Below are 70221 nucleotides of genomic sequence, written 5' to 3'. Positions count from 1 at the left end.
AAAAAGAAAAGAAAAAATGCTCATCATCACTGGTCATCAGAGAAATACAAATCAAAACAACATTGAGATACCATCTCACGCCAGTTAGAATGGCGATCATTAAAAAATCTGGAGACAACAGATGCTGGAGAGGATGTGGAGAAATAGGAACACTTTTACACTGTTGGTGGGAGTGTAAATTAGTTCAACCATTGTGGAAGACAGTGTGGCGATTCCTCAAGGACCTAGAAATAGAAATTCCATTTGACCCAGCAATCCCATTACTGGGTATATATCCAAAGGATTACAAATCGTTCTACTATAAGGACACGTGCACACGAATGTTCATTGCAGCACTGTTTACAATAGCAAAGACCTGGAACCAACCCAAATGCCCATCGACGATAGACTGGATAGGGAAAATGTGGCACATATACACCATGGAATATTACGCAGCCATCAAAAACGATGAGTTTGGGTCCTTCATAGGGACATGGATGAACCTGGAAACCATCATTCTCAGCAAACTGACAGAAGAGCAGAAGATCAAACACCGCATGTTCTCACTCATAGGCGGGTGTTGAACAGTAAGAACACATGGACACAGCGAGGGAAGCACTACACACTGGGGTCAGTTGGGGGGAAATAGGGGAGGGACAGTGGGGGGTGGGAAGCTGGGGAGAGATAGCAAGGGGAGAAATGCCAGATGTAGGTGATGGGGAGGAAGGCAGCAAATCACACTGCCACGTGTGTTCCTATGCAACAATTTTGCATGTTCTTCACATGTACCCCAAAACCTAAAATGCAATAAAATAAATAAATGGGGGGGAAAAAAAGAGAGAAGTGAGTAAATCCACCCCACAGGCAAGGAGAGGAGAATGAGGCTCTCTGTCTTAAGGGGGAGTGTATCAAAGAATTGTGGATATATTATAAGCAACTACACTCCTCTCCATTCCAGACGTTACTCTGGGCATTGCCTTCAATGGCCAAAGGCCCGGGAGCAGGCCTTCCTGAGTAAATGAGTCTTTCCTCCTTAGGTAAATTCTTCAACCCCCCTTGAAAGTACAAATTGCTCTAGTCCAGTGTTTTCGTTTTATATTCTTGTTTTGATTATTCATTTAATGGTAATTTCTCCTTCCCACTTCGTTCAGACCAGATAAAAGCAGAAAGACTCTCGTGGAAGTGGGAGTGAGGGGCACAATTTCAACATCTCTGCCATCTGTCGTGTCTCCTCCAGTGTTGACAGGCATGAGATGGCTTTAGATGGTGCCCAGATTGAGCATAAAACAACCTTGAGTCACTAAGGGGAAACGTTTCTGTTCCCTTTATAATTCTTCTTTTCTTCTTCTGATTGCAACAAGATAAGAGTGTCAGTGGGAGCTAGCCTGTCTTAAATGCTTTGGGTGATGCTGCTGCAATCTCTTTTTATGAGAGAGAGAGAGAGAGGGAGAGAGAGAGGGAGAGGGAGAGAGAGAGAGAGACAGAGAGAGAGAGAGAGAGAGAGAGCAAGCTGGACTCCAGTTCTTCTTCTTACCACATTATCCAGGAAAACTTAATAACGTTTTTCTCTTCCATTTGCGTCACTTAGCAGTTACTCTGTATTTCAGGAAGTTGATGTTGAAACTTAAAATATGTAAGGTTTCCTGTTATAATAGATTTCTTTAAAAATAGGAAGACACCCAAAGGGAAAATATTAAGTAAATAAAGGTAATGGTGGCCTGTATATGGCACAAGTCATGGAGGTGATATGTGAATGACTGGAATCTGGGGAGCTTAGGGACCATCCCTGCAATGCCTGACCAGGCTGACTACTGGATCTTCTGAAGCCAAGCTCTCCAGGCCCCTAACCTTGCACCAGTGCTCCCACTGTACGTCCTGTGACCACTAGAGGAAGCTGTTGCACATCTATGTACTTCCCAGCTGCCACCCTGGGCATGAACACTAACATCTGTGCTGCAGTCACTCCCTTAAGGATCACATCTGCTCTTCGCAGAGATGGGATCTCTAAGGCCCAAAGTCCCAGAGCTTGTGAGCAGCAGATCCAGAATCCAAATCTCAGCGGTCAGACTCTGGAGCTCAGGCTATATCTGTCATAGGTTGAAACCCCATGAGCTCCAGCCAAGTCCAATGCAGTGTTATTTTTTTAGATTTTACTTAGAATGCTCGATTGATTTCTAGTTGGATGCTAAATACAAATGCACTCATCACAACCCCTAACTAGCACACCAAGTTGTCTTACATTATTAACCATTTGGCTCCCAAAATAGGTTTTCAGATTCACCAATAAAAATACAGAACACCCAGTTAAATTTACACTTCAAATCAATGACAAATAAATTCTACTGTTAGTATGTCCCAAATATTTAATCATTTATCTTAAGAGAGTTGTCTGGCTAAAGATTGGTGCCGCCTATGTCAGCAGTGTTGACAATCTCATCAACAGTTACATGCCCCCGGCGCTGAATGTGTTTCTGCTTTTTTCTGTGCCTGAGTGGTCCTCTGATGGCTTTGATGATCAAGGCAGAGGCAGAAGGTACTGCTTCCGTCTGGGCCTGTCTGTCCCAAATGATCAGTTTCGCTGCAATCTTTAAACCCTTCCTGACACCTTAGTGATATCATCGCCCACCATTTTTGAGAAACAGACCCAGGATGTCCATCTTGGTGGCCAGGGCAGATACGGCACAACTTCCCCACCAGTGCACATCAGGTACAAGACTTTGATTTCCTTGGGGTTGAACTTCGGCCGTGTGAAGGAGGTAGCTGCAGCCGGTTGAACCCGGATGCTGAGTGATCAAAGCAAGTTGCACCTTGGACTCCTCTGAGCAGAAAACCCAAATGTAAACAAATATTGAACTTAAGTCTGAAGTACTTAGGAGGGAGGGAACGGACATCCTTACTTTGAAACGCATCAAACAAATAAGATGGACAAATGGCTAGATATTGAATGAAGTAAGTGCAGTACAATGTTAATGGTAAAACTTAGGTGTTGAATATAGTGTTCTCTATACAACTAACTTTTCTCTATGTTTGAAGATTTTCATTGTAAACTGTTGGAGGGAGGAAAGATGGTACTAGCTACAGTGATGGAAAATGAATTTGAGGGGCCCAGATGAGATTCAGGGAAGCCGTTGGGGAGACTGCGGCAATTTTCCAAGTAAAAAATGAGAAGGCCTTGGGGGAGGCCGGGGCGGTGGGGTAGACAGGAGGGAGGGCCAGAGACATGGTTTGCTGGAAGACTCAGGAGACCAGGGATTCGGTGAGGAGTGAGTGGGAACAAATCAGAAGTCAGGCCCAGCCTGCAAGGAAACCCAGGAGTGGCCTCTCTTGGAAGCAGCAGATGCTGAAAGTGCAGAAAGGTGAGGCGGGCTGGGGTGGGCAGCGGTCCCGAATGTCCCTTTCCAACGCTAAGGAAAACAGCAGAAGAGCATCTGTGATGCCCCCACCTTTCAGTGGGCATCCTCACTCACCCACTCCAGGGGTCTGGGCTCCTAATTGCCTCTTTCTCCCCTCCTGGATGACCTGCTGATTAAGAGAGTAAATGTTAGCACAGGAGCCCAACCCCCGTGCGTGACTTTAAGGGAGGTGCCCTGTGGTTGCCCCACACTTCCCTCCTGGCCCCCAGGAATCAGGACAAGCCAAGAACATGACATTCATAGTCCAGGGAGGTCACAGAATCCGGAAAAGGCACGAAGAGTTTGGAGAACTTGCTTCATTTGGTTTGGGAGGCTCCGCTGGTGGACGCAGTAAGAGATCGTAATCTGACTCACACACCCTCAAAAAGAGCGCAAAGACATTTCTTGACCCATCTTAGAGAGCTTGGTTGAGGGTTGCCTAGGAGCATGGGCTGCCTACCGCACCACCGGTGGTGGTGAGAAACTGATTCATCTTCCTACCTTCTCTCAATTGTTCTGAAGATGTCACAGAGAAAGGCTCGGCACGGTGCCGACATGTCTTCAACGCCTCTCCAGCCCCTTTAAAAAGAAAGCAGGCAACATTTGCTAGCCAGCGTTCAACAACATGTTTCTGCTTGTTTTCTTTTTCGTTGTTGTTGTTTGTTTTGAAAACAGAATCTCACTCTGTCGCCAGGCTGGAGTGCAGTGGTGCAACCTTGGCTCACTGCAACCTCTGCCTCCCGGGTTTAAGCAATTCTCTGCCTCAGCCTCCCGAGTAGCTGGGATTCCAGTCGCCCAACACCAAGCCCAACTAATTTTTTTTGTATTTTTAGTAGAGATGGGGTTTCACCACATTGGCCAGGCTGGTCTTGATCTCCTGACCTTGTGATCCGCCCACCTCAGCCTCCCAAAGTGCTGGGATTACCGGCGTCAGCCACCGAGCCTGGCTTGCTTGTTTTCTTTTTGACTTTGGAAAGGGTGCTTCACCTCTGTGAACATCACTTGCCATAGACAGTCAATGATGACAGGACTACAGTGATGACAGTAAGGGTGACAGGTTTAATGAGTACTTACCACGTGCCAGTGCTCTCGGGAGTAGGAGAACCTGGCATGTGGTGAATACTCGTTAGGCTTAATTGCCGCCCTTGCTATGGTCACTATAGTCCCGTCATCACTGACTATTTGTGGCAAGTGATTTTTTTTTTCACTTTGGATACTGATACTCAGTTTTCTGTTAGAAATAGATCAAATTTATTTGAGTTTTCAAAAGGGTTTTCATTTACCAAGATGCATGCTGAGTGCATAACAACCCAGGCATTGGCAGATATGGAGAAGCTAAGGCGATTGTTGAAGGTGGGTGAGGACAGTTTATAAATGACAGGTGCTTGGGAGATGCTGGCCAACAGTGAAGAGCATGAGCTTTGGGGTTAGATAGTCCTGAGTTCACATCGTGGCTTTTTGTCACGGTAGCTGTGTGACCTCAAGCAAGTTACCGGGCCTTTCTGCACCTCAATTTCCTTCTCTGTCCCATAGGGGATAACAGTGAACCTGCAGGCCTGAGGTTCAGCTGGACAGGTAGTGAACACTCAGAAGTGGGAGGGCCACTGGCCAGGCAAGGTGGCTCACGCCTGTAATTCCAGCACTTTGGGAGGCAGAGGCAGGTGAATCACTTGAGACCAGGAGTTCGAGACCAGCCTTCCCAACATGGTGAAACCCCGTCCCTACTAAAAATACAAAAATTAGCTGGGTGTCTTGGCACACGCCTGTAATCTCAGCTACTCGAGAGGCTGAAGCAGGAGAATCACTTGAACTTGGGAGGCGGAGGTTGCAGTGAACTGAGATCCTGCCACTGCACTCCAGCCTGGGTGACAGAGCGAGACTGTCTCAAAAAAAAAAAAAGGAAAAATAGTACGGCCATTGATTTTCTATAATTCATAAATCTCCCTTCCTTTCATACACTGTTAGCCCCCAAAACTATGTTCCAAAGTCAAATGTATGGAAGATGAACAGAGGGAGGGTCACCTGGTGTGGTGTGTGTGTCTGTGTGTGTGTCTATGTGTGTGTGTGTGTGTCTGTGTGTGTCTGTGTGTCTGTATGTGTGTGTGTCTGTGTGTGTGTGTCTGTGTGTGTGTGTGTCTGTGTGTGTGTGTGTGTGTGTGTGTGTGTGTGTGTGTGTCTGTGTGTGTGTCTGTGTGTGTGTGTGTGTGTGTGTGTGTGTGTGTGGTGGGGGTGTTGGGTGTTGGTTAAGGGAGGGCATCCAGGATGTTCCCAGGAGGCTAAAACCCCTCTTGAGGCTCTGATGGCATCATTTCAGGATCCTACACGTGTTCTTGTTTTTGTTCAGCGTTCTCATGACTGAGATAATCGCGCACTGTGACTGTATATTTCTTTGTCTGTTTCTTGCTCTCCCTCTGTCTCCCAAGGGGACTGTGAGCCCCATAAGGGCAGGGGCTGGGCTGTGTGCTCCCTGCTGCTTCGAAGGCACCCAGCTCTGTGACCACCCAGAGGGCATGTAATATGCGTTTGTTGACTGAAGAACTGACCTGCTAGCTGACTGCATCTGTCTGTGCCACCAGTCTTGAATTACTAAAGAAAATGAGAGGGTCAGGGGAGAAATACTGGGGGATCCACCCCTTAAACCATACAAGCTCTGCAGCATAGCAAAGTCTCAGGCTCCAGCCTGAGCTCCAGCCTCTCTGGCCTTGCCTTGGTTGCTGGTGGAACCTCTCTCACCTCCTGACATGGAGAGACTGGAGGTGGGGTGGGGGTGAGGGCTGCCCCAAGAGTATGTCTCCAAGGATGGGCATTTGAGTGGAGATAAGGCTAAACCTCTGAGCACCCCAAACTGAGGGACTCAGCTGCCCCCAGAGGCCTGGTCCAGTGATTCCCCCATCTCCCAGGGACCACTATATCCCAGGGACCTGCCCGTTTCCCAAACCCCCCACTCACATAGCCACACCCTGTTTTTGAGGACAGGTAGCCACTGCTATGGGAAAGCTCTCACAACAGCTGAACTTCTAAAGCCACACCTTCCTGTCTTCCTTTATCTAGTTACAGCCAGACAATATGATATGATATCAATCACTCAGAGCAACTACAATACCAGTCATAGAAACCCCAATGTCAAGAGCTCCTTCTGGGGTTCCCAGCTCTGCTTTAAGCGAGCAAGCTGTGAGTATTCCCGCCTCCTGCTCCCTGCAGCATCACTGTTATGAGGGCGAAGTCAGTCAACACCATGCTCAGAGCAGAGGACCTGCTCTTCTGATTAGGTGGTTTCCATGTCAAGGCCAGGCACTGCACGGGCCAACAGCTGGGGCCCAGAGCCCCTTTTGCTAGGCTCAGACTGCAGGCACAGAGAGGTGAGGACATTTGCCTGAGGCCACACAGTAGGGGTAGGTCACCTCCTAGTGTGTCCAGAAGCGCTCTCCACAGGCCCCGCAGCTCCCTCCTAAACTTCTGGAAGCATCCAAGAGATGGGCAGAAAGAGCGCGGACAGAGGGGGTAAGAGAGACAGGGCAGGGACAGGCCGAGGACAAGGGAAAGAGACAGAGAGAGTGGGTCTGCAAGAGTGAGATGGAGGCCTCTGGGAAAGTCAGGCAGTGAAGACAAGCCTGCTCCCCAAGGCCTGGTTTTGGGGATCTAGCACACTGTCCCCTGCCTGGGGGCAGGCTTCATGCAGCTCACGGTGTTCTGGGAGGTACTGAGGGCCTTAGGACCCCAGCCCTGCTTGTGCTCCATTCCCATCCCCCACCCCATCTCACCTCCAGCCCCCGGTTCGGGTTCCTGATAAGAACATCCCCAGCCCACCTTCCCCGCCACCCACCCCACTCCCTTCCCCTTCGCTCAACGCAGGCAAGCTCCCAGACTCACTCTTTCCAAAACCCGCCCTCCTTCCTTTGCCCTGCAAGGCCCCGGCTCTGGAATGCCCTCCCCTCCTAACACATCCCCATCCCTTTAGCCCAGATCAAATGTCACCTCTTCCAGGAAGCCTTCTCTGAATTATTCCCAGGGAAGCATTGTGATGCCATTGCTGATAGCAGCAACAAACGCGCAGTCATGCCAGTCCCAGAACAGCAGGAAAGAAGTAAAGAAATTATTATTCCCCTCCCCAGTCAGGCAGGGTATCCCCTTCTGGGCCCCACCAAGCTGCCAGCGACTGTCACACACAAAGCAGGTGCTGACCCCGCCACCTGTGTTTGCCACTGTTCTCCTGTTTGACATACTTGACCTGTGCTTACCTTACCAAGCCCAGCCTGCCTGCACGCTGGCATTTGTATCCCGGTCTGGCCCTAATAACAATTCCTGTGTCACCTCTATCCTGGTACTTTGCACCCTTGGCCTAGGCTCATGGTAGTGAAAGCACACATCGCCCTGCCCGGGTTTTCCTTCCTAGAGCACTGAGCCTACGCGCGTGTTGCCCACGCGGATGAAAATCCCGGCACTCAGCTGCTGCCTGCGTCCACCTCTGTGGGGCACTCGGCACACCTCCATCAACTGGACTGTGAGCCCCACAGGGGCAGAGATCGGGTCTTTGCCTCACCCCCCCCCCCCCCAGAGCTAGGACAGCTTCCGACTTAGCCAGGGTTCGCTTGCACTGAATTTAATCTATTCCTGTCCCACAAAAGAGGGATTAAGTTGTGAGGTTCCAGTAACGATTTCTTGATTTCTTTCCTGGTGGTTCCGGCACCGGCGTGACTGGCCTTTTGTCATTGCTATCAGCCGTGGCATGGCAGTAACTCCTTAGAATCCTGGGTTGGTGGGGGCTGTGGCTCAGGCACTGGGAGAGGAATGAGGTTTCCTCCACTCCCTTGTCCTCCGCCCAACCTTTATTGACTCATTTTCAAGCCATTTAGTGGGGTTGTTTACATATCCAATACATGTATTTAGTGTAAACTTGTTTTTTAACTCTGAAAAACACCAAGAAGGTGCCGAAAGTCACCTGCGATCACACCGCCAGGACACTTGCATTGTTGATGCGTTTCCTTCCAGTATTTTTTTCTAGATTTAAAAAAAAAAAAAAAATTTTGTTAAAAAAAAATAGAAGGAGCAGTTTCCCTTTTCACTGGCTTCCATTGGTTTGCTTACCTTGTTTTGTGATGCTGCCTGGTGGCCCGCAGTTTATTGAATAAATCCCATTTGCTGGACATTATAGCAGGTCCCACTTAGGGCTATTCCAGGTAATGCTGCAGTCCTCTGTATGCAGATTCCAGGTAATCCTCACAGTTCTCTGTGCCCAAACCGCTGGCCAGTTCCCTTGGCAGAACCTCCGCTGACCCTGGCTCAATGGGGATGAGCTTCCTAACAACATATCTGACCTCGGAAACAGCCCAGTCCTCACTGCATAAGTACTGAGCTCCCTCCGCTGTAAGCAAAGTTCATCAGAGCCAGCCTGGCCACAGCATCGTGGAGCCCAACATCCTTATTCTACAGCTGGGGAGACCAAGGCCCAGAGAAAAGAACTGACTTCTCCAAAATCAGCCCAAAGGCAGTGGCAAACTCTGTGTCATCTAGGGATTTTTCTCCCCGGCTCCATTATCTTTAATATTTTGCAAGAAAATCCGTAATTTCTCACAAGGATGCTGGCAGGATGCAGCACGGATGTAGCACCTGCCTCTGCTCATGGCAGACATTGTCCCTCAATCACCGCACTCACTTCTGCTAAGCCCAGACCCTTGACAGTTTCAAGAGCCATCATCAGGCAGCCAAAATTGGCACAATAGTGAAATGTTTCCACCAGGCTGGTGGAGTATCTTTGGTGCCAACAATTGAGGACGTGAGCTTCTTTAGGGGTGGCTTCAATTCTTGCTTTCCTTGTTTCTTTTGAGCCAGTGACAGTTGACAAGGCCTCCTGGTTTCCATCTGTCCATGTCATCAGAAACCCCCTCTGGTTTTCTGCATGACTGCAGTCTCCCCAGGAGAGCGTGGCCCTCGTTCCAGCTGGAGATGGCAAGACAGACAGGGTCAGTGAGCAGAGCGTGGGCTCTCAATTCAGACGGAAATGGGTCCCAATGCTGGCCCTCTGTTTTACAGACCTCAGGCAAGTGAATTCCCTTCTCCAAGACCCTATTTCATCTGGAAAACGGGAGGATAAAACCCCGATTTTCTCCTCTTTTGGCCTCAGTTTGGTGATCTGTAGAATGGAGATGATCCTTTCCACTCTGCCATCTTGCTATGTCTGAGCATCAGCTTTGATCTAACATCGAATTGTCTCCCCAGCCTTCATCAAGGCTTCTATGGGTCAGCTTTTCGGAAAGGGAAGAGGAGGTGTGTGTTCTTTCCCTGCACCTCTCTCTCCTTCCCCCGCAAACCCTTTATGTGTGTGTGTGTGTGTGTGTGTGTGTGTGTTTCCATCCAGAAGAGAAAAGGAGCAGGAGAGTTTTCCTTTGACTGATACTGTTGCCAGGTAGCTCCCAACTCTCTGAGGAGCCCCAAAAATGTTGAGAGCCAAGTCTCGTTGCCACCTTCAAGGAGGTGTTCTTACCTCCCTGCGGGGCTTCCCGAGCTGCACCCCCCGCACCAGGGCGAGCCCCTTCTGTGGCTAACTGCCTGGCAGGCTACTCCAGCCACTCCCAGCCCCTGGTTCTCCGGCATCCTCTCCAGGCAGTAATACTAGGAAGGACTTCAACCAGCCCTAGACCGACCTCCATCTTGCAGGGTCCACACCCGGCCCTGGGAAACCCACACACAATCTTTGACCCTGCCCAAAGGGAGAAGAGAGCAGTAATTTTCCGCTTGCAGAAGTCACTTTGCCCTACATGACTTCAACTCATCAGGAGACACAGCCCAGTCCATTGCATGTCCCAACTCCTGGGAACACAACCCTCAAGGCCCCAGAAGGTTTCTGAAAAGGTCCCCCCTGCTAGGCCCGCACTGAGGCCCGGACACCTGCTACCCTCCTTCCCGGGAGGCAGTTCCCTTGGCAGAACCTCCGCTGACCCTGGCTCAATGGGGATGAGCTTCCTAACAACATACCTGACCTCAGAAACAGCCCAGTCCTCACTGCATAAGTACTGAGCTCCCTCCACTGTAAGCAAAGGTCATCAGAGCCAGGCTGGCCACAGCATCGTGGAGCCCAACATCCTTATTCCATAGCTGGGGAGACCGAGGCCCAGAAAGAAGGACTGACTTCTCCAAAATCAGCCCAAAGGCAGTGACAAGGAGGAGGGGCCATAGCTGTCTCCCAAGAAACACCTCCTCAGACCTTCTGTTCCCTCTTGGCCGTTTTATTGCCTCACTCTGGGTCAGGGTCCCCGGCAGGGGACACCCAGGAGCTGTGCGGCTGGTTCTCGGCCACCCGCTTGAGCTGTGGTCCCCTCCCTCTCCTCGGTATACAGCAGCTGAGAAATCATAGTGCCTAGAACAACACTCGAGTTTTCAGACCCAGTTCCAGCAACTGCTAGTGAGGACGCCCTCAGTGTGCAGCCAAAAGAGCCCTACCTTAGACAGGGTGGTCCCCTTGTCCCCGCAAGGGGCAACACTGAAACTAAGACTTGGTGAATAAGAAGAAACCAGAATGAGAGCTGGAAGGAGAATGCTCCTGGGAGAAGGCCAGCACCTGCACAGGCCCTGGGGTGGGAACGAGAGGAGGGAGGGGTGAAGTGGAGAGACATGAGGGCTGAAACGTGGCCGGTAGCCAAACACGCCGGGAGGAGGACATCTGGACCAGGTGGAGTAGCGGTCAGGCAGCTTTATGCGGACATTACCTTCTTTTTTGTGTGTGTGAGATGGAGTCTCACTCTTGCCCAGGTGGGAGTGAAATGACGTGATCTCAGCTCACTGCAACCTCTGCCTCCTGGGTTCAAGCGTTTCTCCTGCCTCAGCCTCCCCAGTAGCCGGGACTACAGGTGTGTGCCATCATGCCCAGGTAATATTTTTGTATTTTTAGTAGAGGTGGGGTTTCACCATGTTGACGAGTCTGATCTCAAACTCCTGACATCAGGTGATCCACCGCTGCCGGCCTCCCAAAGTGCTGGGATTACAGGCGTGAGCCACCATGCACGACTGGATATTGCTGGCCAGAATTGGACCTTGAAGGTCAATGGTCTTAATATTTCAATAACAATTGCATTTATCACTCTCTGAATTATCTGATGTTCCAAGCATTTCTCATGACCTTACAAGACCCTCAAAATAGTCCCATTTTACAATGGACTCATAAAGAAGAAGGAATTTTCCCAAGGCTGACAGCTGTCAGCACAGGAGCAGGAATCCCAGTCATGTCCATCAGCCCCCACAGGCTTCCTCCGCCCTCCTGCACTTCTTCCCAGACAGGGCACGATTGGGTTTTCAGCGGGGTAGAGGGGGTACTCCAGAAAGAGGACATGGCACAAGCAAAGGCCTGGGCACTGAGGAGAGTGAAGCCAAGGCCAAGAGGCCCCAGCAGCCTGAGGAGGGCCATGTGGTACTGAGGGCAGGTGCGGGTTCTGGGCCATGGGCCTGCAGAGGCGAAGCGGGCCTTGCTGTTCCAGCACGTGGTAGGAAGCAAGAGCTGATGCTGGCCCAGGCCCTGGCACTAGGCCCCAGCACCCCACAGAGGGGCATTGTCCATGGGCAATGGGCATGGCCAGCTGGAAAGCCAAGCAGGGGATTTGCCTCTCTGGAGATGTGCCCAAGGGATTGGCAGGGTCCTCCCGGGAATTCTCCTGGCTCCCGAAACATCTCACCTTCAGGTACTCGGGGCTCTTGGGGTGTTGACAAACATGGCAGGACAGCAAACGCTCTTCTCCTTGTTCTTCTTGTCAAAAAGCAGGAAGAGGAGGCAGTCAGGGCCTGGCTACATACTTTGTGACCTCAGGACACTGCTGCCCCCGTCTTGTCCCCTGCAGATGGAGACAGGATTCAACAATGGCCATCCCAGCTCTAAACCACTGTTCCATGCTTCTAGATCAAAACTGGGTAGCAAGAATAATGCCCAGAGGACATCAAGGGGCCATGTTGGTGTCACCACCGCCTCTAATGCTAAGTTGAAGTCTCTGGGAAAGGACAGTGTGGCCATTAAGAGGGTGCATTCTGGACTGGATGATCAGGCTCAGGTCCCAACGCTGAAAGCCCTGTGACCTTGAGCCAGTCACTCACCTCTCTGAGCCTCAGGTGCCCTCTGTAACATCAGTGCTGCTGACGCCCACCTCTGGGTGACTGTGCAGACTGCATGAGCCAAGGCTGGGGCCCAGGTGGTGGATGACAGGGTCCTGCTGGGCTTGGACATTTGTCCTTTGGGTTCATAGTCATGCCTCCTTATTCTTTCAGTCCACAAGTGCTCACGGAGACTCCTAAAGATGCAGACGAGGTAGAGCGGCTTCTAATTGCTGTGGAATGAATGAATGAATGAATGAATGAGTGAAATGAAAGCTTGTGCTAAGCACTGTGTAGGCATGCCCTTCAGCTCATGCTTTTAGCAACTCAAGAGGAGAAGCTACTATTATCCCCATACTATAGATGAGGTCAGTGGGGCCCAGAGAGGTGAAGTACCTTGCCCAAGGGCACACAGCAAAGCAGTGGCAAAAAAAGGATTCAAATCTATTCTCTTGGGTGAATTAATTGATGGAGATGTGTATCCCTGACACATTTAGGAACAAGGCTACTCCCTCCTTTTCCCAAGTTGATTATCTGGACTAAACAATTGCTGTAACCCCTCTACAAAGGCTCATCCTGTTGTGAGCACTAATGATATGAACAGCAGCAGCCCCTCGCAGTTACGGAGTGCTTCCTGCCATCTGCACTGTGCTTTTCTCAGCCTGGACCTTCCTTTCTCCAAGCCTCAGGAAGCTGGAGTCCCAAGGTTGCCTCCAGGCGGGGCTGTGGTTCACCTGAAGCCACAAATATTTACCTTGGAGACCTTGTCCTGGCCTGAGGCCTCTGCCCAAAGACAAAGCCTGTGCTGGGGTGTGCAGGATATAAGGTTGGACTTCCAGACCCACTGCCTGGGAGAGGAGAGGAGCAGGCCGAGGACTCCAGCGTGCCCAGGTAAAAGCAGGGAAGGGCTGAAAGCCTAGGTTTCCAGGAAGGTTCTGAGCTAGAGATACCTGTTGGGGTCAGGTCAGGAGCACAGGGGAGGCTTGCCTTCCCGGGGAGGGCCCTGGGTGAGTCAGGATCCACTGAGGATCAGGGCCAGGTTTAGAAAGGTACCCAGCTCCCTTGCTCAGAGGACCAAAGAGTGGTGACGAAGGGATGGGGCTGGCTGAGTCCTGACCTCATCCTAGGGACATAAACCACTCTGCACATACCAGTTGCTCTGTGCCCAGCTGTGCTAGGTGATGCTGGGGCAAAAGAAGCATTAGTCACAGAGTCTGTCCCTCAAGGAACTCCCAGTGTAGGACAATGTGGAGCCCAAGAAGACCCAGGGACACGGGAGTGGAGGACAGTCAAAGAAGGGTTCCTGGAAGAGGCGGCCTGTCGGTTGCAAAGCCAAGTAGAGGGTGGTTGGGCAAAGGAGAAGAGAAAGGCATTCCGCAAAGGGGAACGCGCCTCAGGTGCCAGACGGTGGGGCGTGCGCGGTGCCTGGATCTGGGGAGGAGAGGCTTTTCCACAGGAGGGAAACGGGGATGCTGTCATCCTCGTGGGTCCCTGGCTTCCTCTGTTCTGAAGAGCACAGAGCACGTAGTGTGTAGAGATATTGGAGGGCAAACAGGGTCAAGGTGTTTGCAAGAAAAATATGGAGTGGGGCTGCAGGGGTGCCTGGATGCGGGGGTTTCACCTGTCTCTGGCTTTGGCTGCCCGATGCCTCCTTCTGACTCCGATCTTAGTGATGATAGCTGTCATAATCGTAACGGAAGCTACCATGTGCTGAACGCTTGGGTGTGCCACGAATAGGCTGTCTCATTTAATCTTCCCCAAAAGTCTGCTACTTAAGCACTATAATTATTCCCCATTTTACAGAGGAGAAAACGGAGGCTCAGAAACGGTAAGTCATTTGTCGAAGATCACAGAGCAAGTGGTGGCAGCGGCCTCCAACCAGGGTCCATCCGGCTGCCAAGCCAGCGGGACTTTCCCCTCCACCCCCAGGCCTCCTAACACTAACCTGCTCAGCTTAGCAGGCTCAGCTTTCCAATTCTTTCAGAGTTTCCAGGGGCCATGCATTTATTCAGCAGCCATTTATTAAGCACCTGCTGTGTGCCAAGCATTGTGCTAGATGACAGGGACACAGCAGGGAGCAGGCAGACCCAGCCCTCCCTCCCAGAGCTCATGGGCTGGTCAGGGAGGCAGAGGCTGACTCATTATTGCAAGGGCCTCAGAAGAGCTCACACTGCTCCATGGCACAGGAGACATGTCATTCAGATGCCACATTTGTTGTTGGCAACAAGAAAGCCACATGCTGTGTTGTATGAAAGGAGAAAAGTTAGCACTCCCTTGACAAGGATGGAAGAGGCCCTTGGGCCTGACGACATGCATACAGTTAAGAAACCCGGCCGGGCGCGGTGGCTCAGGCCTGTAATCCCAGCCCTTTGGGAGGCCGAGGCGGGTGGATCACGAGGTCAAGAGATCGAGACCATCCTGGTCAACATAGTGAAACCTCGTCTCTACTAAAACTACAAAAAATTAGCTGGGCATGGTGGCGTGTGCTTGTAATCCCAGCTACTCAGGAGGCTGAGGCAGGAGAATTGCCTGAACCCAGGAGTCGGAGGTTGCGGTGAGCCGAGATCGCGCCATTGCCCTCCAGCCTGGGCAACAAGAGCGAAACTCCGTCTCAGAAAAAAAAAAAAGAAACCCACATGCTAAACCAAGCAACGGCTCAGATCTCTGGGTCAGCATCTCCGCTCCCTCCAAGCAGGACAGTCCACAGGGCAGGAGCTTCCAAGGGAGCCTGGCAGGCAAAGCCGGGGTGCGAGCTGGAGAGCCTGGGACTGGGTTACAGGTGTTGATGCCTCACCCCTGTGCAGGGAGGGGACAGAGCAGCCAAGGGGCTAGAATACCCCCAAGCTCCTCTCTGCAGCATGGGCCGCAGGCGCGCGCGCTCTCTCTCTCTGTCTCTCTCTCTGTCTCTCTCTCTCTCTGTCTCTCTCTCTCTGTGTCTCTCTCTGTCTCTGTCTCTCTGTGTCTCTCTATGTCTGTCTCTCTGTCTCTCTCTCTCTGTCTCTCTCTCTGTCTCTCTGTCTCTCTCTCTGTCTCTCTCTCTCTGTCTCTCTCTGTCTCTCTGTCTCTCTGTCTCTCTTTCTCTGTCTCTCTCTCTCTCTCTCTCTCTCTCTCTCTCTCTCTCTGTCTCTGCCCTTTTTTCCCTGGTTGTAAGGAACCACTCAGCAACCCCTACCAGCCCCCCTAGTATTGTGGATTAAACAAACAGCTTTTTCACAACGTTGAGTCCTACGTGGCTCCTCGTTTCCTTCCTGCCTCCAACCTCATGTCCTGGGCCCCAGGACAGCATTTCGCCAAGTGTGGTCCGGGGTCCCTGTTTGCAGGACAGGGGAAGCTTTACAGAGAAAGTGAAAAATCTTGGCAGGGTTTTAGAGGATGAATAGGAATTCATCAGGGAGCTATGGGAGGAGAAAAGCATTCCAGGAAGCAGGAAGAGCCACAGCAAAGGCACAGACTCAGAGAGAAGAGAGTATGTTCTGGGAACTTCCAACCGCTTGGAACTTGCTAGAACAAGGGGAGAGAAAGCAGGAAATGAGGTCAGCGGAGAAGGGACCATAGGGGGTTTGAAGTGTCAGACTGAGGGATGGGGGACGCAGGAAGCAGAAGCGCTCTGTTCTGAGGATTGCTGCTGGATTTTCTGTAAGGAAATAGCTAACATTTTTATTCCAAGTGCTTACCATGTGAAAGACACTGTGTGCTAAATGCTTTCCAGATATTAACTCATTTATCCCTCAACTCTGTGAAGTAGGGGTCATCATGCCCATTTATCTGATAAGAAAACTGAGGCACAAAGAGGGTATGTTGATTGCCGAAGGCCACGCTAGCCCAGGCAGTTAACCACTGCACTCAGCAGCCTCTCCTGGACACCGTGCCCCAGGTCACCAGGTGTCATGGGCCTGCCGTTGGCCTCTCTGCCTCAGGGCTCTCTGTGCTCACCCAGGTCTGGTCTGGCACCTGCCACTTGCTGCTCTCTGACGCCTGGGAAGATGGCTGGCCCGTGGACCTTCACCCTTCTCTGTGGTTTGCTGGCAGCCACCTTGATCCAAGCCACCCTCAGCCCCACTGGGGTTCTCATCCTCGGTCCAAAAGTCATCAAAGAAAGTAAGTTTTGGCCCTCCGGACCTGGCCGCCCTAAGACAAGGGGGAAGGTGGAGCAGCTTCCCAAAGGAAAGAGAGAGCTCCTCATCACGGGGGCGGTGCAAGGCATGGCTGAAACCCCAGGACTTGGGCGAACATGAGTGAGTTGTAAAGGTCTGGAGTGTCTGTGATCTCAAGAGTCCACGATTCCAAGATTCCCTTCTTAAATTCCACAATTCCAAAACCCTGAGCTTCCACAGCCAGCAGAAGGGGTATGCAACCACTGAATGCAGTGACGCAGCTGCCCCTCCCCCTGCCCTCACCTGAAATTCCATCCTGAGAGCACCCCCTCTTAGTTAAACCTAGCGTGTTCCTTGTCCCCACAGCAGAGACCCTTGACTGTGAGTGTGGCGGCCTGGGTCCCAGGCACAATGTCTCACTCTCCAGCGCGGGGGCACTGGGCCCGTCCCTGGGCCTTGGCTTCCTCCTCGGACACAAATAAGAGGGCCAGCCTCTCCTCACTGGGTCACCGGAATTGACTAGAGCTTTATGGATACTGTGACCACACTTCCCAACTCAGCACTTCTGATGCTGTGGACCAAACAGCTGTTTATTGTGGGGGGGTGTCCTGGCCATGCAGGATGCTTAGCAGCCTCCTTAACCCAACTGTGACAACCAAAAAGGTCCCCAGGCATTGGCAAATGTCTCTTAGGAGACAAAATCACCCCAATGGAGAACCACTGCTCTAAAGTGTCATTCCCTTAGAGGGGACTCATCTGTCAGCTCTGGAGAGCCACCTGAGCACTCAGAGGACCAGACCTCTGCATTCAGGGGACTAGGGCCTGGGTCATGGCCACAGGGGCAGGGGCAGGAGCAGGTCCTGCGGACCCAACAGGCTCTGTAGCCAGTGGATGGAGTCCCAAGTAAGGACAGGAAGCAGCGAGCTCTGGGAAGCTGGAGGGAGGCAGACGTGGCTGGGTCCAAACTACGAAGCTCAAGCCTGCAGAATTTCAGCCAGAAGGAGCTTAGAGATGAATAATCATGCTTTAGGCTCTCCTAAAAGAGTTGTATGCAAGTGGTTGGTTTTGACGGTAATCCCAGAAACACCTACAGGAGTGTGGGGAGGCAAGGCAGGGAAGGGAAGGCCTCCCGAGCATTTCCAAGCCAGGTACCACTGTGGGGACTGGAGCTCAGTCCTGCCTAGCAACTGCATCTGTTAGGGTCAATCAGAAGACAGAAACCACACAGTCATCCCAACAGGTAAGTTTAATGTAAAGAAGTATACCAGGAGATTGGAGGAAGAGGGAAGAGAGAGCGAGCTCTAAAGGATACCCTAGGGATGAAAGGGGTAGCCAAGGACAGAGCAAGCTTACAGGCAAAGAATCCTCCCCAGCCCTCACTGCAGAGGGTGTGGTTGAAGCCCAGCTTGTGGTCGAGAAGCTTGCTGGCTTGTCCCAGGCCAGAGCTGGGCCACAGTTGGCAAACTGAGGCTAGTGGGCAGAGAACTACCTGCCAGGGAGCCGATGAAAGTCTCTGGGAAGCTGCCCCTGGAGGAGGGGGCCTGCTGTTAACTCACGGGGAAGCTATCTCTGGGAAACCACCTCGAAGCTAGCCAGGGTGCCCGCAGAACTCACTCGGCAAAAGCCACTGGGCAGTGGCACCATAGGAACCTGGTAAGAGGAGCACACCAGCGCCATGAGGGGAAGCCCCTTCCTCCCCCACACCCCTCCAGAGCCTCCACTGAAAAGGCTTAACATTGTGCCAAATGGCAAAGAAGAAATATTCACAGGGCCCAGCTCCATTACCACAGCAGGCAAAGTGGGTGGATTTGCAGCTAAGAGGCTATAACACAGGAGCTCTGAAACACAGTGAGGGACACACATCTGAGCCATCCTGACTGAGGGGTGAGGGAGCTGAGGTATTGATACACCAACTCTCATCAATCACTGGCTGAGGTCTGTTTCTGGGGCGTCAGCTCTCCAGCACCTCTAACCTGCTCTGCACAGGAGCCAGATGGGCTCCAGCTGCTCATGGCTGGGACCAGAATCCAGGGCTCCTGACCTGTATGCCTCTGTCCTGGCCCCTCCTTCCTCTGCTCAGCACCTGAGGCTTTTGGACCATAAACCTGTAGAATATGGATGCCAGGCAATTGTTAACAAGTGTGCTCTGGCAGCAAAACAGCTCCAAACAGGGCTTTGTAGGTTCCCTGCCTCTTGGCCCTGGAAGTGCTTGCCACTGACTATGGGGGACGAATGTAGGTCCAAGTGCTGTGTGTAGTGGCTGACGCTCCCCACAGAGGCTGGCAATGCTTAGGCATGTGAATGACCGCAGCCTCACTCCTGATGTGAAAACGACCCATTTGGGCCACTATTCTCAAGGCTACATCTACACTGTGGGGACTGGCAAGCTGGTCCTGACCTCTACCACAGTAGAGATGGCTGCACCCTCGCCTTATCTCAGGGAGCCCCAAGTGATACCTCTCCCCCGCCTGGAGCCCCCACCAAGCCTTCCTTCTTGCCCCTCCTCCCCGGCCCTAATTCCTGGGGTCTGCCTCCAGAGCTGACACAGGAGCTGAAGGATCACCATGCCACCAGCATCCTGCAGCAGCTGCCGCTGCTCAGTGCCATGCGGGAGAAGCCAGCTGGGGGCATTCCTGTGCTGGGCAGCCTAGTGAACAACATCCTGAAGCACATCATCTGGTGAGTGGAGAGGGACCACACCAGGAGCTAGCCCCTGCCCACACCTCTGCCCAGGACACACTCTGCATGCTCAGTCAGCAGGTCTGCAAGCGTCGACTTGTGTCAGATCACAAAGAATGGATCAAACCAAGCCTCTCCCTCCAGAAGCTCCCAGAATAGTTAACAAGAACGTAATACAATGATGCAGAAACCCTAATATAACAACCCCAGAGCAAGGCCGGGCACGGTGGCTCATGCCTGTAATCCCAGCACTTTGGGAGGCCAAGGCGGATGGATCACCAGAGGTTAGGGGTTCGAGACCAGCCTGGTCAACATGGCAGAACCCTGTCTCTACTAAAAATACAAAGATTACCCTGGCATGCTGGTGGGTGCCTATAATCCCAGCTGCTAGGGAGGCTGAGGCAGAAAAATCGCTTGAACCCAGGAGGCAGAGGTGGCAGTGAGCCGAGATCACGCCATTGCACTACAGCCTGGGCTACAGAGTGAGACTCTGTCTTAAAAAAAAAAAAAAACCCAGAGCAAGGGAAAGGATGAGGTGATGCTTCTCACTGGAGGTGACTGTTGAGCTGATGACTCAATGGTCACCAGGAGACAAGAAGCAAATTGCATCCAGGTAGAGGAATCAGCCTGGGCAAAGACATGAAGGAATGACAGGCAGTCAGAATGCTGGAGCTCAAACCTCAAGGCAAGGAGTAAGGGATCAGCAGGGTCAGGCCACAGAGGGTCTTATGAGTCAGCTCAAGGAGCTGGGATTCACCGCCTAGAAGAGAAGGCACCATGATAGTGTTGTGAGCAGGGTGGAGGGAAGGATGGAGGCAAGACCGTCTGGAGAGAACTGGACAGGACTAGGGTCCCACTGCTGCCCAAGCACCCCAGGGAGATGGGAAAGATAGAGAGGGAGTAGGCTTGGGAACAATGAGGAGAAAGCATGATTCTGATCTCTCCTGATTCCCGTCCAGGCTGAAGGTCACCACAGCTAACATCCTCCAGCTGCAGGTGAAGCCCTCGGCCAATGACCAAGAGCTGCTACTCAGGATCCCCCTGGACATGGTGGCTGGATTAAACACGTGAGTGTCCCCATCATCAAGTACAGTAGGCTTGACAGGCTCATCTGCTCATTCCCTGTCCCCCACCCCCACATTGCAGATGTCTGGAAAACAGAGTTCTGAGTGGAGAGAAGAGCAAGGGCAAAGGCCCTGCGGCAGGAGCGTGCCGCCTTGCTCAAAGAATGGCAGAGACAGGGGAAAGAGAGAGGGGGGCAGCCAAGGCCAGATCACGCAAGGCCTTGTGGGAGAAGATAAGGACTTGGCTTTTGCTGAGTCAGATGGGAGCCAGGAAGGATTCTGAGCAGAGGAGGGACAAGATGTGCTTTAACATTTTTAAAGACTCCTAGCTGCTATGGGAAAAAAAAATAAAAGACTTTCTAGGGGCAAGAATGGAGACAGGAAGGCTATCCCAAAGCTGCTGCAACAATTCAGGAGGAGACGACGATGACTTAGACCAGGGTTTGGGGCAGGGAGGTGCTGAGGAGTTGACTGGATTCTGGATGTGTTTTGGACGTAGGTGGGGACATCAGGATATCCTGGTGAACTGAGTATGTGTGTGTATGCGAGGGGAGAGGGGAAGTCGCGGATGACTCCACGAGTTTTGCCTGCACCACTGGCAGGATGGAGTGGTCAGTAACCAAGACAGGGAAGGCCATGTGAGGAGCAGGTCTAAGGGAAGAGCCAGCCCAGTGTTGCGTGTGCTGAACTCGTGATGCCCGTGAGACATCGGAGTAGCCGGCTGGGTGAACATTTAGAAGCTGTCAGCAGATGAAAGGGATTTAAACCAGAAAGGAATCTGAAAACTGATCCTGGGACATGCTGGGGTGCAGTTGGGTGGAGATGAGGAGAAACCAGCAAAGGAGACTGAGGAAGGGGATGAGAGCCAGAGGTCAGGGACGGATGGCAGGTTTGCTCCGGCCCGGGCTTGGCTGGTGCTCACACGATCAGGTGCCTCCACCCCCCAGGCCCCTGGTCAAGACCATCGTGGAGTTCCAGATGGAGACTGAGGCCCAAGCCATCATCCGCATGGACACCAGTGCAAGCGGCCCCACCCGCCTGGTCCTCAGCGACTGTGCCACCAGCCACGGGACCCTGCGTATCCAACTGCTGCATAAGTGAGTGTCACTGGCCACCAGCTGGGCTCACACCCTTCCTGGGAGGAAAGCCAGGTGGTGGACTTCCCCCATTTTACAAATGGAGAACGCTGAGGCCTAGAGAAAGAAAGGGAGTGATCTCCTCCTGATTCCTGATCTGGGGCTCCTTCCAGGGAATCTGTGATGCCAAAGGAAGTTCAGGACATCAAGGTCAGAAGCAACGCTGGTGGGTTTCAGGCATGACACCAGGAGGTGGGACAGATCTTGAAGGGGGAGCCCTAGAAGCCCCTCCAAACACCCGGGACAGGCGTGGGTAGAGCCAGGGTTAAAAACAAAGGCTTTGGGTCAGGGGGATGCATTCTCTTCATTTGTTCTCCAGGTGATGGTGGCCAAGTGGCCGCCCTGTGTCTCACCTTCCTTACCTGTAAAGTGCAGGTCATGACACCTTCCAGGCAGCGGTGAGAGAACTGATCAGGCAACAGCCATCAGGCACTTAGAACAGTGCACAGTGCATGGCAGTGCCCAAAAACATGGCGCCCCCCTTCCCTTCTTAGCAGGACAGGGAGAAATGCCAGCTCCTGTCATGCCAATGCCCAGCACAAAGTTCTAATGACAACACCCAGCCGCTGCTTTCTGATAACTCTTTGCCACCACCTACACCTGGCTCAGGGGCTGCCCCCAGCCCCATCTCTAACGAGTCGTGCGACCCTGGGCAGGTTCCTTCCTCCCCTAGACTCAGTTTCCCCCTCTGCAACATAGAGGGGTGATCATCTCCGACCCTTCCTGATGTCTCTCCTGCTCTCCTCCCTGAAAGGCTCTCCCTCCTGGTGAACTCCTTAGCTCAGCAGGTGATGAATCTCCTAGTGCCAGCCCTGCCCACACTGGTGAAAAACCAGGTAAGTGGCATCAGGGCCTCTCGTGGACATTCTGCCCCCTTTGGGGCTTGGGTAGAACTGCAAGCTGGTACCAAGTGACTGGAGTCTCCTTGGGGGGGCTTTGCTGAAAGAATTGTCTGGGGCTGGATAGCAAAGGGTATTGGAGTGGGATGGGCCATTGACCCAGGCCGACGGTTGAGGTCAAGTTCATGGGACTGCTCAAAGTCAGCCTGGAGCCCTTGAACAGTGGAGGTGCTGAGAAATTTTTAACAATTGTCTCTGGAGGAGTTGTTGAGGGGAGGCAACCCTGATTTGCAGTTTTGCAGATTTCCCTGGTAGAAATACTCCCTTACGGGCCAATTTTAGTCTACCAGTGTGATGTCACTGAACAGAGTTGGGAAAACATGTACGATAGCACACGATTGTGTATTTCCACCAAACAGATACATACGCATGACCTCAGGAGTAATACATAGTAGTAAAATGCAGCAAAATAATTAGGAAGCAACACATTTTAAGCTTTTATTAAATTTGTTTTAATATAATTTATTTAACTGTAAGTTTATATATTTAATTTTTAACAATCTCTGAGCTTAGCACCCAGCTCAAACAATTTGTGGAAATTTAACAAGTGGCTCTCTAAAGCTAGTACAAGCTGGCTCTAGCATACCGCTGTCACATATCAATCTGGCTGTGGTCTTCAGGGCTGCACCATCCACCAGGTCCTACTGGATTATTTTTCTGAGTCAGTGAACACAGGTGACTCTCACTTTAGTTGTCCCTGTTTGTCACAGGTATACTAAAACGTTGTAAACTGAATTCACCCACATTGATCGGTGATTTCCACTGTAAATTCCAAGATGTGTTCATAACAATGAGCCCCTCTTCTAAGCTCAAAACACCTTGTCAAACAGCTAATATTTCTTGTAATAAGACTTTTTTTCTTTAATTTTTGTTTTTATTTGTCTGTTTGTTTTGAGACAAAGTCACCAAGGAGGGAGTGTAGTGGCGCAATCTCAGCTCACTGCAACATCCGCCTCCCGGGTTCAAGCAATTCTCGTCCCCAGCCTCCCAAGTGGCTGGGATTACAGACGAGCATCATGCATGGCTAATTTTCATATTTTTAGTAGAGACAGGGTTTTCGCCATCTTGGCCAGGCTGGTCTCAAACTCCTGACCTCAGGTGACCCGCCCTCCTCAAGCCTCCATAGGTGCTGGGATTACCGGCATGAGCCACTGTGCCTGGCGATTTTTTTTCTTTGAAAAGATGATGTAATAACTGAAACAGTTTGGGAAAAAAATACCCATAATCCCTTTACTTTCATCTAGGAGCTCTTTCCCTTCCCACCTCCATCCACATGCGCCAGTGTTTTTATGAGGCTGGACTTGGTGTCAGCCTTTAAATCAGATCTGTTTCGAAGTCATTATGTAATACTTACAATTATTAGATAGGTACATTGTATTTAATAATTTACAAAACCATTCCAGGAAATTCTTTTTAAAATAATGTGGTTTTGTAAAGAGGACTTTAAAATGACAGTAGCAATATTTAAAACAGTATTTTAGGCCAAGGCCAGTGGCTCACGCCTATAATCCCAGCAATTTGGGAGGTCGAGGCAGGAGGATCCCTTGAGCCCAGGAGCTTGAGACTTGCCTGAAAAACATAGAGAAACCCCATCTCTACAAAAAATAAAAAATTATAATAGCTGGGCATGGTGGCGTATGCCTGTGGTCCCAGCCACTCAGGTTGCTGAGGCAGGAGGATCACTTGAGCCTAGGAGGTTGAGGCTGCAGTGAGTCCCAATTATGCCACTGCACTCCAGCCTGGGCAACACAGCAAGACCCTGTCCCAAAAACTAAATAAACAAATAACACAATGCTTTATATAAACAATGCGATTTTAGGAGCACTTTAAAACAATGGAGATTTTTATTTTTCTCCAAATTGGCTTCCATGTCCTTCCCTTCAAGAAAAATACAGTAAAACATTTCATCTCCATTTTGTGAAATATACATCAGCTGTACAATATAGAATTACATATTTGTTTCTCTGTTAAGCTGGAGTTAAAGATTTTCTACTTCTGCTTCTGCACTAGTAAAATTTATGAGTAGCATGTGTAGTCAAAGGAAGATCCATTATTTTAACAGTCTAAATATCTACTATGAAAGAGGCCAGGGAAAAATAAGGGAATAATCAATAAATAAAACTCAAATAAGATCTTAAAAGGTTAACTTCAGAAGCAATGTTGATTCAGCCCAATTCAAGCTACGTTTCTCCAGCACTTTTTTGGAAGAGCATGCAGAAAAACAGAGAGAGAATAGAGAAAAAGGGAGGGAATGAATATAATGAATTAATGAATTGTGTGATATAATGAATATAATGAACAATGAATTTGATTAATTGTATGATATCAAAGTTCAAGACAATGGCTTCTTATAGTTAGAATATTGAGACCCTGACCCGTTAGCAAATGTACATATCCAGGGAGTTATTTTAAGGGAATCCAAAAGTGAAAATTTGGTAACATTGGAATTTTCTTACATAAGAAAGAAAATGTGTTTTTTCTTTGAATAATTTTATTTCTGTGTTTCAAGGTGGGAATTTCATAAAGTAGGACTCAGTTGTAAATTTTCTTCCCAGCCTCCAGCAAAATCGTATTTTATCTAGCATCACACCTTAATAGTCAAAAATATATTTTCCACTAGAAAAGATGACAAAAACTTGAAATTATATAATGCTCCTTGCATAGTATCTGTCTTTAGTGGTGAAAAGCTAAGTAGAAAGAACAATGTGAACAAACCAACATTCCATTTATCTTCAGCAAATCTGCAATGTTCACTAGATTTGATATGATAATCATAAGAATATTTTATCTGGCATAAAGGGAAAAGGCACAAAATTTAAGAGGTGAGCATCTGGTAGGGGCTCATTTAGAAAATGTTGAGGCCAGGTGCAGTGGCTCATACCTGTAATCCCAGCATTTTAGGAGGTCAAGGCCAGTGAATCACCTGAGGTCAGGAGTTCGAGACCAGCCTGGCCAACATGACGAAACCCCATCTACTAAAAATACAAAAATTAGCTGGGCGTGGTGGTGCGTGCCTGTAATCCCAGCTACTGGGGAGGCTGAAACAGAAGATTCACTTGAAGCCAGGAGGTGGAGGTTGCAGTGAGCCGAGACTATGCCACTGTACTCCAGCCTGGGCAACAGAGAGAGACTCTATCTCAAAAAAATAATTTTTTTAATAAATAAATAAAAGTAGGATGATGGGATGACTTGCTTTATATAATCGTGAGTATTCCATAAGATGCATGAAAAGAATCTGGCTAGGCTGGGCTTGGTGGCTCACGCCCAGCATTTTGGGAGACCGAGGCAAGCAGATCACCTGAGATCAGGAGTTCGAGACCAGCCTGGCAAACATGGTGAAACTCCATCTCTACTAAAAAATACAAAAATTAGCCAGACATGATAGTGGGCACCTGTAATCCCAGTTTCTAGGGAGGCTAAGACAGGAGAATCACTTGAACCCGGGAGGTAGAGATTGCAGTGAGCCAAGACTGCACCTGCACTCCAGGCTGTGTGAGAGAGTGATACTCCATCTAAAAAAAAGAGAAAGAAAGAAAGAATAAAAAACTGTTGAAATCTTTCCAGTGGGTCTCAAGCCTGGTTGCACATCAGAGCCATCAGAACCTCAGAAGGCTTTAGAGAATACTAATGGCTCGGCCCTCCCCCAGATTCAGATGTAACTGGTCTAGCTGAGGTCCTAGTATCCCAGAGGACTCTACTGTGAAGCCAGGGTTGAGACGCACTGGTAGAAACGAAGGATGTGGAATCATGGGATAAAAGGCAGAGGCTGCCCCGGGAACACCTTTTGGGTGAGAAACCCCTGGCGGTGCCTGCTGGGGTCTCAGGGCCGAGATTCTTCCATGTCTCTGGGTTCTAGATTGGCAGTGCAGCCAGGAGCAGGGAACGGTTTTTCACAGGAGTTACCATTTCTCCAGTGCATTGTCACACCTCGAGAGGACAGAGGGCGGGTCAACAAGACAAAAATGTCCTCAACAGTCTTGGAGCACTGCCCTGAAAAGTGAGTCAAATGTCTGACCTTCTCCCTAAGCAGAACAGCTCAGGGTGGCATTGGGTTAGATCAGAGTTTCTCAGCCTTAGCACTACTGACAGTTTGGGCTGGATAATTCTTTGTGCACAGAGGATGTGTAGCTGCATCCCTGGCCTCTACCCACCAGATGCCAGTAATATCCTCATCCCCTCCAAGCTGTGACAACTACAAGTGTCTCTAGAAATTTCCAAGTGTCTCCTTGAGGACAAAATTGCCCCCTGTTGAGGACTGCTGGCAATTTCAGGAAGAGAATTGCTTGGTGAGCAAAGGGATGTGTTTCTAAAGCCACAAAGGGCACAGAGATTGCTCAGGAGTCAGGTGGGGTCTGCCTTGCTGGCCTCTGTTCTAGAATCTGACATGTGGCAGGAATTCAGTAGGAACTTGCTGTACAAAGAAACAAATTCTCCATTTAACTTTTTTTTTTTTTTTTTCTTTTAAAGCAGTCTTGCTGTGTCACTCAGGCTGGAGTGTAGTGGCGAAATACTGGCTCACTGCAACCTCCAATTCCCAGGCTCAAGCAATTCTCATGTTTCAGCCACCTGAGTAGCTGGGATTACAGGAGTGCACCACCACGCCTGGCTTTTTGTATCTTTAGTAGAGATGAGGTTTCATCATTTTGGCCAGGCTGGTCTCAAACTCCTGACCTCAAGCAATCCACCCACCTCGGCCTCCCAAACTGCTGGGATTATGGGCATGAGCCATTGCGCCCAGCAAAACAAGGAGTCAGGGAGGGAGGGCTGATAGCAGGCTAAGCACACCTGGGGCACAACCACTGCAAAAGGTCCCAGATGGTCCTGAAGGCTGGAGTAGACACACCAATGAGTCCTCAACCCATGGATGGAACCTAGGTGGCCATGGGCACAGCAGCAGGACTCAGGCTGGGTGGGCCAGGCACAGGTTGCTGTGTGGCTGTATTCTGGCCCCTCCCTGATGGAGCCCCTCATTTATGCTGTTGCAGCTGTGTCCCGTGATCGAGGCTTCCTTCAATGATGTGTATGCAGACCTCCTGCAGCTGGTGAAAGGTAGGTGCTCTGCTCTCTCTCCCGCCTTTTCCTTTACAATGGAGCTGGCCTCCAGACCCTGACTCCACCAAGGGGAGGCCTCCCCAAGTCAGGCCTGAGTTGCAACTCGGGCCCAGCGGCAGGTGAGACAAGCAACAGCTGATTCCTGCCCAAGATGCACAGACAGAAAGTTGCCATGACTAGGACTTTATGAGCTCCTACTATGTGTACAGTTGTCAGGCCAATGCATACCCCAAGTTCAAATCCCAGCTCTGCCCCTGACTTGCTCTATGACTTTGGGAAAGCTACTTTACCTCCTCATCCTTGGTTCCCTCATCTATCAAATGGGGCTTAACCATCCCTATATCATAGGATTGTTAGTGCAGAATAAAAGTCTACAGGAAAGTCCCAGGCACGTAGCAGGTGTTACGCCCGGCACAGAGAAGCACTTACAAATGCATGCTAAATGGATGCATGGATGGATGGATGGATGGACAGATGGAAGGTGCTAAGACTACAAGCATGAGCCACAAACACAGCCCCCAGACTAGTTTTTATGGAGCCTTTGGAAAACTGCAGCATCAAATGGTTTTATCCATTTCACTGCAGTGTTGAATTTTCCCTCCATCCAGGGTTTGAGGTGTCTGAGAATTTAAAGCATGGGTTAAAAACTGAGATATCTGGTTTAAAAAATAAAAATCAGAGATGATTGAAGGGGGAAGATGGAAGGAGGTCATTTCTCCCTCCCCTGGAGTAGCAGACATGGGAGGACACAGGCTTCTGCCCCCACTTCCACAGTCTGCCTTGCTCAGGCCCCCAGAGTGGAAATTGGCAGGGAAGAAGAAGAGCCTACCAACTGCTGCTTGGGATCAGAAGAGGCTCATTCCAAGGGCGACCAGAGAGGAAAGGGGAGAAGAGAATGGCATGAGCGTGCACTGAGCACCCACAGGGCATCTGCCATGAGCCGAGCCCCCCGCTGGGTGTTCACAGGCACCGTCTCACTGACTCCTCAGACAACTCCATGCGAGAGCAGTCATGACCCCACTTCACTCTGATGAAACAGGGTCCGAGCAGTTAAGTCATCGTCCAGGCTCACAGAGCAGTTGATCATGGGGAAGACTTGAGTTCTGAGTGGGTGTGATTCAGATTGGGCCGTTACAAGGTGCCAGTTCTATACATGAGGCAGGAATTACTATTCTGCTACTGCTTCTTTCCTTTTTTCTTTTTCTTTCTTTAAAATAATTTTTACAGGAGTCATGTTCATCTTCTCTGTGTCATTCCAATTTTAGTACAGGCGCTGCCCCAGCGGGCATTATACCCTCATTTTAAGACGAGGAAACAGATTCAGAGACAAGCAGAGACTAGCCAAGGTCACTGAGGCTCCTCTGCTGCCCTGAGGGTGGGCCCGGAGGTCTATCTGGAGCAGGAGGCTCCGCATCCTCAGCCACCTGGTGGCCAAGTGGGGAATTCTGACGCGAAATGGAGATCTTTGGGGGAGCAGAGGAGCCCATTGAATTTTGGCGGAGATGTTACCAGGCATCTGAGTTCCAAGCTAAGCTTCCTTGAGATCCGGGTGCTCACAGGGTGTCCAGACCCAGAACCTCCCAAGTGGGGGACATGGCTTTCAATCTGGTGGGGGGCGGTGGAGCATTACAAGCAATAGTTGAGTTTCGTTCCAAACCCGGACTTTGGCATAAAGCCGACTGGGTTCACATGCCCTCCTCGTGTGGCTGTGAACAGGTCAATTCGCTTTCCTCAGCCTTGGTTTCCCCATCTGTAAAAGGCGGTAATCATAGTGCCTACCTCCTAAGGTTATCACGCAGATGAACGAGCTGACACATGGCATGTGGCGGATGCTCCATCAATGCCAGTCACTGGCATCATTGTTTGTATCATTACTATCAACATCATCACTGCCTGCTCCCCCCTGCCCCCCGTGCAGCGGTACAGCTCCACCTGGAAGCAGCCCCCCACTGCCCCTCCAGTACTGTCCTCCACTCTCACAGAACTTTCTTCTCATCCCTGAGCAGTGCCCATTCCCCTCAGCACTGACCATCTGGAGTTTGACCTTCTGTCTCCTGCCATCAACGGCGACACCATTCAGCTCTACCTGGGGGTGAGTGTTCCAGGACCTCGAGGGTGAAGTGGGGACATCGCTGCCCTTCCCTGACCACCAGGAGTCAGACAGCGTGAACCTGTATTAGAGAAAATCCTGGTCACTGTTAGGACACACAGGCTGAGAGGTAGAAAAATCACTGCAGGCTGAACACGTGCCCTTTAGGCAAGCCATGCTAAGGGAGAAAAGCCAGCCAGTAGAATCCAAAAGCCAAAGAACAACCACACAGCAGATCTGCCCTCCACCCCCAATTTCCCTGCTCCAGGGCCTGAGCGTGCACGCAGGGTCCTCAACCTTTCTCTCAGGCAAGTCTCTGCCAGTCCCCAAACCTTTGACAACCTTGAAACAAAAGCCAAGGATCAAGAAACAGAGATCTAAGTTTCTCTCCCAGCTCTGTGACTCCCTGGCTGTGTGACTTTGGGCAAGTTCCTTCACCTCCTGAGCCTCAGTTTGCTTGTCTGCAAAATGCCAATCATAACAGTCACTGAGGAGAGGATGAAATGAGACCACAGAGTGCCCAGCAGACAGGAAGTGTCCAGTAACTATCAGCTCCCTGTACCATGTGGAGCCGCACACCCATGCGGCAGCTGGATGCCCCAAAGGGCAGCATGAATCTCAGACCGGGTTTGGGTTTTTTTGGGTTTTTTTGTTTTGTTTTGTTTTGGGGACAGAATCTTGCCCTGTTGCCCAGGCTGGAGTGCAGTGGCACAATCTTGGTTCACTGCAACCTCTGCCTCCCGGGCTCAAGAGATTCTCCTGCCTCAGCATCCCAAGTAGCTGGGATTATAGGTGCGTACCACTATATCTGGCTAATTTTTTGTGTCTTTAGTAGAGACAGGGTTTCACCATGTTGACCAGGCTGGTCTCGAACTCCTGACCTTGTGATCTGCCCGCCTCGGCCTCCCAAAGTGCTGGGATTGCAGGCGTAAGTCACCACAACAGCTTTTGAGACTGAGTCTCCCTCTGTCACCCAGGTTAGAGTGCAGTGGTGCTGTCACAGCTCACTGCAGCCTTGATCTCCTGGGCTCAAGTGATCCTCTCACCTCAACCTCCTGAGTAGCTGGGACTGCAGGCACCCGCCACCACACCCTGCTAATTTTTTGTATTTTTTGTAAAGATGAGGTTCCACGATGTTGCCCAGGCTGGTCTCGAACTCCTGGGCTCAAGTGATCCTCCCACCTCAGCCTCCCAAAGTGCTAAGATTACAGGCATGAGCCACCAGGCCCAGCCCCCAGACTAGTTTATACGGATCCTTGGGAAAATGGCGGCATCAAATAGTTTCATCCATTTTATTGCAGTTTTGAATTTTCTGTTCATCCAAAGGGTTGAGGTAGCTGAGAAGTTGAAGCATGGGGGAAAAAACGTAGCTATCTAGTTTAAAAAATAAAAATCAGAGATTATCCAAGGGACAAAGATGGAGTAGATGTTTCCTGGCACCTGTGCTCCAGGCTAAGCTTCCTGGCAACAAATGCAAAGAAAGAAAAGAGGCCAAATGGTGTCATTTCCTTGTAGGTTGTTGCTGGGTAGGCTGTAAGTTAAAATTCTCAGCCCACTTCCTGCTCTGTCTCCTCAGGCCAAGTTGTTGGACTCACAGGGAAAAGTGACCAAATGGTTCAATAACTCTGCAACTTCGCTGACAGTGCCCACCCTGGACAACACCCAGTTCAGCCTCATCATGAGTCAGGACATACTGAAAGCTACAGTGGCTGCTGCGCTCCCTCCAGAAGAATTCATGGTCCTGTTGGACTCTGTGGTAAGCTTCAGCACAAGACAGAGAATAGGGCCGCTCAGGCTGCATCATAGGAATTTCCTGAACACAGAGTGCTGCTAAGCGGGAATCCTCCATGTAACATCCAGCCCTAGTCATGGTTCTGCTCCCTGGAATCTGATGCACCTTTTCCTCTACCAAATGACTGTCCTGTGGAATCAAAGGGCATCTTAGATATGCAGTAGTCCAGAGGTGATAAATACATCTCAGATATGGAGTAGTCCAGGGATGGTAAATACATCTCAGATACTGAGTGGTCCAGGGATGGCAATTGTCCCACTACTCACCACGGTGGCACTCATGGCAGACATCACTAATTGATCAGGGTTCTCCCTCCTATTGAGTCTGGATGCTGACACAACTTTGGAATCCTTATTAACAGGGCACAGCAGATAACCACCACCAGTCAGCTATATCATGCCACCTCCTCCCGGATGACTGATGGGGAAATTGAGGTCCAGAGGGGAAAAGGGTTGGTCCAACATTTTGGGAGGATGTCAGGACTTCAGGTCAGCTGACAGACAACCGATAACCAAGCTCTTGGGACTGGGATGGTGAGAAAATGGGGGGTGGTCACCAGCTAGCACATTCATGATTGCAGTAGAATGAAATCACCTCTTAACATCCTCTGAGATCAGGAAGCTGCCCACAGACCCACAGCCATCACCAGCCCACAGTAAAAGTCCAGGCCAGCGGGACCCCATGCCCCATAGAAGCTGGCCTAGGGGCTATTTTTCCACCAATGACAGACACATGGCCTGGGTCACTGGGCCCACCCAGCTTTTCTGGGGTCTGGGAAACCTTCCTCCCAGCACTGGGGTATGGGAGACATGCCTCCCTGTGCCCTCCAGCTGACCTTCCCTGTCTCCTCTCACCCTCAGCTTCCTGAGTTGGCCCGTCGGCTGAAGTCAAGCATCAGGCTGATTAGTGCAGAGGTTGGTCCGTTTGCCATCCGCAGCTTGAGGGTGTTTGCTGTGGTCTGGACACAGGCTTCTGCGAGGGAGAATCTGTGTGGGATTAGTGTTTCATTCCAGCACTGGGACATTCAAACCACATCCCTGTCCTCACAGAGCTTTCCGTCTAGCAGGCCAGTTTGACCTGAAGCAAATCAGCACATGGATAGTCTTTCCATTACAGGTGCAGTAACTCAGGACAGGTTCTAGGGGCCATGAGAACCCTTCTCTATATCGAAGGGTGTTCTGATAGAAACAAGTTTGTGGGCCCCTGATATAGTCTGGGCCATCAGGGAGGCCTCCCTGAAGGGAAGGGTATTCCAGACAGAGGGAACAGGAGACCAAAGACTACAAGAAGGACAGGGTGGCTGGAGCACGAGAGGGAGCAGGGAGGCCAGGAAGGCGGGCAGGAGCCAGGCCACATGGGGCCTGTGGGCCATGGTGGGCATTTGGGTGGCCACATATGGGTCTGATGTCCTTCCAGGCTGCAGATGCTTTGGGGCCCACCCAGATTGTGAAGATCCTAACTCAGGACACTCCACAGTTTTTTATGGACCAAGGATGTGCCAAGGTGGCCCAGCTGATTGTGCTGGAAGTGTTTCCCTCCAGTGAAGCCCTCCGCCCTTTGTTCACCGTGGGCATCGTGAGTTCAGTCGTCTGCGATATTGGCAGCAACCAGGGAGACCCTTCTGTCCACTTCCCCTGTTCATCCTCTTGCTTTGTTAAACATTTCCACCAGTCTCATCACTTAGCAGGGAGAGGGGACAGGGAGCTCTGAATCAAGAGCCAGGAGCTTTGGGGACCCAATTCTAGCCCTGTAACTTTATTAGTCAGGGATCTCTGGGCAGAAACTCAACTCGTATGCACAGAAGGAATTGTATTAGCTCCTATAACTAAAAAGTCTAGATGTTATTGGCTTCAGGAATAGCTGGATCCAGGTGCTCAAACAATATCCTCTTCATTCTCCTCTCTCCCACCTAGCAGCCTTGTTTTCCTCTGTGCTGCCTTGAACCTCAGACAAGCTATTCCCTCACAGGAGTGCCCCAGGCTGCATCAGGCTCATATCCTGCCAGCTTGGCAATCCTAGCAGGAAGAACCTATCTTTCCATAGCCCCAGCAAACGACTCAGGGCTGACTCTCATTGAATGGGCCTGAGTCAGCTGCCCATTCTTGAGCCAATCATTGTGTCCAGAAAAATGGAACATGAAAACTTCCTGAGCTGGGCCACATACACACTAGAGTAAGGGGAGTGGGGGCTCCATGCAACCACAGACGGGGAGGGGCAAGTCCTCTTCTGAAGCATCAGCAGAACTAAGTCATCTCCAAGGAAGTTCGTAGGTGATTTTCTCCATAACCCCAGCAGCTTGGATCTCAGTTAGCTTCCATGTGTGGGGAACCTTGCAGGTGGAGGAATGGGGTGGGGGTCAGTCAATGACAAGCCTAGTAGGAGGGTATCTTAGACAGGGATCCTAGAAGCAGAGCCTTAGACAGAGATCCTTGTAGGAGGATTTACTTGGGAAGAGGTCTTGGGAGAGGAGCCGTGAAGGAAGCAGGATGGGGCCGGGGAAGGGGGGAGCAAAGATGCCATCTCAGCCAGGGCCGCGCTCTGGCTCAGTCCCGCAAGAGCCCTGGAGCATGGACGGCACTGCGCTGAGCCTGCATTAACCAAGCGAGCCCCACTTGTGTCAGGCAGTCCCATGTCAGTCACTGGCCACCAACAGCCCCCAGGAATAGGAGGAACATTGTCCCCTAGCAGGGCGCCTCCACTGGTGCAAGGGCAGTTCTGCAGAGAAGGGGCAGCCGCGAGCTGGCAGAGGCAACACCCACAGGGGAGGGAAGGGACTCCGAGCAAGGAACCAGCCACATCCTCTACAGAGGGCAAAGGAGAGGGCATGAGGCAGGGCACATGACTGGGTGCTGGATAAGTAAGGCCATCCACAGGCCAGGCGTGGAGGCTCACACCTGTAATCCCAGCACTTTGGGAGGTCGAGGCGGGAGGATCAGTTGAGACCAGGATTCAAGACCAGCCCAGGCAACATAGTGAGACCCTGTCTCTATAAAATAAATTTTTTTAATTGGCTGGGCACAGTGGCTCCCGCATGTAACCCCAGCTACCCAGGAGGCTGATGTGGGAGGGTCATTTGAGTCCAGGAGTTTGAGGCTGCGGTGAGCCATGATTGCACCACTGCAATCCAGCCTGGGTGATGGAGCAAGACCTTGTCTCAAAAAAAAAAAAAAAAAAAAGGCCATCCATGCTTAACCAAAGAGTCAGGACAGTAGCTGGTAGAGAGTGGGAAGCTAATTACAACAGGGTCACTGTGTGCAGTTGTGCAGGTTGTTCACCACACAATTTCAGGATGCCTTTCACAAATGGTGCCTTCTGGGGTTGTCGGCATGGTGCTCTGCTCTCTATATGGAAGGGAATCCTGACCCTCAGCCCACCACCCAAGTTGCGGTGGGAGTGGACTGCCCAGGCCAGCCCCACTGCACCATGGCCTGGCCCTTCCATGACCCGGGCAGGCACTCTGGCCTATTGAGCCCAGGCCAGCCAGACAAGTCTGTTTCCTGGGTGCAGCTGACCTGGAGCTGGACCCAGCTCGCTGCCCTGAGGGTCACCCAGCCCAGAGGTCAAGTTGATATGTCTCTGGAGCCCGTGTATTTGGGAGCTGGCGTGGCTTACACCTTTCCAATAGTAGTAACAGTGGTGAGCATTTACCAGGGGCCTGCTGGCTCTCTTCGGCTTTCCACTTCCTCACCTCAACAAGGAGACAATGACAGGACCCTCCTCACGGGGTTGTGAGGATCAAGGAGATGATTATCTCAGCTCTGAAACCACTGTCTGACACACAGGAAGGGTTCCATGCCTAGTGGCTGCTGCCATCATCACATCATCATCATCCCCCACAACAAGCCTAGATTGTCGTCTGCTAAATGGGAAGTGGGTACAAGGACTATCTCATTTAATAGATGAGGAAAGTGAGGCCCAGGGAGGTCAAGACCTTTGCCAAGGTCACAGAGCCAGGAACTGAGATTCAGACCCCAGAGCCTCCCTGCAGAACCGCTAACTCCACACTCAGATCCTCTTTAGAGCAATGGGGTCTGGGCTTCTCTCGTTGCAGGAAGCCAGCTCGGAGGCTCAGTTTTACACCAAAGACGACCGACTAATGCTCAACTTGAATAACATCAGGTAAACACACCGATCACTGTGAAGACTCTGCTGATGGAAATGAGTCCCGCCCCGTGACCATGGGTTTCTTTAGACACCCACTGTGTGGCTGTCAGGTGAAGGCTGCTCCAGGGCGGGCAGGGAGGTCCTTCCCGGACGCTCCTGCTGACAAGGACTGAATGAGAGGGAATGGAGCAGAAAATGAAGCGGCCTCTGCAGCAGCCACAGCACAGGCAAACCCCAGGCTAAGGGCAGCCCCCTCTGGGCACCTCCCAGGCCGTGGCGGTGACCGTCACCCAGCACAGAAGTGCAGAGCTCCACCTGCCTTTCACACCCCGCCTGTTCTCCCATCTCGCTGCTTTCCTGTGGCCCGAGTGAGTGCAGGCCTGCAAGCTGGAGCCTCTGGGGACAAGTCAGGCCCAGGGCTGTTTCCATCAGCCCACACAGGGCTGGGCTTTTTAAGATAAACGAGTTGTGAACATGTCAAATCAGACTGCCTAGCTGCCCTGTGCCCACAATCCTACATAGCAACAAGCTGTCGAGCTGGGAATTAGGACACCCTTGGAAGGAGCTTGGGCTTCCTTGTCCACCACAGCCCTGACTCCTGAGGTTGATTTTTCTGCTCCTTGGACTGCTGTTTGTTTTCTGTGTACCCCATGCCACCCCACCCCACCCCTGCCGTTAGAGTGCAAGCTCTACGAGGCAAGGACTTCATGTGGTTCACAGCAACATCACCAGAGCCCGCACTGTGCCTGGCGCATAATAGGTGCTCGGTAAATCGCTGTTGAATGAATGGATGGTGAATGAGTGGGACTCCAGGAGCCATTCTCATAGGCATCTTCCATTGCAGTTCTGATCGGATTAAGCTGATGAACTCTGGGATTGGCTGGTTCCAAGTAAGTGTTAACAGGTGGTGCCTGAGGGCACCAAGGATGGCCTGGAATGGTCCACTCTCAAAGAGACATTGCCCAGGATTTGCTTGGAACAAGGTCCCCAAAGAAGCACCATGGGGGGCTGGCCGGGCTCCACAAAAGTTCAAATTCCCAGCTCGAGTGTTTACAGAGAACCCACTGTGTGTCAGACACAGCTGAGAGCACATACACACACACTTCCACTCACAGATACACACTTTCTTTCTCCTCTTTTCTTTTTTGAGACAGAGTCTCACTCTGTCTCCCAGCTGGAGTGCAATGGCACAATCTCGGCTCACTACAACCTCTGCCTCCCGGGTTCAAGTGATTCTCCTGCCTCAGCCTTCCGAGTAGCTGAGATTACAGGCAGACACCACCACACCCAGCTAATTTTTGTATTTTTAGTAGAGACAGGTTTTCACCATGTTGGTCAGGCTGGTTTTGAACTCCTGACCTTGTGATCCGTCTGCCTTGGCCTCCCAAAGTGCTGGGATTACAGGCATGAGCCACTGCACCCAGCCTACACACTTTCTTTCAGTGAAGTTTGATCCTGAATTAGAAAACAAGTGCCCTTGACTCACAATCTCATTCTGTGCACGTAGACGCGCCTCAGTATCCCAGATCGCCCCTTCCTGCTGGGAGTCAGACTGAACCCAAGACCTCAGTCTGGTGTGTTTTCTCTGGTTTTTCTGATTTGTTTTTCACCATTTTTGACTAACAATTTAAAACAGGAAGAGTTCCACCTGCAAATCATGACTTCTGGCTTCCCTTCAGAAGCCAGGAGCTCAGGCAATGCAGGGCAACATTCCCTCAGGGCAAATTCAGCTGCAGCAGAGCGGTGGGGCCACTGAGGATGAGGCATTCTCCAGTGCACCCCAATCCCCCCACCTACCAGGCCCCAGGGGCGGCTCAGTTCATGCCCCACCCCAGCCCCCTGGTCCCTGGGAAGCCCCACAGCTCTGACCAGCAGGGGACCTGGAATTCCTGCATCTCCACCAGCCACCCTCACCCATGGGGAGGAGCTGTGCCCACGCGGAATGAATGACCGGGGCAGGTGGGAACTTCGGGTCCTCAGCCAGGGTGACAGTGCCCCTTCTCTCTCTCACAGCCTGACGTTCTGAAAAACATCATCACAGACATCCTCCTCTCCGTCCTGGTGCCGAACCAGAATGGTGTGTACCTCTGCCATCTGTGCCCCTCTCCCCAGGCCTGGCTTTACTGCCCTGCCCTCATTTCCATGAATGGGGCGCCTTTCATTCATCTCCCAGCCACCCCTCAGAGCCTACTTCCAAATCCGCCTCCTCCCAGGAGCCTTCTCACTCACCCAGCTGGAAGTGACTTCTCCCCCGTCTGTCCTCCCAGCCCAATTCCTTTGCTAGTGCCAGAGGCTAGGCTTGCAAAGATGAGCCACACAGTGGCCCAGCCTCACAGGGCTGGAAGGAGGCAGAGACGTAAGCAGACAACAAGAGCACACAGGAGACACTGCAGCAGACCTGGGTTCAAGGCCTGTTCCCCCTCTTGCTGGTGCCTGGCCTTGGTTGAGCTGCACGATCCTTCTGAGCCTCAGTTTCTCCATCTGTAAAATGGGGACATAGGAGTACCTTCTTTAGAGCACAAATCAGGGGGTACCTGGCACAGTCAGTGCTCAACATTTCTTAGCCACTGCCGTCTTTGGCATGTTACTTGTTACTGGCGGAAGAAGCAGAGAGAAGGTGAAATCACTCCAATTTAGCCCTGGGTTGTGGAGGTGGGAAGAGTTGGTAACCTACAGCAGCTCCACCTTTTTAATTTCTTTATTTTATTAGACTAGAAAATCTCAAAGTATAGAAACCTCTGCTGGGGATGATGGGAGGCCCTGATGGTTCTTGAGCAAGAGTGTGAGAGAATGTGAGGACTGCATTTTGCGAGGGGCCAGAAGCCAGTGCCAGGGGCAAAGCCAGGGTAGATGAGGCTGGGTTGATGCTGGGGCCAGAGAACAGGTGAGCAGAGGCAGAGGGGGCTGTCTGATCAGGCCTGCCAGGCCCAGGGTCCCCTTCAGGAACCCTGAGCCTACCCCCCGGCTGCCCAGTCTCACCCCAGGCCCACCAGTTTCTGACCATGTTTGCTATTTCAGGCAAATTAAGATCTGGGGTCCCAGTGTCGATGGTGAAGGCCTTGGGATTTGAGGCAACTGAATCCTCACTGACCCAGGTGAGTGGGGTGTGGGCCTAGACATCCTGCCCCAGGGAGGGCATAGCCGCCACTGAGAGCCCTGGCCGGGAGGTGGGGCCTGTGCTCCAATCCCAGCCTGTAGGTGACCTGGGCAAGTCCCTTCCCGTCTCAGGGCCTCACCTCCTCATCTGCAAGTGACAAGGTTGGCTGTGCTGAGGATGGGACTCTCCTAGTCTGGGATCAGTACACTTTTTCCACCCCTTGTCATTCATTCATTCACTCATTCATTCAGTAATTCAGTAAATATTTTTTGAGGGTCTTCTATACGGAAGGCATGCTTCTGAGTGCTTGAGGCCACTGAAATGAACAAACGGAAAACACTCCCATCTTTGTCGAGCCTGCCTTCTAGCAGAAGACACAGATATATAGGAGGAAGGCTGAGAAGAAAAATAAAGCAGGCTCAGGAGGAGAGAGTAATGTCAGGGAAGGGGTGCTGTTTCAGACAGGGGGTCAGGGAGGGCCTCTCTGAGGAGGCAGCATTTGAGCCAATGCCTGAGGAGGTGAGGGGTGAGCCCTGTGGGTAGCTGGAAGGAGTGTCCTGTCAGAGGGACAGAATATTAGGCCGTTCTTGCACTGCTTTAAGAAATACCCGAGGCCAGGTGCAATGGCTCACACCTGTAATCCCAGCACTTTGGGATGCTGAGGCTGGCAAATCGCCTGAGGTCAGGAGTTCGAGACCAGCCTGGCCAACGTGGCAAAACCCAATGTCTACTAAAAGTACAAAAATTAGCCTCCTGAGTAGCTGGGATTACAGGAATGGTGGCGGGAATCTGTAATCCCAGTACTCAGGAGGCTGAGCAAGAGAATCACTTGAACCCTGGAGGCAGAGGTCGCAGTGAGCCAAGATCACACCACTGCACTCCAGCCTGGGCAACAGAGCAAGACTCCATCCCAAAAAAAAAAGAAAAGAAAAGAAACAAAAGAAATACCTGAGACTGGGTAATTCATAAAGAGGTTTAATTGGCTCACGGTTGTGCAGCCTCCACTAGGCCCCACCTCCAGCATTGAGTGCCACAGTTCTACATGAGAATTGGGCAGGGACACAGATCCAAACCATATCAGATGTCCAGTGCAAACGCCCTGAGGCAGGGATTGGTGGTGTTCCAGGAAAGATGAGGAAGGAGGCCAGGAGCTGAGGCAGCATCCAGGGCAGGTACCGCATAGGCCTGAGATGCACACACACAGACACACGCACATATACACCTATATACACCTACATACACACAGATACACATACACACACACATACACGCAAACATATACACACACATACACACATGCAGACACATGCCATGTGGCCAGATGGTCTCAGCTCAAGGCCATGATCATGTCCATCTTGTCCATGCCTCTGTCCCCACTGTTCAATAAGGCCTGGCACACAGTAGGTGTTCAATAAATGCTTAGTGAGCAAATGACTTTCCATGGCATCTGCTGGGGAGAGGGGCTATGGCAGTGTCACCCTCACTCTCAAATATGACCCTTAAGAAGAATAGCCCACATCACTGTATGCCAGGCTCCAGGGCATCTCTCCCCCTCTAGAGTGGAGCCCAAACTCCAAGAAGAAAGGAGTTCCCATCTGCGCTGTTCCCCATTGTACTCAATGGCTGCACACAGTAGATGCTTAGTAAATGCCTGCTAACTGAGATGGGCACCCTCCTGTCATTAGCTCATGCAGAGGATGGGCCCAAAGCAGGGGGTAATCAAGGCAGGTGCTGAGTACAAATCCCACTCCTGCCACCTACTGAGTGCATGACTCTGGAAAGGGGCTTGCCATCTTTAATCTCAGTGTCCCCATCTGCAAAATGGAGATGACGTCAGGACCTGGCATGGCATTAATGTTCACACACAGACCCTCCATCCCTGACCCTTCCAAGAATTCTGTATGTGTGGGTTCAGGGTCATGGTTCCCCAATGCCAGCAGTCACCTTGTGGAGGACAAAACCGGCATAAACCACAAGGCAAGAGGTTAAAGAAACCTGTTTTCTGACTTTTCCCCTCTAATTCCAGGATGCCCTTGTGCTTACCCCAGCCTCCTTGTGGAAACCCTGCTCTCCTGTCTCCCAGTGAAGACTTGGATGGTGGCCATCAGGGCAGGCTGGGTCCCAGCTGGGAGTGTGGGTCCGAGCTCTGTAGATAAGCCCTCTCTGCAGACCAGCCCTCTCTGCAATCAATAAACATTTGCCTGTGATGCCTGCAGTCTGGAGTTTCTTTGTCCTGGCACCGGAGTCATCTTTCCCCCGGCAGGCTTGGGGACTGGATGGCTGAGCCACATCCAGGTCACATTCAGGCACATCTGAGCCAATCTGGGTGATGTCTGAGCTGTCTAGACCACATCAGGCCACCTGCGAATGATGTCTGTGGACTTGACTGCCTCTCCAGGCTTCAGGAATCAGGGAGCCAGCTCTTCCCTCCTGCCTTCTATGTCGGCCTCAAGACCGTCTTTGGTGGGATGGCTTTTAGGGTGGGGACATATATTTTGTTGATCTCGGCAGTGTGATGGGCAGAGGACTCTCTCAACAATGTGGATCTGGGGGCACATGAACTAGGCTGGGAGCTCTGGCCTGGCCTCTTCATGCCTCTTTGACTCTGGGATGTGGTTTCCCCACTGTGGGCCTCAGTTTCCTTCTTAAAATGGGGAGAGATATTGTCTCCGCCTTGGAGGGCTTTGGTGAGGAGTAAATGAGAGAACAGTTCCAGGTACATGGTAGGTACTCAGACCACGTCGTCTGTGGGTGATGTCATCACTGCTGTTCCCTGGCTTCTGGAGTGTTAGGCCTTATCACCAAAGCACCATCCCGCTCAGACAATGCAGGACTGCCTTGTCTTTCTGGCCTCACTGATGTCAGAACACTTGGGACAGATAATAGGGCCCTTGTTCTCCAGACCCCAGGCCTGCCCCAGTACCCAGAGCCCTTCAGTTACACAAGTGTCCTTGCAGAAAGGGATGGGGTAGGCATTCCAGGAAAATGCATCGCTCATCATGAGAGCACAAACAGGCATAGGAACGGTTCACAGCCCAGAAAGGCAGCCAGGGACATCTGCCAGGCCAAGAGGGACACAGAGGGGCCAGGCCACAACCTTGCACAAGGTGTTTACGCCAGGGTCAGTGACCCTTCTCAAATAGCCCCCAAGAGTCAGGGCTGTGTGGAAGCTCTTCATGCATCCCAGCTCCCAGCCACAATTTGGGTAGGATTTTCTTCCCCACACATCACATTCCATTATTTTTCTAAATCATATTTGAACTCCCACTTGCAAAGAAGGTGAGAAAGTCCATCTCCATCTGGCCCAGGGTCAGTCTATTCTGACTCCCAAGGATCTACTGGGGGTTCCCAGGGAGCCTGGAGCCTGGAGGATGTGGCAGCCCCTCTGGTCTGGGTCCCACCTGTCCTGATGAAGGGATCGCTGTCCCAGTCCACATGACCCTGTCAGAGGCAAGCAGATCCTTCACCCCAGCCAAGAGGAGCACAGGGATCCTTCTCCAAAACAGCCTGAGCCGTGTATCTTCCAGGTCCCAACACCCACATCCTCTGGGGTTCCTGGGGGTCAGTGGATAAATAACCCTGGCTTTCTCACCCTTTGGGGCAGGGAACAACTCTAGGGCCCCTGCTGTAGATGGGCTCCCAGCTCCCCAGCGGGACTGGGCCCCAGTTGCCCATGCTGGTAATCGGCTTGCTGACACTTTTTTTTGTTTGTTTGTTTGTTTGTTTGTTTTTTGAGATAGTATCTTGCTCTGTCACCCAGGCTGGAGTGCAGTGGCATGATCTCAGTTTACTACAGCCTCAAACTCCTGGTTTCAAGTTATCCTCCCACCTCAACCTTCCAAGTAGCTTGAATTATAGGTGTGCACCACATGCCCAGCCCAACATGCTCTTTATAGGTTGCCTCCCCTACCCACCTCACTTCCCCACTCTGCTACCAGTGTTCCCTGGGATCATCTCCAAATCAACTACCTACACTCCAATCCTGCTGTCAGGGTCTGCTTCCGGTGAACTTGAAAGAAGACAGCCATTTGCTCCAGGAAGGCACTGGATCTAAGGATCTTCCAGACCTTCGCTCACGCCACCTTTCCCAGCGCCTGTGGCACAGGATCCCCTGGCACCTGCACTTGACAAATGAAGACACTGACGCTCTGACAGCTCTACACCACTGCCAAGTAGCCCCCTATTACCACCCCCCCACCTGCTTCTCTCTGCTACTTCATCACCTACCCCCTTGGGTTTCCACCTCCCAAAAAAAGGAGAGGGGTTGTTCTCCTGTGCCAGCCTCCTGATGTGCCCGGCTAATTTTTTCATATTTTCAGTAGAGACCATCCTGGCTAACATAGTAAAACCATGTCTCTACTGAAAATACAAAAAAATTAGCTGGGCCTGCTGGCACGTACCTCTAGTCCCAGCTACTTGGGAGGCTGAGGCAGGAGAATCACTTGAACCCAGGAGGTTGAGGTTGCAGTGAGCTGAGATTGTGCCACTGCACTCCAGCCTGGGCAACAGAGCAAGACTCCATCTGAAAAAAATAATAATCACTTGTTCACAAAGAATAAATACGTGATTCAGAGTCTACTCTGGGCTGTCAGCTGGGAAATGACGGCAGACCCCTGATGGTCCCACTTCAATCCCAGTTTTGCACTCTATCTTTGTTTCTGTTTCTTAATTCCTTCAATGTCGCCTGGGGTTGGGGTCTCTACAACCGAGATGGTCTCGGCAGTAGGCCCCATACTGACATCTACATGAGTTGCCTCAACAGACCTTCACAATACCCAAAAGACATAAATGGATCTATCATTCCCATTTATTTTTTTTTTTTGAGACAGAGTCTTGCTCTGTCACCCAGGCTGTAGTGCAGTGGCACGATCTCAGCTCACGGCATCCTCCATCCTCTGCCACCCGGGTTCAAGCGATTCCCCTGCCTCAGCCTCCTAAGTAGCTGGGACTATAGGTGAGAGCAACCACGTCCGGCTAATTTTTTTGTATTTTAGTAAAGACAAGTTTTCACCATGTTGACCAGAATGGTCTCAATCTCCTGACCTCGTGATCTGCCTGCCTCAGCCTCCCAAAGTGATGGGATTACAGGCATGAGCCACTGTGCTTGACCACATTTTTTCTTTTTTTTTGAGATGGCGTCTAGCTCTGTTGCCCAGGCTGGAGTGCAGTGGCACAATCTCAGCTCACTGCAACCTCCACCTCCCAGGTTCAAGCGATTCTCCTGCCTCAGCCTCCCAAGTAGCTGGGATTCCAAGCGCCTGCCACCACACCCAGCTAATTTTGTATTTTTAATAGAGACAGGGTTTCACTGTGTTGGTCAAGCTGGTCTCGAACTCCTGACCTCGTGATCTGCCCATCTCGGCATCCCAAAGTGCTGGGATTACAAGCATGAGCCACCATGCCCAGCCCTATCATTCCCATTTTACAGACATGAAAAGTGAGGCTCAGAAGAGAAAGCAACTTTCCTCCAGTCACACAGCTCCTGATTGAAGGTGGCAGTTTGAACCCAGGCCTATCTGGTTGCAGAGGCCATGCCATTGGTGACCACATCATAGCAAAAAATGATGGCATGGACAACATACTCAGAAAGGGTATAGGTCCAGAGACTTGGCAGAGTTTGAAAATAATTTTTAAAATTTTTAAAAATTTTAAAAGACTATAGAGAATAGCCACAAGGTAGACCCCAGAAACTTCAGCCTGGCCCCTGCCACCCACCTGCTCTCCTCCCTCTGCCCACCCCCACACAGTCACTCCCTTGGGCTCTATGACTGCCATATTCTATACTATCAGCCCTTTCAAGACCCCTCCTGAGAGCTGGGGGCCCTGCCAGACTCCACAGCTCTGATGATGTTCCAAAGGGAAATGACCCACCCTCAAAGCCACAAGACCCCACCTACTTCCCCGCTAAAGTCTGTGGGTCCAGGGCCCAGGGCCTGCCCCTCCAGCCTCAGTTTTGGCCAGAAGCCCCCTTCCCACCCAGTGCCAAGAGGACTTCTCCCTCCACTGAAGAGTTCCTCTGAGCGGCAAGCCTGGCCAGGGGACCAGACTTCCTGCCCGGGTACCCACCCACCTGGGCTTCCAAGCTCAGATTATAAAAGTTGCCTTTCTGGGAAGCTGGAGACAGAGGCCAGGGAGAGATTCCAGATAGCCCCATTCTTGGAGAGGTAAAGACAAGGAGGTCACGGGGCATTTCTCAAATATTTCTTGAGCACTTATAATAATGTTGTGAGGCGGCACATAGATTTTTAGCACCAGGCGAAGCTGGGCTGGAATGCCGGCTCTGCCGCTCACCACCTGTGCCACCATGGCCAGCTAATTTTCATATTTTTTGTAGAGGTGGGGTTTTGCCATGTTGCCCAGGCTGGTCTCAAACTCCTGCCCATCTTGGCCTCCCAAAGTGCTGGGATTGCAGGTGTGAGCCACCGTGCCTGGCAACAATACGTTTCTGTTGTCCAGGCCACCCAGTTTGTGTTAATAGTATTTGTTATGGCAGTCCTCACATCTAATACAATTGGGAAACCCAGATTTTGATTAAAACCTTCTTGAGGGCTGGGCATGGTGGCTCATGCCTGTAATCCCAGCACTTTGGGAGGCCAAGGCTGGCGGATCATGAGATCAGGAGATTGAGACTATCCTGGCCAACATGGTGAAACCTGTCTCTACTAAAAATACAAAAATTAGCCGGGTGTGGTGGCATGCACCTGTAGTCCCAGCTAATCTGGAGCCTGGGCAGGAGAATTGCTTGAACCCTGGGGGCGGAGTTTGCAGTGAGCTGAGATGGGGCAACTGCATTCCAGCCTGGGTGACAGAGCGAGACTCCATCTCAAAAGAAAACAAAACAAACAAAAAAAAAACCTTCTTGATTTTTTTATGTTGGCAATTCATTAAACATATTTTTCAAAAACCTATACAAGTTTGCAAAAAATCCAATTGTAGGCTGAACGTCGAGGGCAGGAGGGCTGCCGGGCTGAGGTCCTGGATCGAGACTCTGCTTTCTTCCTAGGAAGATTTCAAGGGGCTTGGAGAGACATAGGGCCAAGGAAGGCAGACTTGCTTAGTGCTTTCCAGGCTATAGAGAACCTCCAAAGATACCCTGCTGAGAATGCAGTCACTCAGGGAACCAGGAAAGGGCAAAGGCAGCCGGGCCCTCCACTTACCCACCTGCCCAGAGCAGCTCCCACAGCAGGGGAAGGCTCTTCCCTGAAAGCAGGTCCTCACCCCACGAAAGATCCAGCCCACTGTTCTTCTTGGAGAGGCCTTTGCTTACAAAAGGCAGGTGGTCCAGGACAGCGACACCCTTGCTCCTGGCCCCTGTCCCAGGCAGACTGAGCATGTGCTTCAGGATGCAGTGCTCTGAGAACAGGTCTGAAACATCTGAGGATGCAAGCCCCACCTCAGTGTGGAGCTGTTCCCTTCATTCAGCGCTGCGACAAGTGCCCTGCGTCACCTGCTCCACGCCAGCACTCACTGAGCGCTTACTCTCTTCTGGGCTCAGGGGACAGGAGCAGTGTGGCTCCTGCCCTCATGGAGGTTACCTCCTGGCAGAGAGAGAGACAAACACTGAGCACCCAGAACAGCAAGCAAGGCAATGTTCTAGAGTCCTGCTAAAGGAAAAAATACAGTGGTGTTGGAGTATGACTGGGGTGAAGGTCTGTTTCTGATGGGGTGATTAGGGAGGGCCTCTCTGAGGAGGAGGCCTCCAAGCTGAGGGATGAGTGAGGTGGAGGAATCCAACACTCAGGCTGATCTCGGGGAGAGCCATGGCAGCAAGAGGGAACAGAATGTGCAGAGCTCCTGAGGCACCAGTGAGCCTGGCACAGTGGGAAACAGAAAGATCAGTGAGGCTGGTACGTGGTGAGCAGGTCGAGGCTGGATGGGTGACAAGCAGCTCAGTCAAGAATTAGGGAGAGATGCAACCAGCCTGACAGACGGACAGATGGCAGGCATGGCACACTTGGATAAGGCCACAGAGGGGGCTTCACCAAAGGGCTGTGGGAACTCAGAGGAAGGAGAGATTCCTGCTGCCTGAGGAAATCGAGAAGGATTCCTAGAGGAGGGGGTTAGAACTTTGCCTTCAAGGATGGGCCTGGATCCACCATGTCGAACAGCATGTTTTTTGGTTTTGAATGTTCAGAAAAAAATAAGATGGGAATGAGATCACAACACCCCTCCTTCGCTCCTATAAAATGAGATCACAACACTTCTCTCCCTCCCATAAACCTTGGTTCTGCTGGCAACAGGCATGGAAACTGGCACCCCTTAATCACACTTTCTCTGTCACATCCACATACCAGGTAGCTCAGAGCAGCATTAAACATCTCCAGAAGGTCTACACAGACCGCTGGCTTCTGCCTGGGGTTGGCTAAAAACCGCCCATGGGTGGCCAGGCACGGTGGCTCACACCTGTAATCTTCCCACTTTAGGAGGCCAAGGCAGGAAGATCACTTGAGCTCAGGAGTTTGAATTTATCATTTTTAAAAAAGTGCTTGAGGTCAGCAATAGCAAGCCAAATCTCAGATGGATCAAGAATCTTGAACATATTCACATTATTCACAAATGCAGGTGATTAATTCCCACTTCTGGGGATTTCCTAAAGAAAGAATCAGAGCTGCAAAGATGTAAGGGTAAAACCGGTTGTCATAGCATTGGTTTCATGGTAAGAATTTGAGAAGAATCTAAATGTTCAACAATATAAGGTTGATTTTTATGATAAATTCCTAATAAAAAATATTGTACAGGCATTAAAATAATGTTTTTAAAGGGTATCATAAGGAAATACAAGAAGACTAGGATACAAACCTATTTATAGATGATCTGAGAATTAAACATACATATATGAAATGAATGAGCTGGGCACAGTGGCTCACGCCTGTAATCCCAACACTACGGGAGGCCAAGGTGAGCAGATTGCTTGAGCTCATGAGTTCGAGACCAGCTTGGGCAGCATGGCAAAACCTCATCACTGCAAAAAAATACCAAAAATATTAGCCGGGCATGGTGGTACATACCTGTAGTCCCAGCTACTTTGGAGGCTGAGGTGGAAGGATTGTTTGAGCCTGAGGAATGGAGGTTGCAGTGAGCTGAGATGGCGCCACTACACTCTAGCCTGGGCAACAGAGCCAGACTTTGTCTCAGGAAGTAAATAAATAAATAATCTCGAAATATAGGCTGTTACTGTCAGACAGCTTGAGTGGTAGGATGGCAGGTTACTTTTATTTTCTTCCTAATATCATTTCCAAAAATTTTATGGTGAACACAGTTGACTTTTATGATGGGGGGAAAATGTTCTCATTCATTCAATGAGGATAGTGATAGGTATTGACACTTTGTGCCACATGAGCAAAACACAGCAAGAATGGTTTCTGCCCTCACAAAACTTGTGATGGAGACAGTATTAAACAACCCAGCCAATAAAAAGACAAAAGACCACAAATTCCAATGAGAACTAAGAAGTTTCACTTCACGGTGCCAGGAGAGAGAAGAACAGCAAGGTGGCCAGGTGCAGTGGCTCATGCCTGTAATCCCAGAGCTTTGGGAGGCTGAGGCAGGCAATCGCTTGAAGCCAAGAGTTCAAGACCAACCTGGCCAACATAGTGATACCGTCTCTACTAAAAATACAAAAACCAGCCAGGCATGGTGGCACTGGCCTATGGTCCCAGCTACTAGGGAGGCAGGCTGAGGCACAAGACTCACTTTAACCCAGAAGACGGAGGCTGCAACCAGCCAAGATGGCACCACTGCACTCCAGGCTGGGCGACAGAGTGAGACTCTGTCTCAAAATAAAAAGAATGGTGGGGGCCACCTAATTTAGAAGAGGTGGCCAGGGAGGGTGCCTTGAAGGAGAAGCTGTTCGAGCTGAGACCTGTAGTGTGAGTGAGCCTGGGAAAATGCGAAGGAAAGGGTTCTGGGCAGTGGGAACAGAATGTGCAAAGGTCCTGGGATGGGAGCAAGGTGGGTCTATCTGAGAAACTAACAGAAAGCCAGTGCAGCCAGGGAAAAAAGCAAGAAGTGGTGGGGAACTGGGTTAGAGAGGCAGGAAGAGGTCCAATTTCACAGAGCCTCCAGGGCTAGGCCAAAAACATGGGCATTATTCTGTGTGGAATGGTGATTGACTATTTTAAGCAGGAGAGTGATGTGATCTGAATATGTCAGACTTTTTTTTCTTAAGAAAAAGGATCTCACTACGCTGCACAGGTTTGTTTGGAGCTCCTGGGCTCAAGCAATTCTTCCGCCTCTGCCTCCTAATGTCATGCATTTTTAGGAGAAAAGAGATTGAGCCAAAACTACAAAGCTACAGAGCTTTGGGGGAAATCCAGTGTCTGTTTGATTGTGAGACGTCAAGGATTCAACCCCAAGATGTCCAAACCAACGACCCTGAGGGAGCTCGTATCCCTGCCCAGTGTTGTGCTGAAGAGAGGTGGACACAGAAGAAAGGAAGGCTGAAAGTGGAGGGGGCAACCCCCCGCCTCACGTCGGCTGTCACTTTACACACTCAGAGCCACTGTCTTCTCTGATTCCCATAAGCACCATCAAAGAGAAGCAGACAGGGAGTTGTTAGCCTGTTTGACAGACAGAGAAGCTGAGGCTCAGAGGAGCTGGCCCAGTCATTCGTTCATTCATTCATTCATTCATTCATTCAACATTTACTGCAGGATAGGTGGAGACAGGGAAGTGCAAGGTGAGTGAGACATGCCCCAGCCCTCAGGCATCTCGTGGTCTAGTGGATCAGGAAGATGAGGGGCATATCCTAGGACAAGGCTTTGCTCCAGACATGTCTGCGTTTGATTCCCAGCCCTGCCACTTTTGTAGAGGAGTAGCTTAACTTCTCTGAGCCAGTTTCTTCATGTCTAAATGGGGACAGTGGTGATGCTGCTGAGGAAGAAGATGGGGGAAGAAGAGGAAGAGGAAGGGGAGGAAGATGGGTTGTTGTAAGAGTGGGAAGCATTTGCCGAGTGCTCAGGGGTGGGAGTTTGTAGGTTCTGGCCAACTCCTTCTGACCCAAGTTTTAGTGTGATTTCCATGGCCCACCCCCTCTCCATCTTGCCTTAGGGCCATTCCTTTCACAATGTCACCCCAGGTTCATACTTCACAACCTTAGAAACATTAGCAAAATTAAAAGGTTGTACTGAGTATTTATATATATAGGTATCTATGTCTATGATTGCTTATGAATAATTATGTGATTATATTTCTAACTCTTTTCTATTTCATTATTTATGTGAGAACAAGCTGAGGCTTCAGACCCTTACCTCGGCACTTGTGGGGTCTCCTACCCACAACAGATGAGGAAACTAAGAGATAAAAATATTAGATCATGTCCCAAGGCCACACAGCCAGCAGGCAGCAGAACCAGGATTCACATCCAGGCCTGTCTGGCCCCAAATCCTGTCACCAGAAATGCTGTCTTTTCCTAAACCACAGGTTCTTCACTGTTTATATATTACAAGGCCCATCAAGAATCTCATTAGAGCAGTATGGGGATATCATTGAGCACAGAAGTTTGAAACCAGCCTGGGCAACATAGTGAGATCCCATCTGTACAAAAAACATAGGAAAAAACTAGCTGGGCATGGTAACAGGCACCTGTAGTCTCGGCCACTCAGGAAGCTCAGGTGGGAGGATGGCTTGAGCCCAAGAAGTCAAGGCTGCAGTGAGCCATGATGGCGCCACTACACTCCAGCCTGGGCAGCAAAGTGAGACCCTGTCTCAAGAAAACAAAGAAAAAAGAATCTCATTAAACGTATCTCTGAGAATTGAACATTAACACCAAATTTTATATGCAACTTCAGAGGGTCCAGGGACACAAACTGCCTGCAGAATCCCCCATGACCTCATGTGACCGGCAGAGATCTGGGACTGATTCCACCAGAGGACTGAGCCAGGGTGTGACTATCTTTCAAGCAGTCACATAGAAAGATAAAAGCATTAACACGTATGCAGGTGTGTGTGTGTGTCACTAAAGACTTACCTAGGAAAGGTCAGAATCCTGAAGTTTCTGTCCCTAGGGCACCCTCGGCTCAACCTGTCCTATTGTGATCTCCTCACACAGAGGCCATTAAGAGTTGGCAGCAGCATTATCACTGGCCATGGTGATCGCAGCCAAGCTTTGGCTAGCCTTGAAAAGGACTTCCCTTCAAAGAGTCCGCAGGTCAAATCACTTAGGGCTCAGGGACAAGCTGGCCCTTGTTCCCAGCTGATAAGCCATCCCGTATCACATAATCCACCATGGGGGCCCTGGATTAGCGGAAGTCAATGGCTGCCCCACCTCCTAAAGTTGAAGAGGAGAAAGACAAAGAATCAGGAGGCCCCGAGGCCTGTCAGAGGCTGCCTCCCGGATGTGCCCCTTCACGACCTCTGCAGTTGGGTTCATTGTTTGGGTTCAGAGAATCATTTGAGGCACCAAACGCAAGGGCCACATTCACCAATGGGCGGCATAAATTTCATCTCAAAGATGATTCAATTTCCCTCAAATGTCCAAGAAAAATAAGACCTAGGACGGTTGAGTTTTGTCTCCTACTTATCATGAATAAAACTCTAAGTTCTGCCCTCTGAGAAAAGGTCAACTGACATTTGATGCAAAGGTCTACATATCTGATGCAAAGGTCTATGCACTGTCTGTTCAGCAATGTCCAAAATGGGGTCTTCAGCAAATGAAACCGTAGTTGGAGTTCACGGTATGAGAACCACAGTGGGGCTGGGGAGGTTGTGCCACCTAGGCAGAGCAAGGCAGCAGATGGGCGGAGCCTGCTTTGAGGCAGGACCCCAGCCCAGTGCCCAGCCTGAGGTCCCTGAAGCAGGCATTCACCACCTCCTGAGGCAAAATCAGCTTCCTCGCCTGCACTCTTGCTTTGTAAGCTGTGGTTACACCAAACAGCATGAGAGGATGCACAAAACAAAATCACAAATCTTCAAGTGGTAGGAACCTAGATGATGACTAGGCCTTCTCCTGCTATACAGGGAAAGCCTCAGGACCAAAGAATAGGCTCTAGAATTTGGGAAGCCATTCAATGAGATAACAGGTAAGAAGAAGCCCTACCCAGAGACTAGAAGTTTTTTTTTTTTTTTGAGATAGGGTCTTGCCCTGTTGCCCATGCTGGAGTATAGTGGTGCAATTAAGGCTGGCTGCAGCCTCGACCTCCTGGGCTCAAGCAATCCTCCAACCTCAGCCTCCTGAGTAGCTGGAACCACAGGCACATGCCACTACGCTTGGATAATTTTTTGTATTTTTGTAGAGATGGGGTTTCGCCATGCTGCCCAGGCTGGATAATTTTTTGTATTTTTGTAGAGATGGGGTTTCACCATGCTGCCCACGCTGGTCTTGCATTCATGAACTCAAGCAATCCACCCACCTTGGCCTCCCAAAGTTCTGGGATTACAGGTGTGAGCCACTACTCCCCGTTGAATTTCTTAAATATAAATGAGAGCCTCAGCAACCTAGTGACACCATTCAAAGTCTCATTCCAGGGACAACCACAGGAAGCAAAAGGAGCTGACCCAGGTATGTAACTCCCAAGCTTAACTACCTCCACCCTCCAATCACCCTGAAAACAAAATCCAAACTCTACCACAGTGAATCACTCAGGATGCATCTGGTTACAGTGAGCCGAAAACGGGCTCCTACTGATGATTTTACCCGGAAGGTGTTCAGAGCAGGGCAGGTCCTTGGCTGGTAACATCTGCGGATCAATAGCTTCCTTCCCATCTCTCTACTGTCTCCTTTACCTTCAGCCACGCTCTCACCCCTCGAACTACTCAAGCTCATGCCCACTCAGGCTTTTAACACTTTCTAACCGTCCTGCATCCATTACTCATTGCCCAGGTCATTGCATGGCTCTACCCACTGTGTCACCCATGTCTGGGATAAGATGTCACTCAGCACAGAGGTGTGAGTCCAAAAGGATGTCATCCCCTCTCTCCATCATCTTTGTTTGTCTTTCTTCACACACGTATCATTATCAAGAATTGTTGGGCCAGGTATAGAGGCTCACATCTGTAATCCCAGCACTTTGGAAGCCAAGGCAGGTGGATTCCCTGAGTCCAGGAATTCAAGACCAGCCTGAGCAACATAGCAAAACCCTGTCTCTACCAAAAATTTAAAAATTAGCCAGGTGTGGTGCCACACACCCGTAGTCCCAGCTACTCAGGAGGTGGGAGGATTGCTTGAACCCAAGAGGCAGAGGTTGCAGCGAGCCAAGATCAAACCACTGCACTGTAGCCTGGGAGGCAGAGCAAGACTCTGTCTCAAAAAAAAAAAAAAAAAAAAAAGAATTGTCCTATTATCAGTGTCTCCCACTAATGGGCGAACTCCATGAGGAGTGTGGCATGCCCCCGCCTAATGCCCACCACTTGCCACAGTACCTGGCAGGGAGAAAGTGCAGGGACTGCTTGCTGAAAGAATGTATGTGTTTTGCACATGCCTGGAACCCTGACAACTTCCCACTTCATTTCCAGAAAGAAAAAGTCAGGACTGGAAGATCATTTTATGTCCAGTAGAACAATCCAAGTTCAAATCCTAGACCAGCTCCAGACTCCTCAGTGTCTTGGGGCCTGTGACCTCTGCTCTAGAACTCAGTGTCCTCACCTACAAAATGAGATGCAGAATTAACTAGACTAGTGGTTTTCAAATCTGGGCCGCCTGCAGAGATGCCTTCTAAAACAAATGCCTGCACCTCCACCCTTACTTATTAAAGCAGTATCCAGAACTTGGGGAAGAGAGGAACCAAGAATTTAAACTCGTAACACATGCACCAAGGTGATAATGATATCTATTGGGACCTCCAAGTCCTTCTGAACTCAGAGGTGCTGGAATAAAGGGCAGGGCCGGGCCAATGGCTACCACATGGACTCTCCAGAGAACCTTCCAGATACTCTGCCCAAGCCCAGCTTGTGCAGCTCCTAGAACCAGCTTCCTTTCCCTCTGTCCCACGCACATCTGTCCCATGCACAAAACTGGAAAAGCCCCTCCACCAGAGATGGGGTTGGGTCTTTCCCACCTGCCAGAGCCTAGCATGTCTGTGACCAGAGAAATGAATGAGGATAATGGAAGCTCAGAGAGATCTGAGCCAAGGGCCACACGACAGGCAAGCGGCCTGGCTAGGATCTGAGCCTAGAACTTTCTGACTCCAGGCTAGGCGCAGTGGCTCATGCCTATAATCCCAGCACTTTGGGAGGCTGAGGCAGGTGAATCACCTGAGGTCAGGAGTTTGAGACCAGCCTGACCAACATGGCGAAAGCCCATCTCTACTAAAAATACAAAAATTAGCTAGGTGTGGTGGCGTGTGCCTGTAGTTTCAGCTCAGGAGGCTGAGGCAGGAAAATTGCTTGAACCCAGGAGCCAGAGGTTGCAGTGAGCCAAGATCATGCCACTCCACTCCAGCTTGACAACAGAGAAAGACTCCATTCCCCCCCAAAAAAGAGTTTATTACAAAGCAAAAGAACCCTCTGACAGCTCATCAAAAGTGAGACAGCCCCTTCTGATGCAAGGGATCTTCCTTTATGGGAGTTTTGCGTGATTATTCATCAAGGGGCAAGAAAGAGGGGCTGCTGTTCAGCATGTTGTGGGTGGGTTCTTAGGCCTGCAGATGCAGTGGCTGCATGCGCTAGTACATACATTGCATGTCTCATTAGAATCTTAAATTTCTACCCATGGGTGTAGCTAAACTAGGATATTTTTAGCATCAAAAAGAGCCTAGGTCAGTTTGAGGACATCAGTTACAGGGTTTCGTGCCTGCACAGATGTGGGGATTTTTCCTTAGGCTCTTGCTCCTCTCTGCTACAGGATGTCTTTCACCACAAGTGCCAGATGTGGTTCATGGAATGCCAAGCAGCTTGTTCTTGCCAGAGATTTGATAAGTTTATTTTTGAGAGGCTATGCTATCTAACCTACCTCTAAGAGACAGACACCTGGCCTGCCCACCCCCTTCACAAGAAGCTCCAAACACTCCGAACATCTTTCAGGAAGACAGGACAATGGTGCGGCGATGAGAAGGGGCTGATCTTGGAAGGCAGCCTGAATCATGCCGCCCTTATCAGCACGCTTGGATCATATCCCTTCTTGTCAAATGACTTTTCAGACAGACATTGGTCTATAAAATTGGGATCCAGCTCTGTCATCAACAGTCTGGAGGCAGGAGCAGGAGGAAAGGCGGCTTCTGAAAACTTGGACCCATCCACCCCAGGCAAGGTAAGAACTTGCTGCGTGGAACAGGTGAAAGAGAAGTTCCAACTCGCAGGTGGGAACAAGCAACACACAGTCCATCTCAGGACTGATAACGAGGGCTTATGTATTTTTAACTGCTTTAGCAACGTCCCTCCCCTGCTGAAATGCACTCTGCCTAGCACAGGGAAGGTGGTTGGCCATTGCCTGTTGCACATTGCTTTTCGGAGAATGAGAAATTTAGTGCTGAGGTTCTCAACAGGTTTCACTCAAGTCAAAGTCTGACAATATTGGCATCAACTCAGTCATAGGTGTAAGATTTTTTTTCTGTGAAAGCATGCTTAGATGTCATGTGAGATACTGAGGTTGAATTTCTTGCAGACGAGAGTAAAATTTTAAAAATTAATGAAGCTGTGTTGAGATTTTCTTCATAAGGCCTAATCAATTGAAACTGAAGAATTATTAGTAGCTTCATTCAGATTGTGCCCTTCACCACATTCCTGCCATAGCTGCTCTTCTTTTTTAGGGATAGAGTCTCAATCTGTTGTCCAGGCTGGAGTGCAATGGTGTGAGCTTGGCTCACTGCAGCCTCAACTTCCTGGGCTCAACAGATCATCCCACCTCTGCCCTCGAAGTAGCTGGGATTACAGGTGTGAACCACCACTCCCAGCTCATTTCTTTTTTTATTTATAGAGACAGGGTCTCGCCCTGTTGCCCAGGCTGGGATAGACACCTTTTTAGGGTATTGGCAAATGGCAAAAAGCTTGCTTTTGTTAATACCTATACATGGCAGGGGCAAAGACCCACAACCCAGCCTGGCATGGTGGCTCACACCTGTAATCCAGGCATTTTGAGAGGCAGAGGTGAGCAGATTTCCTGAGGTCAAGAGTCTGAGACCAGCCTGGCCAACACAGTTAAACCTCATCTCTACTAAAATACAAAAAGTAGCTGGGTGTGGTGGCGCACACCTGTAATTCCAGCTACTTGGGAGGCTGTGACATGAGAATTGCTTGAGCCTGGGAGATAGAGGCTGCAGTGAGCCAAGATTGTCCCACTGCACTCCAGCCTGGGCAACAGAGTGAGACCTTATCTAAAAAAAAAAAAAAAAACGGGCCGGGTGCGGTGGCTCAAGCCTATAATCCCAGCACTCTGGGAGACCAAGGCAGGTGGATCATGAGGTCAGGAATTCAAGACCAGCCTGGCCAAGATGGTAAAACCCCATCTCTACTAAAAATACAGAAAATTATCTGGGCATTGTGGCATGAACCTATAATCCCAGCCACTTGGGAAGCTGAGGTGCAGAATTGCTTAAAACTTGGAGGCTGAGATCATGCCACTGCACTCCAGCCTGGGTGACAGAGCAAGACTCAGTCTCAAAAACCGAACAAAAAAAAAAGACCCACAACCCAATTTTACAAAAAAGCTCACCTTGCCTCACAGAGGGAAAATGCCAGACAACACAAATCTCCACCTTACCGTAAATATTAGAGGGAAAAGCTTGGGAATCACAGTTTTGGAGGAAAGTGAGGGTCAAAGATGAGGATCAATCTTCAAAAGCCAACCAGAACAGCTCAGACTCAAACAGGGGTCTCCTAATTTGGTGTGGACCCAGCTCTCTGCCTCCTCGCTGAGGCTCAGAATCCTCAGAGTGAGCAGAGGCGTGAGACACATGACCACACACCCCAGTGACGAGACATAGGCCTGAGAGCGCAGCTGCAGGATTCAGAACTCTCCAGTTCCCCAGCAGGTGACTCAGATGCCGCCTGTGACAGAGGAAGGTGATGAGAATGTGTGACCTGAAGGTAACACCAGTGAGCAGGGACCAGCCTGGAGAGTAGGCTTATGCACAGTTGAAAAGAAGGAGAAAAAGCCCTTTCTTCAAGACATTGACTGCCACATATGGCAACATTTTCCCAAGACTGCAGCATACAGACTAGAATATCTACAATGTGCATGGCACCCTCCCACAAGGGCCAGGACTGTAGTATGTGGACATCCTACACAAACCTCCATGGCGGCCCGATGGTCCATGGGGAATGTGGTATCTGAAGAAGCCTTCCTTTGCAGGTATCAGCCACCAAGATGCTGACTCTCTGGGCCCTGGCTGTCATGTTGGCCATCCGGGAAGAAGCACTTGGCCAGCTGGATCTCCCAGCTATTCCTGCCATAATATCCAATTTGTCCGTCCCTCTTCCACCTGGATTACCCATCCATCTTCCACCTGGATTACCCATCCCTCTTCCACCTGGATTACCCATCCCTCTTCCACCTGGATCACTCCCTGGAGGTCTGCAAGTCCCAAAAGTCCCTCTGCCCAGAAAATACCCAGCAAGGACCAAAGGAAGCAGGTGTCTACCCATCGCCAAGTACTTCATATCTGACAGCAAACTCGAAGACCGTAAGTAAGGACTGTTTCCCCCACACACCCTTCCTTGGTCCTTTCAACCACTCACACAGGCTTCTCATTCCTAAGCTCAGGGTTTCTGTCTTCTGAACAAGTAGGTCCCGAACATGAGGGGGCATTGGATTCACTTTAGGAGCTTGTGACAGTACAGATGCCCAGGTCCCCCTGGCCATTCTGGCCAGGCACCACTGCAGTGAGCCTGAGAGTCCAGCTTCCTCATTTGTTCCAAGAGGGCGCTGAGGCTGCTGGTCCAGGGTCTGCATGTAGGCTAGGGCTGGTCTACACAACCCTGGCAGACTGTCTGATTACTCCCAATTCACGTGCCTCTTCTTACCTGGAGACTGTGCAGAGACACTGCCCAGCCCCTCCCTGCTGGGCCCCAGGGCTCACCCAGACTCCCACGGGTGCTGAAACCTCAGCCTACTTTGGGGAACCAGGAAATGGGAAACCTGGGCCACACCATCATCCCCTTGACCAGACTTGCTTTCTCGAAACTCCCTTTGTTCACTCACTCCCTGAGTCTCACTCCCTGCATGAGGCAATGAGGATAGCACAGGTGCCCCTCGAAGAACCCCGCAGAGGTTGAGGGCAGAACAACTCCGGGATTTAAGACTAGGCCAAGAAGTGACTCCCATGGAGGAGCCAGAAGGAGCAAGGATTTACTAGCGGATGACGGCCAGCAGGAAGGTTCTTGGTGCTCCAACGGCAGCTTCGAAGCCATGGCCCACCTCAGCCATCGGGATGAGGTGACAGGGCCACACAGGGAGACCTGGCACGTGCTGAGTGACCACAGGGCCAACCCCACAGCTCCAATGCGGACTGCTTTGACTCAGGAAGAACCTATGCTTTGCTCTTCCAGCAGCCTTCCTTGGTACAAAATACTTCAAATATGTACAAAAAAGGCCAGACATGGTTAGAAAAAAAAAGATGGCTGTGTACTCACCACACAGTGATTTGGAGGTAATTGTTGTTGATTTTGTTTTGTTTTGTTTTGTTTTTGAAATGGAGTTTTGCTCTTGTTGCCCAGGCTGGAGTGCAATGGCGCAATCTCGGCACACTGCAACCTCTGCCTCCTGGGTTCAAGCGATTCTCCTGCCTCAGCCTCCCAAGTAGCTGGGACTACAGGCATGTGCCACCACACCTGGCTAATTTTTTGCATTTTTAATAGAAATGGGGTTTCACCACGTTGGTCAGGCTGGTCTCGAACCCCTCACCTCAGGCAATCTGCCTGCCTCAGCCTCCCAAAGTGCTGGGATTACAGGCGTGAGCCACCGCACTCTGTCCTTTTTGTTTTGTTTTGTTTTTGTTTGTGTTTGTGTTGAGACAGGTCCTGCTCTGTTTCCAGGCTGGAGTGCAGTGGCACAAGGACCCTTCACTCCATGTCCAAATCCCTTTAGATGTACTCAACAGAAGGCTGATCTCATAGCAGTTGCTAATAAATGGTAGCTCTTAACAAGGGCACAGGCAAATTTCTCTGACACCAGGCTGTCCCTGGAGTAGGCAGCAGCAAGGACTGTTTCTTCCAAGAGGGACCTGGCACCATATACCGTTTCTGTGTGCCCCTCCATTCAAAGGTGCTGTTGCCCGGCAGGGAAGCTTCCTCTAGCTGAACCAACTGGGAAGGCCACAGCAACAATGCGTCTCTTTACACTTTTCAGATATGAACGCCACCTTGCCCCCACAGATTGAGAAGATGCTGAAGTGTAAGAAGGTTGACTTGGCTGGTTTGCTTGGGACCGTGTTAGCCACAGTGAGCGATTTGGACCTGCTGTCTCTATTAGACCTCACTTCATCCCTTGATATACTTGGAGGTGGCAGCCTCGGTGGCCTCCTAGGCGAGGGAAATGGTGGCAAGTCCTCAAACCTCCCATTGCTCTCAGAAGTCACTGGTGCTGTCAGTGGTTTGCTCCCCCAGGGGACGGAGGGTCTGGGGAGCCTACTATCCACTGATTCAGACAAGAACCTTGTAAAAGGACTGCTCGATGGCACTGGTCTCTCTGCTCTCCAGCAGCCTCTGAATGATGTGACCGACAAAGTCAGAGACCTCAAAGAGTCTGCTCAGGGCGTGCTGAACAGCGCCCTGCCGTCAGGCATCAGCAGTGGACTCTCAGACCTGCTGAAAAATGCTGACCTGGAACAGCTCTTGCTGGGGTAAGTGCTTCCTTAACCCGTGGCTTCTCCACCAGAAAACCTACTGATTTGGATTCTCATGTTCAACTTCCAGTGGGATAGGTATATTACTTGGTATTGGCATATTTCACCAAGAAATAGTCTTGCTCTGTGCTGTGCCTGCACCCTTTCAGGGGGAAACAGGATCAAGATTATTGAGCTTATAGGCCTGGGCACATAAGAGGGCTGAGGGGTCAAGGGACTGGATGGTGGCTTGGTAGGCTGTTCATTGTCGGCTTCAGAGGCGTTTCTCCTGCTGTCCAGGCTGATTCCTTGAAACAGGACTGCCTCTTGATGCTTTTGCTTTGCAGATTACAGGTTGAAAAAGTGACTGTGGAGAGCATGAAGTCAACCATGACAGGTGACGGGATCCACATCCAAGCCACGACTACCGTCTTCATAGGAGGAAACGGGTGAGTCTGTGCCCACAGCCGTCCACTGGGTCACCCTGCCCCAGGGTTACAGGCTCCAGTGAGCAAAGGCCAGGTAGAGACAACAGAGAGGACAGCAGCATGGGTGAGGGTGGGGCAAAGTGGGTACTGCACACAGCTGCCCCTCTGCCCCAGTGCAGACCGGCAAGGCAAGAGAATGGGCCCGGGAGCCTCATCCTCCAATCATGTAAGCAAAGGTGTTCATGGGAAATGGGCACCAGTTCATACTTGGAAGGTGAGGAGGTAAACCAAAGGGAACACATCTGATGGTGACGCCTGCCCTGCTCTTAAACTACACGTACTTTCCAAATCATCTGGACTCTCCATAGGGAATCAGCACCAACCTCATCAGCTGGGTAAATGGAGATGATTAAAATGCACTTGGCTGGCCGGGCACGGTGGCTCATGCCTGTAATCCCAGCACTTTGGGAGGCCGAGGTGGGCAGATCACAAGGTCAAGAGTTCGAGACCAGCCTGACCAACACAGTGAAACCCCATCTCTACTAAAAATGCAAAAATTAGCCAGGCATGGTGGTATATGCCTATAATCCCAGTTTCTCAGGAGGCTGAGGCAGGAGAATCGCTTGAACCCAGGAGGCGTAGCTTACAGTGAGCTGAGATTGCGCACTACAACCCCAGGCTGAAAAAAAAAATGTCCTTGGCAAGCCACACATGTCAACATGCACATATCCATCCATCCACCCATCTGACATATGGGTAAGAAACACTCCTCTGGGACAGATGCTATGCTGGGCACAAAGATGGGATTAAAGACAATCCCTGTCCTCAGTCAGTATCAACTCATGGAGGAATAACATGTTAACAGTATAGGCTCAGGGCACAGGCGAAGACATCAGAGGGAAAAGACATCTCCCCTGGAGACAGGATGGCTTTGCGGACTAGGACACCCAGCACTGATACCTCTCACTGGCTCTGTTTCCACCAGGGACCTAATTATCCACAAACTCCTTGGAGCCTCTCCACAACCTTCCCAGAGAAGCAGTCCTGTTTCCAGATGAGAACACCAATGCAGACTAGCAAAGGCGGTTACAAACCTCACTTGAAACCACAGCAAAAAGATGGCACCAACAGGGTTTAGACCCAGGCAGTCAGCCTTCAGAGCTCACACTGTGGCCACAAGAGACAGCAGGGTCAGAAAGAGTCATTTGTATTGTCTAGAAAGTCCATTGTTCATAAGATCAGCTCTGGTCCGTGATGGGTTTTTCTTATACTGTTGCCCACACGGCTGAAAGGTTCACACAACAGTGAGCCTGTAATGGACATCTCATTAAAACTCAGCCCCGTGCCAAGAGCAGATGACCTCCTAAGGGCCAGTTAGGAGCATGACTTTGCCAGATGTTTACTGCCTGCCGCCTGTGAGCCAGGCTCTGTACCCCGTGAACAGGGGACATCCAGCCTTGGGGCACATCTACTGGAAATCACCGAACATCTACCCTCCTGGATGAACCTTGACAAACTCATGGAGTCAATTCCTACCATGCCTACCGCTGGGCCTGAGCGCCACTTTGGAGCCAGCCCCCGGCTTCACCTGCATCTTCCTCTCCACAGCCTCTTGGGACCTGTCCTCAGCCTGGTGGGATTTAACGTGCATGGGGATGTGGCTCTGAAGATTGGCCTTTCCACAAATGATATCGACTGTGTCAAACTCCAGGTCCAGGAAAAAGCCTTCAAGGTCAAGAAAGTGACTCTTCAACTAATACAGACGTACGTGAGACCATTTTTTTCATCTTCTGAATCCCCCGACCTATGTGCCAGCACACCCCCTGCCAGCACCCTTACTCATAAGCTTGTCCAATGCAGTGCCTTAAAGGATGGGTAAACAGAGGCCCAGAGCAGGGTCTCTGCTGAGAAATGGCCCATTATGTTTGAGAACAGCCTCTTCTCACAATCCCTGCCTACTGCTACTAACTGCACAAGTAGTAACTCGTTCTATTTTTGGCATGAGCATGACATTCATCTAGATTAATATGCAAAGATGCAAAAGGGCAGAGAATGAAAAGTCTCTCTCCCACTTCTGAATGCCAGCTGGCTAATTTTCCTCCCTGGAAGCAACCAATGGGCCCAGTCTGTTATGTTTGCTTTCAGAAATGCTGTGTCCCCATGCAAGTAAATTTGCATGTATCTATAAACACACAGAAGGGCACACACGTAATATAGACTTTCATGGGCTTTGTCTCATAGAAAAAAATTGCTAGGAGCTGATGCCAAGTTTTGGAGTTATCTCAATTGACTATTCACAGTCAATTATAGACTCAACTTCTTGTTCTACTCTCTACCCTCTTCTCACTATTGTACTTGACTAGTCTTTTAAGAAAAAGAAAGAAAAAAGGGAGGCTGAGGTAAAAGAATCGCTTGAACCCAGGAGGAAACGGTTGCAGTGAGCCAAGATCGTGCCATCGCACTCCTGCCTGGGCGACAGAGTGAGGCTTCTCAAAAAAGAAAAAAATTGCTAAGAATCTATGTGTATATAAACAGCTTCTTCACTTTTTATGACTCTCTAACATTTCTTAATGAAGATGCATCATAATTTAACTAATCCTGTATCAAAGAACACTTGATTGTTTTCAATTATTGACTTTTATACCCAATTTTTATACCCAACTACCATGAATAAGGTCACAGACCAGTCTGTCACCACTAGGCATAAGCATCTGAAGGATGAACTCCCCTAGGTGGGATTGTGGGACCAGACATCATGTGCTTTGGTCATTTTGCCAGGTGTCCTTGCATCTTCCTTAATGACTGAAACGGAAGGTGAAGGGCTCAGGTGTGTGCACTCATTCAGCTGTGGGATAGCATTTCCACTGTTTCGTCAATGGGCAGGTTCATCATCATTTGGGCAAACACAGAAACACAAAATCCCATCATTCTCCTCATGCCTCTTTCCCAGGGTCACGGATATTTTGCCTTTGTCTCTCCCTTTACCCTTGGATGACATTGTTCTTCAACTGTTGACAGTAAAAATAAGTAAAAATGTAAGTCCTGGGAAAGAGGAGGGCACCCCTTGGAGGGCTACATCACTGGGGAAGACAAAAGGGTCCCTTCCCTTAGATATGCTTGATGCCAGGAGACACTCAGGAACGAGGTGTCAGGCCCTTGGGATCCGCGAGACTTGGGGACCAGCAGCCCCTCCAGCCCACCAGGAGCACTGACAATGCCTTGGGCTGGTGGGAGGGAGGGATGACTTCTGCCAAATAGGAGGTCAAGGAAACAGGACAGAAAGAAGGGAAGGAGAGGGCTGGGTGCAGTGGCTCATGCCTATAATCCCAGCACTTTGGGAGGCTGAGGTGGGTGAATCACCTGAGGTCAGGAGTTCCAGACCAGCCTGGCCAACATGGTGAAACCTTGCCTCTACCAAAAATACAAAAATTAGCTGGGTGTCCTAGCACATGCTTGTAACCCCAGCTCCCCAAGAGGCTGAGGCAGGAGAATCACTAGAACCCGAGAGGCAGGGGCTGCAGTAAGCCGAGATGGTGCCACTGCACTCTGTCTCAAAAAAAGAAGGGGAGGAGAACAGAGGAGAAAAAGAAGAGACTGTGGGGAGAGAAGGAGGGCAGGCTGATGGTGCTTCCTTGGCAAAACTAACCAGCGGTGACTTCACAGATGGAAGAACCAAACTCCTGTGACATTGTTCTCAGTGACAGCAGCGACTGCAAGAACTGTGAGTACAAACATGCAACCTCCACGGGGCTGCCCAGGCCAACGGCAAGAGACGACCAAGGGTCCTTAAGGGATCCTACCAGGAGACAGATCAGAGAGGAAGGGGCTGTGGGATACAGTACCACACGCCTCCTAGCACCCAGACACCCTCGCCCCAGCACCCAAATAACCTCGATGCAGCACCCAAACAACCTCACCCCAGCACTTTCTGGCCACAAGATGCCCCAGCTTACCTAAGTCTAAGTCAGTCTCACTTTGATTTAGTCCCCAGGAAGGGAAAAGGACAAAGCCCCTGGCAGTCCCCGCTGTAGCTTGCCAGTCCCAAATAATCTGCCCAGCACACACAGGCACGGAATCTCGGGAGGAAAGTCCCAGGCCCTCACCCCAGGAGGCTGAGAATCAGAAATCCCTCAATGTCCCCAGACATGCAAAGAGATAGGGATAACAGGACGTGGGAGGTTGGCAGCCACCAAGAGAGCTGAGGCAGGGAATCAATCACATTTGACAAGTTCCAGAGTAGAGGAGACACAGGGCCCAGCCAGTGAGTCTTTTCCTCCCTTGGAGTTAGGGGCTCATCAGGAACAGGGCCAAGCCCTCGTGTAAGCTCCCCCCACTCCCCATGGCCTCCTTCCACATGCATGAGAATCCAGGAGAGGCAGCAGCTTTCTGCCTGAGATCCAGGGACCGGGAGGAGTCCAGATTGGCCCCCTGGGGAAGGCAGTGCTGGGCAGAGGACTGAGGGTGCACCAGCTGTCAGCGCTGTGCTGCAGCATCTCCATGTCTCTCTCTCTTCTCTCCTGCAGCTATGGGCTTGTTCACATACACCTTTAAAAGTTCCAGAATGTCCCCCCAAGGTCTTTCAATCTTCTACTGTGTAAGTGCACCCTGCCCCTATGACGGCTTCTATTAATAGACAGAAGCAGGGAAACCCCTAAACTCACAATATATATTTGAAAGATGTCACAAACCAGCCTGCATCCTTACCCTGGGGTGAATCTCCAGGCTTCTGCCACCGCACCTGAGTGCCTGCCCCAGGGCCGACCATGTGTTCTCTTCCACTGAAGTCCAGTGTACGATACTGAGGCCATTCCCACAATGACGACCATTTATTGGCTATCAGGATCAGCCCAGCACAGATCTAGACATCCAAAGGACAATACATAAGAAATGACAGAACACACTCACCCTACCCACCCCTGTAAGCCACTGGGAAGGCAAAACCAGGTCATGAAAAGTGCTGAAAAAGGCAAGGTTTTGGACTCAGGTAGCTTCACTTCCAGGAATCTATCCAAAAAACCTAAGCACAGACACATTTAAGTACAAAGACATAGAGGTATTCATGATGGGAATTTAAAAAACAAAAAACCTGAAACAAAAAGCAAATTATTAAACCAAGTACGAGATCATTAGACATGCTGACAACATTTGTGATGGTTTACAAAAATGCTTGTGAAATTGTCGTTAGTTTTTTTGTTTTGTTTTTGAGACAGGATCTCATCTGCCACCCAGGCTGGAGTGCAGAGGCACAATCACGGCTCACTGCAGCCTGGATCTACTAGGTTCAGGTGATCCTCCCACCTCAGCCTCTCAAGTAGCTGGGACCACAGGTGTGCGCCAAGGTGCTCAGCTAACTTTTAATGTTTTTAATTTTTTGATAGAGACCAGGTCTTTCTATGTTGTTCAGGCTGGTCTCAAACGCCTGGGCTCAAGTGATCCTCCTGCCTGGGCCTCCCAAAGTGCTGGGATTACAGGTGTGAGCCACTGTGCCCAGCTATTGTGAGTTTCATTTTATTTTGAGACAGAGTCTTACTCTGTCGCCCAGGCTGGAGTGCAGCGGTGCAATCTCAGCTCACTGCAACCTCCACCACCTGAGTTCAAACAATTTTTCTGCCTCAGCCTCCTGAGTAGCTTGGACTACAGGCATGCGCTACCATACTTGGCTAATTTTTTTGTATTTTTAGTAGAAACTGGGTTTCACCATGTTGGTCAGGCTAGTCTCAAACTCCTGACCTCCAATGATCCGCCTGCCTCAGCCTCCCAAAGTGCTGGGATTACAGATGTGCACCACCATGTCTGGCTATTGCTAGTTTTTAAACAGCAAAGTAAATTTTGCTGAACCTCTAACTTTCCTGCTATGTGGAGTTTGCATTTCATAAGCAGGGGGAAATGCCTATTAACCAATGAAGGCCAGAATATCCATGAAAGGAAATTATAAACAAGACAGGCTTTAGAATGTGGGAAGGAAGGAGGGCACACCAGGCTGATAGTGCAAGTACAGGAAGGTCAGGAATGTCACCTGTTGGCCAGACAAGGTGGCTCAAGCCTGTAACCCCAGCACTTTGGGAGGCCAAGGTGAGTGGATAGCTTGAACTCAGGTGTTAGAGACCAACCTAGGCAAAATGACAATATCCTGTGTCTACAAAAAATCCAAAACTCAGCTGGGCATGGTGGCATGTGCCTGTAGTCTCAGCTACTAGGGAGGCTGGAGTGGGAGGATCACTTGAGCCTAGGAGACAGAGGTTGCAGTGAGCCGAGATTGCACAGCAGCACTCCAGCCTGGAAAACAGAGTGAGACTCTGTCTCAAGAAAAAAAAGTGACTATTGTGCAGATGTGCATATACACATATACACCTTACTGGGAGCAACACTTAAACAGGGGCCATTTGCCTGAAAAATAATGAATGTGGCTTCCCCTGGGAAGTCAGAGGTCTGAGTGTCCTGAGCCACACTGTTTGGGGGCACGGGCAGCCAGAGCTGAGCAGCAGCTCCTCGTTCACCCGGTGCCTGCCATCCAGACACTCTGAGCCCCACCATGCCCCATGGTCCATACCACAGCAGAGTCGGGGAGGTCAATAGCCGTGTGTCCTCAGGCTCCTCCCATGGCGATACCCTCAGGGCCACCTCACTTGTCACCTCCCCAGTCAGACCTCCGAAGGCACTGAAATGGGTGTCGGTTTCATGTGATCACAGAGATTGTCTTCTGTTTTTTCACTCTAGGCTGAAGCCCGCTTTAATAAAAATGCAGTTGCTGTGCCTGGAAGTTCTCTCTCTTCAGTTACTAAAAATGCCAGCATTTCTCTAATTCTATCCCACTTGATGCTCAAGGCCATCATCACTCACACTGCCAAGCAGAGCACTGTGCAGGTAAGGGCCACCCACAGGGCCCAAGGTGGCTAAGCACTGTCCTCAAGCTCAGCCGGTCAACCTCTGATAGCAATAAGGAGGGGGTGAAAGTGGATTCTGAACAGTTCTTCCAGGTTAATACACAATTGCCATGAGAGGCACCTTTTCCCTTCATTGTCATGTAAATGGGCCCTGGCTTATGTTGGGGGAAAGCAGAGAACAGGGACATGGGAGGAAAAATGTGTTCTGAAGCTGGGTGAGGTGGCTCATGCCAGTAATCCCCATGCTTTGGGAGACCGAGGCAGGCAAATCACTTGAGTCCAGGAGTTGAAGACCATTCAAGACCAGCCTGGACAACATGGTGAGACCTCGTCTCTACAAAAAATTAGCCAGGTGTGGTGGTGCACATCTGTAGTCTCAGCTACTCAGGAGGCTGAGGTGGGAGGATCACCTGAGCTGGGGAGGTTGAGGCTGCAGTGAACTGTGATTGCACCACTGTACTGAAGCCTGGGCGGCAGAGCAAGACCTTGTCTCAGAAAAAATAAAAAATAAAAAAAAGGGTTCCGAGTGCCATCTGTGTGCCAGGGACAAAACCAGGTGTCTTTATATAACTAACATCATTTCATCCTCAAAACAGCACTGAGATGTAGGTTTCCTTATCCCCATTTTACAGATAACCAGAGTCAGGGAAGGAAGTGCCAACAGTCACAGAATGAGCAAAAAACACATGGCAGGTGTTCATTTGCTACCAGCCCTAGAAGTGGCTGAGGGAATTGTAGCAATAGTAACAATCAAAATTGACTTCTATGTGAAACAAAGTATAATTTTGAAACGAAGTATAATTTTTTTAAGACAGTGTCTTAAAAATGATCAAGTGCAGAAGTCTCGTCCCATAAGGGCATAGAGAGAGACAGGCTTCAGCTTGGACAAGCTGTAATAGAAACGTAAGATTTTACGTGTTGCATGACCCACCATCCTTCAAAGGAAGGAAACGTCATCAAGGTGAATGTTTGGATATAGACCTTATCTGTCATGGACACATCAGCTGCGCCAGCACCCAGATGACCAACTTACACTAGACAATCAATAATATTTGCATGAACGATCTGAATGATGCGAGTGTCTCATCTGTAACATTGTGCAGTCCTTCCTCATCACACTCTAAATGACAACTTCTTTCCAACAGAGAAATAACCTGAATGCAAGAATCACCAAACTAACCTACTCCCACCAGCCAGCCAATCAAATCCAAGCCAGCTACTGGGTTAACATCTCCAAGGATGGCGAGCGCCCTGTCACCGGGAAAACGGTGAGTGCTGAGAAATGAATCAGAACAGAGTTGTGAGGAAGAACTGCAAGGAGCAGTGTTTAGCGGGATGAGATACACCCTAAACCCTGAGGCTCGGAGTGTCTGGGTGTACCTAGGATGAGGGAGACCAGCCAGGCCAGCAGGCTCAGCCCCCAAGGGGAGAATGGAGTGAGCAGGTTGGCTTAGGAGGATAAGGCCGGGCAGACAACCCTGTGACCTGGGACCCTGCTGGCCATCACACAATGTGACATGTCTGCTGAGTAGCCAGGCCAAGGTGTTACTATTAACTCATGCTCGTTTCGTATTAATTCAGGACTTAATCATCTCATTGGTGTGCAAGATTTCAAAAGACAAACTGATCACAGACATCAGACTTCTGAGGTACTGTCTATAACTACATAATCCCCCTGTCTATATAAGAGATGATCTCAGGCCTGATAAAAATCACGTAAGCGGCCGGGCACAATGGCTCACGCCTATATTCCCAGCACTTTGGGAGGCCAAGGCAGGCAGATCATTTGAGCTCAGGAGTTCCAGACCAGCCTGGCCAACAAGGTGAAACCCCATCTCTACTAAAAATACAAAAACTACCTGGGCATGGTGGCATGCGCCTGTAATCCCAGCTACTCGGGAGGCTGAGGCAGGAGAATCACTTGAACCCTAATGGCGGAGCTTGCAGTGAGCTGAGGTCGCACCATTGCACTCCAGCTCTGGGCTACAGAGCAAGACTCCGTCTTGGAGAAAAAGAAAAATTACATAAGCAAAATAGTCATAAGGCTCTTGGGAAGTATCTGCAAAACTACAAGGAAATCAGGACGGATTTTTGAACTCACATGTTGTGGTTCATCCTACATTTACTCTTTCTGCTCAGTAGTTTCCAAGTTATAAGTGATTTTCAGGAGCAACTGATGACCTACTTAGCTCTACAATGGAGTTGCATTTTTACCTGAACCTAATGTTTCTCTGTACTTTGTTTCCTGACAGCTCTAAACACAGTACAACACCCTCCGATGCTGTAAGTTTATTACATTTTCAATATATTTATCAATGGTATGTGAGAAAAAATTGTAGTGCCAGGTGCTCAGTGCCCCACACACTCTGGAAAGAAAAGATCAGGAATGGCCAGGAACGGTGGCTTACACCTGTAATCCCAGCACTTTGAGAGGCTGAGGTGGGAGTTCAAGACCAGCCTGGCCAATATGGTGAAACCCCATCTCTATAAAAGTACACAAATTAGCCAGGCGTGGCGGCGGAGGACTGTAATCTCAGCTACTCGGGAGGCTGAGGCAGGAGAATCGCTTCAACCCATGAGGCAGAGGTTGCAGTGAGCCAAGTTTGTGTCACTGCACTCCAGCCTGGGCAAGAGGAGCAAGATTCTGTCACAAAAAAAAAGAAAAGAGAGGTCAGGAAGACGAGACCATAGACAGTGTGGGGAAGGACAGCGGCTCCAAACCTAGGCTCTCTTGGGAGCTCTTCAAACACAGCTACCCACGCCCCGTGTGCATTCCACACTCAGGCGCTGACGCGAGCGGGGCGTGGAATCCTGGCCTTTGTGGCATCCTGGTGTACCTGCTGCACACAGCAGGCCTTGCAATTCATAGCAAGGAAGAAAATCTGACCTAGACCAAGCTTGTCCAACCCACAGCAACAGGCCATGTGTGGCCCAGGAGGGCTTTGAATGTGGCTCAACACAAATTCCTAAACTTTCTCAAAACATTATGCAATTTTTTTTGTGATTTTTTTTTTAGCTTATCAACTATCGTTAGTGTATTTTATGTGTGGCCCAAGATAATTCTTCCTCTTCCAATGCGGCCTAGGGAAGCCAAGAGATTGGACACCCCCTGATAACTACACTCTAATCTAGCTAGGCTCATGAGAACTTCTCAGAATCAGAGGCAAGTGTCCCTGGCTCAGCTCTCCCGTCAGCTGTTTTCAACCCATGTTCCATGGAGCGAGCATGCAGACTACCCTGCAGATCACCCCAGGAGAGCCTGGGAGGAGAGGAGTGTGCGGAGTGAGGGAAGGCTCCAGTGACCAGGCTCCAGCAACAGAGACAGAAACTAGTGTGTTTCCCCCACCAACTCCATGTTTAAGATATTCCATCTTGAACAGTTCTGCTGTGTCGCCAGCCTGGAGTGCAGTGGCACAATCTCGGCTCACTGCAAGCTCTGCCTCCAGGTTCAAGCGATTCTCCTACATCAGCCCCCTGAGTAACTGGGATTACAGGCACCTGCCATCACGCCCAGCAAATTTTTTGTATTTTTAGTAGAGACGAGGTTTCACCATGTTGGCCAGACTAGTCTTGAACTCCTGACCTCAGGTGATCCTCCCACCTCAGCCTCCCAGAGTGCTGGGATTAGAAGTTTGAGCCACTGAGCCCAGCCAGCTCAAATCTTAAATCAACAAATGTTTAGTGAGCACGTGCTATGTGCCCAGCCCTGCAAATGTCACATGAAGTAGTAATGAGGCATCTAACTCTAGGAACTGACATTCTAGTGT

At 50.5% G+C, this 70221-nt stretch overlaps 2 protein-coding genes and 1 non-coding gene across 3 annotated transcripts; all 3 read left to right on the top strand.

Annotated features, from left to right (window-relative positions):
* Window positions 1-14684: 14684 nt before the first annotated feature.
* On the top strand, window positions 14685-14814 carry LOC116563049. The gene has a single exon (XR_004274190.1). It is a non-coding gene; the product is annotated as a U6atac minor spliceosomal RNA (small nuclear RNA).
* Window positions 14815-16390: 1576 nt separating this feature from the next.
* On the top strand, window positions 16391-40664 carry BPIFB1 (BPI fold containing family B member 1). The gene is made up of 15 exons (XM_032295247.1): window positions 16391-16541; window positions 19075-19216; window positions 20176-20283; window positions 21228-21377; window positions 22171-22252; window positions 27301-27364; window positions 29374-29459; window positions 31033-31212; window positions 32109-32162; window positions 32665-32823; window positions 35300-35367; window positions 36197-36242; window positions 37366-37429; window positions 38371-38447; window positions 40476-40664. The coding sequence occupies exons 1-15, from the start codon at window positions 16427-16429 to the stop codon at window positions 40533-40535; spliced, it is 1455 nt and encodes a 484-aa protein (XP_032151138.1). The 5' UTR covers window positions 16391-16426; the 3' UTR covers window positions 40536-40664.
* Window positions 40665-66293: 25629 nt separating this feature from the next.
* On the top strand, window positions 66294-68225 carry LOC116562633 (vomeromodulin-like). The gene is made up of 3 exons (XM_032294889.1): window positions 66294-66434; window positions 67600-67722; window positions 68036-68225. Exons 1-3 carry the CDS (start codon window positions 66387-66389, stop codon window positions 68114-68116), a joined length of 252 nt encoding a protein of 83 aa, XP_032150780.1. The 5' UTR covers window positions 66294-66386; the 3' UTR covers window positions 68117-68225.
* The last annotated feature ends 1996 nt before the right edge of the window (window positions 68226-70221 follow it).

The sequence above is a fragment of the Sapajus apella genome, unplaced genomic scaffold (genome assembly GCF_009761245.1).
Source record: "Sapajus apella isolate SASKATOON/1434 unplaced genomic scaffold, GSC_monkey_1.0 scaffold33, whole genome shotgun sequence".
Lineage (NCBI taxonomy): Eukaryota > Metazoa > Chordata > Mammalia > Primates > Cebidae > Sapajus > Sapajus apella.
This window is presented reverse-complemented; position numbering and strand designations above follow the sequence as displayed.

Excerpts from the sequence above, each read along its gene's own strand:
- BPIFB1 (XM_032295247.1), top strand. The coding sequence starts at position 16,427 with ATGGCTGGCCCGTGGACCTTCACCCTTCTCTGTGGTTTGCTGGCAGCC. Across the intron at positions 19,217-20,175 it reads ATCCTGAAGCACATCATCTG|GCTGAAGGTCACCACAGCTA; the intron begins GTGAGTGGAGAG and ends ATTCCCGTCCAG. Across the intron at positions 35,368-36,196 it reads CTCAACTTGAATAACATCAG|TTCTGATCGGATTAAGCTGA; the intron begins GTAAACACACCG and ends CTTCCATTGCAG.
- LOC116562633 (XM_032294889.1), top strand. The coding sequence starts at position 66,387 with ATGCTCAAGGCCATCATCACTCACACTGCCAAGCAGAGCACTGTGCAG. Across the intron at positions 66,435-67,599 it reads CCAAGCAGAGCACTGTGCAG|AGAAATAACCTGAATGCAAG; the intron begins GTAAGGGCCACC and ends TCTTTCCAACAG. Across the intron at positions 67,723-68,035 it reads GCCCTGTCACCGGGAAAACG|GACTTAATCATCTCATTGGT; the intron begins GTGAGTGCTGAG and ends GTATTAATTCAG.